The 72089-nt window shown below is 38.4% G+C and overlaps 1 protein-coding gene across 1 annotated transcript; it reads left to right on the top strand.

The window, feature by feature from the left end:
* The first annotated feature begins 17429 nt into the window (after positions 1–17429).
* On the top strand, positions 17430–69980 carry PIG-U (phosphatidylinositol glycan anchor biosynthesis class U). Its single transcript, XM_067146305.2, has 7 exons — positions 17430–17770; positions 17878–18077; positions 34233–34437; positions 47156–47408; positions 47975–48246; positions 53099–53241; positions 69608–69980. The coding sequence occupies exons 1-7, from the start codon at positions 17641–17643 to the stop codon at positions 69716–69718; spliced, it is 1314 nt and encodes a 437-aa protein (XP_067002406.2). The 5' UTR covers positions 17430–17640; the 3' UTR covers positions 69719–69980.
* The last annotated feature ends 2109 nt before the right edge of the window (positions 69981–72089 follow it).

The raw sequence follows: 72089 nt of genomic DNA, 5'->3' as shown, positions 1-72089 counted from the left end.
CTAACTTAAGGCCACGGCCGCTTCCTTCTCCCCCCCCACAAGGCCCCTGTTCAGCATAGCAGGTGCAGCCCTCCCTCACAGTTTGAATCCCCCGACCCAATGTCTCACGCTCCAGAACACTGTCCTTGAGGTGGTAGAGGTAGGATCCGTCACTGAGTCCGTGGTAAAAACCAACCCGGGAGGGTAAACAGAGTAAGAAAGGAACACAGTACTCATGAGGAAGCAATAATTTTAAAAATATGAACAGAATGAGATTGTAACCTATTGTAGGTCCCTATGATTTTAAGGTTTCCTGTCATAAATATTTATGTCCATCGTTTTTATTCTAATTTACGCTTAATCACAACAGCCAAGCAGGGTAACGCTCTTGTTCCGATTTCGAGGCCTATTCGTATGTCACTGTGCGATGATTTCGAACTACCCTACAATCAACTGGTCGTGATGTTGGCCTCGTGCCGCAATATGATGAAGTGGCGGTATTCGCTTTCATGCTTCAAGCTTTCGGCAACGGTCTTTAATTCTCCCCCAGCGATTCTAAAATGCGCATTTTCTACACTTTTCGTCATTTAAAGGCCATGCCCCCTTGCTTGTGTGACAACAGGAAACATGGCGGACGTTCGTTCTATTAGGTTCACCCAGGCAGCGCTTCCGCCTCTCTATGTTATTCTAGCTCGTTGGTCAGCTGGCATCCGCCATCTTTAATCAACAGAACACCGTGCTGCCCTCTTTACGGCTACTACCTTAAGCACGTAGTAGCGGGCAATTTGAAAAGTTCCGTTAGCTGTCATCCACCATCTTTAATCAAGAGAGCACAGTGCTGCACTCTTTAGCTACTTACCTTTGAGGCGGGCAATTTGAAAAATTCCACGTGCTCTTGTTTGGAAACAAACCCACGTGCTTTTTTTTACAGCTGCCATCCGCCATCTTTAATCAACTTAGCACCGTGCTGCACTCTTTAGCTACTTACCTTTGAAATGTGGTGGCGGCAATTTGAAAAAATTCACGTGCTCTTGTTTGGAAACAAACCCATGTGCTTTTTTGAGAGCTGTCATCCGCCATCTTTAATCAACTGCCATCTTTAATCAAGAGCGCACCGTGCTGCCCTCTTTAGCTACATACCTTTAACATGTGGTGGCGGACAATTTGACAAGCTGCCATCTTTAACCTACAGAGCACCGTGCTGCTATACCTTTGAAATGTGGTGGCGGATAATTTGAAACATTCTATTTGACAAGCTGCCATCTTTAAACAAGAGAGCACCGTGTTGCTATCTTGCGAGCAATTTCGTCAGCTGTCATCCGCCATCTTTAATCAACAGAGCATCGTGATGCCATCTTTATAACACTAAACTTTATTCTTTGACATGTGGTGGTAGGTAATGTGCTTATCAGCCATCTTTAATCAAGGGAGCACCGTGCTGCTAAGTTTATCGTAGTAGCAGACAATTTAAAAGAACATGTCAAGGAATACCTTTGTTCTAAGAAGATCATATTACAAAAGAAGTGATTAAGAATATAATCGAACACTGTACTCGATACAACATATGATCAGAACATCGGTTGATGTGGTTACAGCATATCTGGGGTATACCTTTGTTCTAAGAGAAAAAAATATGACTAGAATTCTGAACAGCTTGCGCAAGATAGCAACTCTTATAACTTCCTTTACCTTTACTTACTCTTCCAAGGCATAGCTTTATCGAACATACAACCCGATTTTATGCATAAGGCAATGCACATATCGCGTACCTGCAGCGATGCATGTTTAGTCTTGAACACACACTGCTGTTAAAACATATTACAACTAGAATCGCATACTATAGTTCGATGGTGTAGAACACTGCATTGCAAGACTAGAATCAAACATTGTTTAGAAAAAAAAGTCTTCTCAACATACTTACTAAGCTGCTCTTTCTTTTTAGTCAAGGTACATCTCTATCGAACATGCACTGTAAAAGCAAGAGTGTGCAAGTTTAGACTTGAACACATACTACCATTCAAAAACATATATACATGCTATAGTTCGATCCTAACTTGCCCTGCCAAATCCTCATTATTTAAATGGTACAGAGCCTGCAGATGGTACGGCTTTTTCTTCAGCGTGTAACGCAAAGCCTTATGCACAGTCGAGCGTGAAATGTTCAGTTCTTATGACCAACGCCGCGTCGATTTTGGACTGCGTGTGATGGTTGTCCCAACGACTCCACTTTTGTTATCAGATGTTAATGGAGGTCTTGCCCTGGCTCGTTCTTAACGGTCCCAGTGAGCTTGAACCTGTTCACCATCAGTTCATTTTGTCTGTAGGTGCAGATTTATGGAATTGGCGATCAAATTTCGTCCGAATCTCACCGTAAGAATACTCTTGCAATCTCCACATCACAATGGCTATCCTCTCTGGCGTACGGTACTTAACATCATGCGTGCTCACATATCTGCAACAGCAGAACACATGTTGAGTTGTAGTCATGAATCCAATGCCCCGATTCTATACGAAGCAGCAACTACAAAGCTTACATCTACAATACAGTTACAATGCAATGGCCTAAAAATATTACCCACCACCCCGTTTCTAAACACCGATACTTAATTTCAAGACACCCTGTACTGATCATAAGAAAACACGAAGATCCAATAATTCCACCTTGCGGGCCACATCCGTTAATCATTACCGGATTGTATAATACTTCACCTACTCTCATTATCTGAATTCATTTTGTAAAAATTTAGGCAATCCATCCAGTCACTCTTTTGTCTAGTCCAATAATCCTCAGTTTCGTCAACAATGCTCCATGATCTACCCTGTCAAACACTTCGGTAATGTTAATAGCTAGCTGATTTGACTTCCTGGATCTAAAATATCTTCTATATCTTGCTGGAATACAACAAGTTCAGCCTCACCTGGAGTAATCTTTTGTAAACCCAACATTAATTTATCCAATTAAGACAATTGCACTGAGGAGTATCCCAGTGAAATATTCCGAAAACAGCGACGAAGTGATAAAATGACCGCTGAAAAAATACTTGAACATCCTGCCGATACACCTGATGGTATGATATACATCCACCGGAAGTTCAAAGTCTACAACTTTCCCGATGGCAGTGGGAAGCTGTCCTGTAGCGCCCCTACACATAAGTAGAAACCCTTACATTTTGGTAAGTAGACACCTTCTGAGATTAGTAACAACTACCTACAAAAACTGCACATTTCACTTTGTAACAGCTTATTAAATTCCAAGAATAATTTTTTAGATTCTAGGAAAATAAGAATAGTACTAATAGGTCAGGAATTCCAAAATTGTGCCAGATTCCTCGAAAGGAAAAGGTGACATCTTACAGTGACTGGCGCGATGTTCTAAAGAAGGCCACCAATGTCGAGCCGTTCGAGCCCTGCCAGGCAGGTCCCAGAGCAATAACCTATTCTCATGTCCAGGGATACCGGTACTATCCCTACTGTGAAATCCTGCGACTAATAATAATAATAATAATAATCGTATGGCCTCAGCTACCGTGTGCAGACATTTAAATTTGACGCCATCTGGCTGTCTGCTCGTCAATTTCGACGTTCCGTTTTACTCTAGGCCCCCACTAGATTGCGGACCGAGTAAACCGAAACTCTCTTGGGCGTCTATGGCTGAGATTTTAATGAATTTTGTCGGGTAAACACCAAATGTGTCACCAGAGATCTTTTACATGCCGACATCATACGACATGGAGTGTCGAATGGACTTTTTTCCGCCCTTCAAAAATCCGACTACCTCTGCCGGGTTTGAACCCGCTATCTTGGGATCCGCAGGCCGACACTCTACCGCTGATCCACAGAGGCAGTTTTTGTAGGTAGTTGTTACTAATCTCAGAAGGTGTCTACTTACCAAAATGTAAGGGTTTCTTCATCACATGTTGCGAAAACCACAGGTTACTGGAGTGTACATATACAGCTAAATAGCACATGACTTCCAGCATATTAAAACAAACACCTAGGAATCCTGCGACTTATTAGACATGACTCGATGCGAAGCTCATCGCTTAGTCATTAAGAGACGCTGGTTATGCAGTGCATGAATGCGGTCCATAGGTTGTCGGAGAACGGCAGTACCCGTAGGATTGAAATGATTGACTTAAAAAACACTTTACCGGCCTTCTCGAAAACGAGTGAACCACTTATACACATACTTCAAGGAGTGTGATTGATCTTCATAAACACGTACCAACATCGCATGTGTTTCTTTCGGTGCCTTGCCAAGTTTAAAACAAAACTGTACATTGATCTTTTGGTCGTTCATGTTCCTGTTCGCAGTTCAGAACCAACGCACTAAACACACACTGTGCCAAGCAGGTCTTACACGGCACACACACAATGCTCAACTGAACAACGTTGGGAACAAATGGTCAAAACCTGTTGCTACGCAGGTGCAGCGTGTGCGTGTCGCCAGTGTTGTCGGATCGACCGTACTGACTTCATTCTACGAACTTTATTGTCACAGGTTGTATCATAACGAATATAAGAACAAGTGTGAGGAATCCTCGAGTTCAACGCGCCCCGCTAGGCAGCGCTAGAGTGGGCAAGCTCCACAGTACCGATCAGCTGGTCTTAGGAATGATGCCAGAGGAAACGTATTACTCCGTAACTGATAAGTGTATACACTATCTTAAAAAAACAATGAGAGGTTACAATTAAAATACCAAAGCAGGGTACAATGGAAAAATCATGAATGGAAATAAGAGTACGGCCTTCATCACATGTTGCGGAAACCACAGGTTACTGGAGTGTACATATACAGCTAAATAGCACATGACTTCCAGCATATTAAAACAAACACCTATGAACTATGTATACTCTATTCACCAACTCAATTTGCCGGTTACTGGACTTTCGAAAGCTTGCTGAAGATTTGGCGGATGTTCGAGATTGTAAATCTCCCCGAATTTCCATCGTTCTGAAGAAAAATTGGCACTTCAGATAATGATTAAAAATCTAGGGAATATATCAATAACATGTTGAAGGATCAACTGAATTTGTTTCTATGGAATCGATACAATAAAAAAAATTGCCCCACATCGATTTTGAGTTCAGTTTTCCATTACTTACTTTCTCGGCCTGGAAAGGAATGTCACATGCCCTTTTCGAAAGACATGTTGAAAACACTTCATTGTTGCTTGAACCATAGTCATTTATTTCGGTGAAACTGAAAATTTACTTTGATTATTCTCAAATGTTCACTCTTGTCTTCAATTTCTTTCTTCTTTTCCTGATGGTTTCTACGTTATTTTTCCTGTTGGGAGATTGACGGGACTTAAGGCCGGTCTTCACTGATAAACATTTAACACCAACATGTTTAATTTAACATGTTACAATTGGCATGTATATTGTGATTGTGTGTTCCAATTGGCTTTGCGTGTTAACTCAGAATGTTGAGGTTAACACTTTAACATGTTGGCGTGTTGTCAAGTCAATTCGTTGTTTGGAGATATCGGCACAGCTTCGACAACTTCCGTGCTGTTTCCATGCCAATAGATAACCTAAACGACGCAAACGACGAGCTTCTCGTGAAGTAGGATTATAGTTACAACACTCCGCAATACTCAGCCTCTTTGTTATCAGCTACAAATACAGTTCGGGCATTCACGCGCACGTGTGTCGTTCTCTCTGCAGTCTGTAGAGAAGATATTTTGCCCCTACTTGCACCATATGTGAGGAACATGCGTGTATTTTGTAAATGGCGGAAGTGCAAAGTGTTGAATGTGAGGAAAGGAACGTTAAGAACGACACAAACACCCAGTTCCCAGGCCAGGGATATTAATCACTTACAATTAAAAACACCTGATCATGCCGGGACTCGAACCTGGGGCCGTCGGGTGACAGGCGGACGCGTTTCTGCCTAGACCGCGGGGCCGGACTAGAAGCAAGGAGATTACTCTAGATTTAGCTGCCTCTGTGGAGCCGTGGTAGAGTGTCGGCCTCCGAATCCCAAGATAGCGGGTTCAAACCCGGCAGAGGTGGTCGGATTTTTGAAGGGCGGAAAAAAGTCCATTCGACACACCATGTCGTACGATGTCGGCATGTAAAAGACCTCTGGTGATACATTTGATATTTACCCGACAAAATTAATTAAATCTCAGCCATAGACACCCAAGAGAGATCCGGTTTACTCTGTCTGCCATCTAGCGGACCTAGAGTAAAACGGAACGTCGAAATTGACGAGCAGACAGCCAGATGGCGTCAAATCGAAATGTCTGCACACGGTAGCTGAGGCCATACGATTATTATTATTATTATTATTATTATTATTATTATTATTATTATTATTATTATTATTATTATTATTATTATTATTCTAGACGTAATTAATTATATCGTTGAAATGCATTTTGTGGGATATCTCATCGAACGAATACAGAGATAAAGCGAAGAAAGCCGAGTAAGCAGGAACTCGAAATTATCTATAATTATTCCCGCGAGTGCATCGGGAAAAAAACTAGCGTCCCTCCGCTCCCAGTACAGTCGAGTATTGCAAAAAAAATCAGAAAATTCGGAAGTCATGGGGCAGGAGCGGACGAAGTTTAAACTTCAAAGAGGTTTGCTTTTGAAGCAATGAGCAGGATGAGGGGCGGGGCAAATGTGTATAATAAAACTGCATTTCTAAATCATAACAAGAAGCAACAGTGGTAATAAGAAAGGCCAAATCCTCTTCATCTGAGTCCATTGTCCTTGTTTGAAAATACTAGACACCGCCTAAATGTATTACCGCAAATTGATATGATGAACTACCTATATATAAACAAAGAAAGTCAAGTTTAACATGTTTAGTAAGTGTGGACACAATGTTAAATGAAACAGTATTCAACATTTAACATGTTGATGGTGTCACCAGTTAACATTTAACACTTTTAACCTTTAACATGTTGTTGTTAAATGTTAATCAGTGGAGACCGGTCTTTAATCTCACTTAAAAGGTATTTCGGCAAATTAGGGAAAATGTGAGGCACTGCTCCCGGACGTAATTTTCATCTCACACGAGAGATATCCACTTTTTCACCATTCACTATAAAATTATCTGACTTTACTATCAAATCCTCAGAAAATTGAGCATAACAAATTCTGCAATTACGCGTTAACTCAGTATCCTTCCGTAGAATATCTCTGACCTACATTAAAATTGTTTTCTATCCTTCGGTGATGAAAAGAATCACATATTTTCAACTACTCTACCATAGGCTGACTTAAAGGCACACTTTGCCGTAAACAACTTATTCCCGTCAAGACCCGTCAGCCGCCCAACAAAACTTATTAATTATAAAACCCTTGTTAAACCAGTCCTCGCTTACGCGTCAGAAATATGGCCCCTGACGGAAACGGATGCAAGGCTGCTTGATTGATTTGAGAGGAGAGGAGGATGATTGATCCCGTGTATGATAAAGAACGATGGAAAACAAGGGAAAATGGATAATTGTACACTATATACACCGATGCTCCAGTAACAAACATCATACGATCAGGAAGGATACGATGGTCATATCATGTGGAAGGAATGGAGAAGTCTGAGGTGAGAAGGAAGATTCTCTTTGGAAACCCAGGAGGTTGACCTCGAACAAGATGGTTGGACGGAGTGGAAGATGATCTACGGGAGCTGGGATGCAGAAATTGGAGGAGGGCAGCATGTGACCCTGATGGATGGAAGAAGATCGTTGGAAAGGCCAAGATTTCTCCTTGGACTGTTGCGCCGGATATAAAAAATGAATTGGCAAGATTTTTCCGCGGGTAAGAATAGATTCTTGTAAAATACACTTGCATCTAAATCACTCGCCACTTTGAAGCATTGACGGAACATCACCATATCCATTATCACCTCTCTAAATTAATATTATTTTTCGAGGGATCCAAAAAGGTTCATCATTTAGAATTAGGAAAAAGTCATCCTTAATATCAGATTTATTGTCCAAATTATATACCGTCTCGCACACTACTGTTTTGTCATCGACTTCAAAATAGTCACGATGTATATTCCTAATCCACGTTTCTCTTAATGTTTTATTCATTAGAAGACTTAGGATTAGTTGTGTCATAGCATTGCGAACAGAAATTTCCATCCGCTGTGGTTGTATGAGATGCATTACCGTAATTTGACTTAAACCAGGTTCGGAACACGATCGAAAATATTCTCACATTACTGCATACAATTGTAGATCTTAAATGTCCGCCGACTCATATAAATGCACTCGCACACTTATAGTCTACAAATAAATTAATATTTATCGTCAACTTTCATGAAATTACACGGATTGCATACGAAAACGGCGATTCCACATTTCCAACATGCCCGGCTACTCGATTCGCCATCGTTGTGTACATTCATCTGAGTGACGTCTGAGGATTGGAGCTGATTGGAGTCGATCTTAATACACGTACTTGGAGTGTATTGTTTATTTATGAATCATTTCGTTCTATCCTGTTATTTATTCTGATTTTTATTTGATAATAGAAGTTCATTGAGGTGGCTCAGTACGGCTTCTTATTATTTATTAAGTGTTTTATTAGTATGTTGAGCTGAGGATCGCCGCCTGGTTGGGGTAGAATTATTTTCAGCGTTTTTGAGAAAAGGCACACTTTTAGCGCTAGTGTCAAAGTTTAGTTTAATTGCAGTTTTAAGTTGTTTGCTTGGTCGTACATACGGTATTAAAATAAGTCTACTCTTCAGTCATACCAAATACAATAGAGACAATACGCGACACTCAGCGAGATATCGAGGGACAGCCATTAGATCTCTCTCTAGCGTATAGACCTGAGAACTACTGATTCTGTCATAAGAGCACGTGTATTTGTGTGTGAAGTTTTTGATGTTATTTATGCGTTTTCAGTGAGTTGACATATTTAAATAGTAGCGTGTGTCATTCCTTGATATCTCCTCTCAACATGAGGGGAAAGGTATGTGCTGTTTGGCTGCAGTAACTATGAAGTAGAGAAGAATGCGCGGTCTTTCTTCCGTTTTCCTCGTGAGAAGAAATTGTAAGTAATATTGTGTTTGAATATATATTATTCCAGTGACAAAGAGATTTATATAGTACTTCATAATCTTCTGACCTGCTAGACCAACACCTCCTAGATAATAAGGCCTCACAACAGCGCTGTGACGTCACGCTACGGAGGCGATCGCAATCCAAAGAAACGCAAACACTGATCTCTATACATTGATGGCTAGTAGCTTGGATAGCAGTAAGCCGAATAGAAGATTACTAGTGTAGTAAGATGGCAGCGAGCGCACGTTGCAGTAGACCACGAGGAGCGCGCTTGCTTTGTTTATGTTTAGTTCCTTCGAGCATACAGACAGAGTGGTCGCTCCCTATGTTTCTACCGGCCAAAAGTGGCACCAACATCAAGCTCTGAGCGATCAGCTAATGTAGGGCAAAACAAGGCGGTCTCCCATAAGAAGAGCATTACGGAGTGTTTTTAAATCCCGATTTAGCGTGCTCCTAATGATTAACTGATTTAAACTATTCAAGATGGTGACAAATGCTATCCCCTTGGAGTATTTCCTTTCCTTTTTGTATGAAAAGTTTTAAGTGTCACTATATATGTGTAATATTTGGATGTGTTTATATATCAGTTAAGCTTTACGGTGGCGTGATTAGGCCTTACGTGGTTAACACTATAATTACCACTTGTCTATACACTAAAACGACGCACTATGAACTCTACGCTATAAATCGCACATTTACAAAGGAATTAAGATGAAACACATCAATGAAAAATCACTAGTTTAGATATTTCACTCGCTGAATTGAAACCACAAGTTTACTTCTGCATGTTAGTAAAATATAAACAAACAAGGGAGGCATGCTTGCACTACTACGATTAACACAAATACGAATTCCTAAATGTAAATAATACAAATGCGGTACATAATATATTTAAACTATCAAAGTATACATGTGTGGCAGATATAAATTGAGTACTATTTGGAAGAGGTACAACGTTCCCTCCGTCAGTTCAAATTAAAATATTTCCTAACTTAACGTAATTGTATTGATTACGTAGTAAACAAGTGACTGTCAGAATGCCCAGGTGTACTTCTACGGCAAATACGCCGCGAAATACTTAAATATCCAGCGAAAAACACACAGTAAACTATCATTACGCAATTACAGGAGAAGTGGGTGTGGTTCTGAACTTTTAAATGTCCTACGGGCTCATATTAAATGGCTTCTACAAGCTTTATACAAGCCGGAATGGCTAAAATAAAAACATTTTCTGAAAGAGAAAGAACTGGGCTATTTCTGTAAGAATAAAAAGAAAAACCGAGTTTTGGTTTCAAAATACGAAAAATTCAGTCATACCTCCCCTTCAGAATGCATAATTTCGTGGCATACATGTATACAATTTGCAGCAATGTTTCCAGAAACAGTTTTTCACTCGCATTGTGTTACCGATCGCTAATTGCATGTATTCAGTACCTAAGTTAATATTTGTCGGCCGTTATTATACACTCATTTTTATTGCTATCCCGGAGATTTACTGACCTCGGAATGACGTGTCAGTGTTCCCAATGTCCGTATGCTTTGAGTGAACATGTCCCTATATTTTTAATTATTCCAATGTGCCATTAATAGGGATTTATAAATGATTATATTATCATTGCTTCCCCATAAGGAGAGCTCTAGGATGGGTACACCAACATGGCGGACCGCGCGCTCAACTTGGCGTACTTTCTCCTAGATGGGAGAGCTGCCATCAGCGATCCATGTATAGAGATCAGTGAACGCAAAGCATCATCACACACAAACATGATTTTAATACTTTTAGCTTGTGGAATAACTTATTTACCAACAAATAAAGTTTAAATTTTAAAGGACATTGAATTATATTGCCGTCATTAGCGTATCTTAGAGACTCTGTTATTAAAGATAAACAACACACTGTTTCAAATCACGGCAGCATTTACAATGTTAACTTACTCCAGGCTGACTTGCTAACACACAGAACTGAAATTCACAAACATATTTCAATTGAAATAGGCACTGAATAGACATGATTTTAAATTTAAAAGAGAACGCATAAAATTAGTTTAGGCCTAACATGTAGATTGTACTACAAAAATATGATACACTAACTTAACATTTATTTACAAACTTCCATTTTGCGAAAATAACAAATTTTCTTAACTTGTATCGTCTTTTGTGTATGCAATGACTATTTTTATTTTGAATTAAAGTATGTTTATAATAGTAGGCTGGTAAATTTAGAAAGACACTGAGTTAATAATATTAAGGAAGAGGAGCATAACATTCACCTGGTCTGTAGGTAGGCCTAGGTCCAAATTATAACACAATGGCATTGAAGTTAATAAGATATACATCATCATATATCAAGCATGCTAGTAATGCAAAAAGACTTCGATACTTTTGCCTATTACATGAGTACTGTACATACCTATTTTGAGAAAATTACGGACTTTCTTGAATTTGTACAATGCTTTATGGATTCATTAGTTTTGTTCCTGCAGTAGTTATTTATTAGAATAGTTGTACACTTCCAAATAAAGTTGTAATACAAATATTCTGAAGTGTGCTCCCTACATTCATTCCTGTCGTCTATACATTCATCAGCTGAGAGAACAATTTGCAGGGTCACATCACTTACATACTTCTTATGGTTATTTAAGCTAAGAAATTTTCTCTCACTTTCTGGCCTCAACATCTTTTTTTATGATGACATATGTGTATGTAACTCAGTGTACAGCTGTTTCTGCAGGATATTTGAAATTGCCCCTATTAAGGCTGTCAATAACATTATGATGACTATTTCTAACAGTAACATCTTTCAAAACTAAGAAATCTGCACAGTAATTACAATTTAATTTTTTGAGAAGAGAATGACAACAATAACCTGCTATGTATGTTAAAACACTTGCAACACCAGATGTGCTGTCAAGATCTGAGTCTGTTACATTGAGCTCACCTGTAAATGTTTGAAATGAGGAAACTGCACAATAATCATGATCTAACAGTATATCTTCGTCAACGATATCATTTACAACAATTTTCCTACTATTAGAAATGGGCAGTTCAGTTGAATTCAAGATTCTTATTTTTTCTCAAATTCAAACATCTGTCTAACAGAAACATGGTATTGACCACCTGCAAGTTGCCTGTATTCACCAAATCGTGCCTCCAATGCATCTGTCTGAAACTTTCCAGGAAGAAAATATGACCATTTCAGTACTTCAGAATAAAACTCTGTTAGCTGTATAAGGCAGCGAGTTGTTTGAGTAAGAGCCCTATGCGTTTGACTAGACAATTTGCCACATTTCATACCTAGATTATCCCAGTGATCTAACCACTGAACAAACTTCATTAAAAAACCCTTCCGTTCATCACCAGGTTTGTTGGTGAGAGGCTGTTGAAATTTATCATTAAGTCTTACACCTTTGAAAGGGGTCTTTACATTAACACTATGCTGCCAGGTAGTGATTATTTTTACAAATTCAGCTGTGCCCTCATATGATGTTAAATCGTGCTTTTCTCCTACAACTAGTAAAGCATTTACTATATTGTCATTAAACAACTGACACACATATTTCACATTTTGTCTTTCAAACTTGAAGGCCATAGAGCTTTGACAGTCAAACCATACCCATACTTTACAGCCTCAAACAAGTCTCTTATAGCTTTGAAAGATGCAACTTTAACTTTAGAAAAATCATCAAAGTCAGGATACACAAATTCCAAACCATTAGTTTTCTGGTTGAGCCAAGTATTTCTGATGCATTTAAATAAATGCACAGTGTCAATGAGATAAAAAAGAGACTTTTAGGATTTCCAGGATTACAATACTCAGTTTTAAGAGGTGGATTTGAAAATTTTGACATTGCTTTGGTGTTGAGAGCATTATTATCAGTCACAACAGCCAGAACATTAAATCCCATAGATTCCAAACCAACATGATACTGTGTAAATCATCACCTGTTAACTTTGACACAGGGAGAATATGAACTACTTCCTTCTTTGATGATAAAATGCTCTGGATCATAAATACATGTGCTGATGTAGCAACATTGGTAGTGTTGGCACATGAGCCTACAATGTTCCCATCCTTGAAGTCCATGTATGGTTTAATGTGAATTTCATCTACCATCAATGTTACATATTTGTCATTCTGTTGAAAATCTTTAACTTTCTGTTTTATATATTCCAGAAAATATGTAGGGTTCTGTTCTAATATTGGGCTACCATTCAGACTGGAACATACACTTTTTTTAAGTATTAACATGTGGCAAAATTAAATTACTTCTATGTGTCATAAATTTTTAAGCATGAGGAGAAATCAGTTGGAAGATTGAACAAATAACAAAAAAATCATTATCATACTCCCTTTTGTGTTTGGGAACTAAGGAAAGTTTTAACTGTGATTTTATTAAATTAAACATGGGCTCATTTTCCTCAGTTATCAATTCACCCACTAGGCCTAGAATTAACTTATTTGTTGTATCTTTCTGCACATTCCCTGTAATGTAGCTAAGGAATTTTGTAACTAAAGAATGTACTTCATTTGTGTTGGTAATTTTGTCTACATTAGATAATTTACACTGCAATAAAACTCCTTTAGAATACACTTTTGAGGTCATGTCCTCTTCAATTATTATATATGCTATGCAATGTGGTTGCTTTAATGTATCCATGTACAGAAAAATTACTTGCATTTCCTTCACAACAGTACACCAACCATAAGGTAACATCAACATGTTTATTTTACTTTTCAGTTGTGTTAGATTGTGGACTGAAATTCTGTCTGTGTATGAGGCATGACTGTTGATACTATCTTCAATTGCTCTGTTTATTGATTCCCTCTCTATTCTACTTCTCTTTTTGTCCGGTTCTTCTCTTGAACTGGCAGAATGTGAAGATAAATATGATGGACAGTTGGAAAGATACAGGGGACTGCATTCTCTGCCAGTCGTGGACTTGGAACAGGAGCAGTTAAAGTTTTTCCTGTCTTTGAATCAGTAGCAGTTACTTCCCACAAAACATCACTGGCTTTGAAATGTCTGTGGCATACCTATAAAATAAGATACCACTGTGAGCCATCTTCATGCATTTACAGAGTGAATAGGCCTACATATGTAGGCATGTAGTTTAATGTGTATAATAAATCTAATTCGGGTAATAATAATAATGTGTCCCTTGATTGTAAGCTAACATAACCTCATATCTTACGAGAGTAAACATACCTACATATCACTAGTTGCTGCGTGTAGTTTAATACCTAATAGGCCTATGTAGTATGACTATGTGAGAATGTAAAAGTAACTGTTACTCACCACCGAATAATTAGTAACTCTGTAATCTTGCCTTGGAATTGCACGTAACCAACTCTGCTGCATAACCTCATCTTTCGGGAACTTAAACACATGGACTTTGTTATCATTATTGTAATTTCCCTTGCAGTTGGGCACACAACACCATTGTACACAACGATTCGCAACTGGTACAATTAAAATAATTATAACACTTCTACATAATTGCACCGACACATGGCCACACTCATTGCTTTCTTAATACTGAGAAGGTTCGAGCTTGCCTCCCGATAGTGACGTCACGGTAGACATGCGGAACAGTTGTGAGGCCTTATTATCTAGGATGTGTTGGCTAGACTCATATTTTAGCTGGCTTAAGATATAATACGCATATTTTATTGTATAGTGCAGCAGTTAACCTTCAATACCCATGTGTTGTTGTAGGTGTGATCTGTGGGTTTGATTTAATTCAGGAAAATACATATGAATATGAGTGTGGCTGGTTGTGTTCCAAGTTACTCCATTTTGAATGCCGTAATGCGTTGTCAAGCACTGAAGAAAATATGGGTGATTTAAGAAATGTACATATTTTGTTGAAACAATATGATGCAAATTTGCTTTACCCTAATGTAATGGCATTATGGCAAATATTGCTTATAGGGAAAGTTTGAATGTTTTTGAGGCTAAATTTGTAGATTTTCTTTGTGTTAGTAGGCTTCAAGTTAAAAGGAAAATTGTCCAGCTCTTAAATGTAAATTCATTGAATCATGTGTATAAGGAATGTGCCGATATTTTTGTTGACAAGTGTTTTAACATGATGATACAATGCTTTTAAATGAGAAAAAGGAACAATCTAGCCATGAACGTTCAGGCAGGAATTCTATAGCTAAAAATGTAACGCCTAAATGAAAGATCAAGCCCTTTCAGTGCAGTCCATTTCACATCTTGATTATTAGTCTAATTTCAGTCTTTAAATAATAACCTGTTAAGTAATTCTACATTCGTTTATCCAGAATTGCTTTAGCAACTTTGAAGTTAATATCTTAAGGACGGTCTCCACTGATTAACATTTAACAACAACATGTTAAATGTTAAAAGTGTTAAATGTTAACTGGTGACACCATTAGCATGTTAAATGTTAAATGTCAAAAACTGTTTCATTTAACATTGTGTCCACACTTAATAAACATGTTAAACTTGACATCCTTTGTTTATATACAGGTAGTTCATCATATCAGTTTATGGTAATACATTTATGGTGTCTAGTATTTTTAAATAAGGACAATGGACTCAGATGAAGAGGAATTGGCCTTTGTTATTGCCACTGTTGCTTCTTGTTATGATTTAGAAATGCAGTTTCATTAGGCACTTTTTCTCCCCTCACTCTGCTCATTGCTTCAAAAGCAAACCACTTTGAAGTATAAACTTCGTCCACTCCCGACTGCCGAATTTTCTGAACTTTCTGCAATTCTCGACTGTACTGGGAGCGGAAGGACGCTAGTTTTTTTTTTTTTCGATTTACTCGCGGGAACAATTATAGATATTTTCGAGTTCCAGGAAACTGTCGGCTTTCTTCGCTTTATATCTGTATTCCTCTGATGAGACATCCCACAAATAAGACCTTTCTATTATATCATTAATTAAGTCCAGAGTAATCTCCTTGCTCTACTCCATTTCTGACTATACATTTTAGTATAGTGCAGAAAGAACGACACACGTGCGTGTACTGTATTTGTAGCTTATAACAAAGAGAAGAAGTGTTGCGGAGTGTTGTAATTATAATCCTACTATATGAGGAGCACGTCGTTTGCGTCGTTTAGGTTGTGTTGGCATGGAAACATCATGGAAGTTGCCGAAGCTGTGCCGACATCGCACGAACAACGAATTGACTTGACATGTTTTCCACTTGGAGCGGAAAACACGCCAACATGTTAAAAGTGTTAACTCAACATTCTGAGTTAACATGCAAAGTCAATTGGAAGACACAATCACAATATACATGTCAACTGTAACATGTTAAATTTAACATGTTGGTGTTAAATGTTAAACAGTGGAGACCGGCCTTTAGTAACACTTTCTTTCTAGACGTAATTTATTTATACATTTCCGAATATACATTTCCATTGTACTCATGCTGTACTCCAGCTGTACTCATGTATAAAATAAAACATAAATTTACACAACACAACACTACATATACTCTGAATTCTGACAACCATCCATATAGTACTAGGCATGCAAATGACTTTGCCTTATACAATGTTTGCTCTTATAAATATGGTATAAACAGCTTGAAGTTCTCTGCGATCCAGTTATTTAATAACATCCCTGTGGAGATAAAAACAACACCAACTTTGGCAAAATTCAAACAAAGAGTCAAGCATTATTTTTGGGAAAGGTACAGTGCTGTTTAAATCAAAATATCAGATGTCATTTAAGGCATTCTCCCAAACAATCTTGCAAACTGTCCGGAACTATTCTTGTACCTCTACAACTTTTATGTTATGTAAATGTAAATACTCTGTAATCTGTTCTTGTACCTCTGCAACTCTGTGTTATGTATATATACTATAAATACTCTGTAATCAATTCCTGTACGTCTGCAACTTTTGTGTTATGTAATTGTAAATAATCTGAAATCTATTCTTGTACTTCAGCAACTCTTATGTAAATGAAAATATTCCATAATCCATTCTTGTACTTTTGCAACTTTCATGTTACGTAAATGTAAATACAGTCAGAAATAATTCTCTGTAATCCTCATATTGATGATGTACATATTTTATATATTGTATGTGTTTATATGTTCAACCATTTACTAATTATCTTATATACACAAACTATATTTTGATGTGTAAGTGCCCGCCAGTATGTAATGTCCTGTACAATTCCTATGTATGAGCCTGCAGGCTCGTTGGAATTAATTGAAATAAATGAATGAATGAATGAATTGATATTTGAATTTAGCGTGAATTTTCAGGTCAAGCCACTAGGAGCGTCACTTGCGACTTGTCTCCCATTTTAACAAGGCTAAATCCGGAAGTGTCGCGTTTTTTGTCTACTGTACTTGGTCAAACGAATGGTCTTGGAGGTAAATTTAAGTTCAAGATTTGTCATCCATGCAGTTGACGTTGCATGTGCGCATTGACGGAAATATGTTGGTGTTTTGTTTGTAAATAATGTTTCCCATTTGGTGGGCGTGTGTATCTTTTAAAACGCGATCAAATATTAAATTAGTGTCGTGTATAACATGAATTGTCCGCGTAGTTAAGAATTAGTTGTGTCTATCTAATGTGTTTACTATTTCTTTGAAGGCTTTTCGTCATATTTTGGCGTATACTTAACCTCATTTTCTTATGGAAAGTTTAGTGTATATGGAGTATGCCGTCGCCGGCATTATCAGGTATTGGTTAATGAATTCAGACTATAAGCAACTTATTGCGGATCGGGTTGAAGTTTCCACCCCTTTAAACTCATGGAAGAAAGGTGTGTATATACAGCCGACAAAGAATTCATGGTATCTGTAAGTTTTGTGTGTACTATTTGCAGTAAATGTCATGTGTGTTCTGAAAGATTTTGTTATTTAATTCCAGTTACCGAAGGTGCTTTCCTGTATAATAAAGGCATCGATCCATATTGTGGTGATATGTTTCATGAAACTCCCATCGGACTATTTATATTTAACTTTATGCTCAGTAATTGTTCTCAGTGGCTTGGAATAATATTCATTTTATGTGATTTACTGACAGCACACTTGTTGTATAGAACAGCGTGTAATTTTATGAGAGAATTGGTAAGTAACACCTCTTTTCTTAGCACAATCCAGATCCGTCTATGTTAGTTTTTACAGTTCACTTTTGTTTTCTGGGGTATTAGTTCAGCCCGTGAGCCAACATATTTCTAATGTTACAAGTAAGTGGAAATTACTGCAATCTTACTTGGAGAGCATCTCAGAGAAGAGATGTGTTCATTGTGATGTCCAGGAACCCACCATCCCGCCCCAAGAAGTATATTTACTTTAATAACTTAATTAAGATTATTACACGCCATTTTCATTTCTGAAGTAGCTACTTGTATTCCTATTGGCCATTGTAAAGTGACACGTGATCTCCTTCCCGTGAAGAAAGATAATCATAATCCATTACCAACCGAAGCGCAAGTAAATGTAACTTGCCTAACCATCCAGACCAACGGTCTTGTCCAGATCCTATCCTAACCGTCTGCACGGCAAGAATTTTGTCCAGATCCGATCCTAACCGTCCGCACGGCAAGAATCTTGCCCAGATCCTATCCTAACCGTTCAGACCAATCGTGGTTCCTAACGAAACTAGAGGCCTAGGGCCGTTTCACAGCTTCTAACCGTACTGACCAATGGTCTTGTCAAGATCCGATCCTAACCATCCGCACAGCAAGAATCTTGTCGAGATCCTATCCTAACCGTCTGCACAGCAAGAATCTGGACTGTGTAACAATGGTGTAATTTATCAGCACCACCAGCTATCGAAGCATAGTTTTTAAGTACAGAGGTTGGCAGCACTGAGCACTGCTGGAAAACATCCTTTCCAAGAAGGCCGCGAGCGAGGAAACAAATGGCAGTCGTTAAGCGTCTGTGTAAATGTTATTTCACGGGCTGAACTAATAATATTTTCTGGTATATGCTATAGTTAGTTTGTTATTTTCATCCACTTAACTTAAATTTTTTCTGTGGTGTTTGCATTTATGAATGTGACAGAAGTATGAGTGAGGTTAGTAATATAATTCTATATGCAGCTAGCAGGCCTACTTGTGAAGAATGGTGAGGTGCCACTTGTAGGGCTGGTGGATACGGTGAGCTGGGGTGACTTGTGTATTAAAAAACACAGCATTTTTAAAGTTTAAGAGATCCACAGTTTGTTAACATAATAATATTTTCCAGTCATGTTTTTATGTTAGCACTGTGACCTAGAATTAGTGTATTCTATTTCATTTTCAAATATGCTAAACATTTATTCCACAGATGGGGTTATTTAGATATAATGTGCATAATTGAAGTAAAACATGTTAAGTCCTTGTGTACTAAAATTATCTGAACCATAGGCAAGCGTATATATCGTGGGACTTAATGTGCTGATTAGATAGATACTGGTACTTAATACATTCAGTACCGTAGACAAGTTAAGGCGTTTAGCGAGACCTTCATAGGTGTGGCTGTCGGTCAGTTAAGGCGTTTAAGTGTGGGCAAGAATGAAATGCATTTATATTTGATCCGTACATTTCGTACAGCCCTTGCAAGATTAGGGAACTGAAGACACATGATAAAGGAGCATTTTTTTCTTCCTGTTAGTCATATGCAGCATGCATGTAATATTGAAGGACTCCATTTATTTTTGGAACCAAGAACTCTGAGAGGCAATATTCTGGCACCTCGATTTGTTTAGGCAATCTTCTCCAGTATCAATAAGAACCTGAAACGTTTTCTTCTTTCTCACAGAAGATAGGTCATCTGATTTACTAGCAATTATTATTATTTATTTAATATATTTATTTCCTAAAATCGTGGTACAATTTAAAGTTTGAAGATATTAGATATCATACCGTCATAGTGTACTAGGATGCTTTCTTTAGGTATGTACAACATTTTAAGTTTCTAGAACTACTGGTTCAGTTTTCTTCCGTGCTGTGTGAGGGCTACAGGAGCATAGCATTTAATTAAATTACACGCTGGGTGGCTTCTACTGAATGTGTTAAAGTTTAGTTGAGAAAAATCCAAATCAAAAATACATTAAGTTACATACCTAATAAAATGTCAGTTGGCCAGTACTTACTGCAAGTTCTTTGCTGATATAATCATTGTCCATTCACATTAGATGGCCAAACCACCTTACTCTTTCATCCTGAATCTTTGCCTCAGTGTTGATAGTTTTCAAAGTGCTCTGTACGAGGTCATTGCGGAGGTGTTCCTTTCTGGTGACACCGCTTATCCATCAAACCATCCTCATCTCTGCTGTCTCTAACCTCCTGATATTGATCTTCCTTAGAAGCACCGTTTCAGTGGCGTAGAGCATAGCTGATCTTACAATTGTCCTGTAAATGTTTCCTTTGTTTTATCGGCACCTTCCTATCACAGAGTACTCCTGACATCTCTCTCCAGTTTCTCCATCCTGCTTGGACTCCAGTGGACACTTACGTTGCAACATCTCCATCCTGTTGCATAATTAATCCCAAGTAACAAAACTCGGTATCTGACTTGATGGCACCACCTTGCAGTTCCAGAACTTGCACTTTTCGTTCGTGTGCTCTACAGCATAGGTACTCGGTTTTGCATTGGCTCAATTTCATGCCTCCTTCCAGAACCCTTCTCCACCATTCGAGCTTGTTTGCAGCCTCTTCTCTTGATTTAGCATACAGCACGATATCATCCATGTGTAACATGGTCCTGGGTGCTTCCTCTCTCACCTCTTTTGTCAGCACCTCCATAAGGACCTTAAACAGGAAGGGACTTAGGGCTGATCCTTGATGCAGCCCAACCTTTACCTCAAGGCTGTCTGACTCCCAGACAGCTCCTGACTCTGGTTTTAACATTTCTATATATATTTCTTAAGTCAATCGGATATACTTTTCTGGCACCATGTTTTTCTTCAGACACCTCCAAACTTCTTGTCTTCTCTAAGTCCGTGAATATCAGACATAACTTCTTTTGTTTCTCTCAGAACTTTTCCATAAGTTGTCTCATCACAAAGATAGCATCTATTGTTGACCAACCAGACATAAAACCGAACTGCTCCTTTGCGATACAGACCTCTTTTCACAGTTGGCCATTGATAATACTGCTTTGAATGTGATGTGTATGCTAATAAAAAAAACCACAAAATTCCTTTGTAAAGTACAAACACAAAATATTTTTTCCCCACAGAGTACAGTATCGGTGCGACCAGCAGAGATTTTTTTGACACTACAGTATAGGCACCTGTGAACTTGACGATGCATATTAAACTGACCTGTGCGTGAAAATTAAGTTAAATTTTATTCAATAAATTGTAACTTTAACCCAAACTGTTTGTTAATAATTTTATTAATTATTAATTTTTATTAATAATTTTAAGTGGGCTTGTCAGATGTAGACATTTGAGGTAAAAGACAAGAAGTTTATTCAGAAGAAAGAACACAAACTTGAAAATAATTTGTTTCAGAAATAACAGTCTATGTACAGACAAATAACTTCTATGTCATTTTTTTCTTCTTTCCTGGTCTTTTTCCCCATTTGGATTTAGCTTGTTTTTATGGCTGGATGCCATTCCTGACACCAACCATATGTGGAGCGATGTGACTTATTCACTGTCGCATGCTTCTGTGTTGGTTAGTAGTATGAAGTGTTGTGTGTAAATGAAGATGTGTATTTAAGACTAATACAAACACCCAGCCTCTGAGCTAGAGGAATTAATCAAACGTGGTTGAAATTCCCAGTCCAGCCAAGAGTCAAACCCATGGCTCTTTCAACTGATGGCTACTACACTGACCATTCAATCAAGGAGACAGACCTATAACTTCCTGTACATGTCATTTAAAAACTAAAATGTAGTGAATGTCCCAGATGGTACTGTGGAAAATCAACTAAAATTTCAAAACAGGCAGAACACAATATAATTTCCTACCTCTGACTAAACACAGGACACAATATAACCATAGCCCCCTTCCCCTCTAAAAAAAAAAAAAGGACATACCAAGTGAGTGGATGCGTGGTTTGGGTCACAGTTGCCAGCTCGCATTTGGAAGATAGTGGGTTTGAACCCCACTGTTGGCAGCCCTGAAGATGGTTTTCCATGGTTTCCCATTTTTTCACACTAAACAAATGCTGGAGCTGTATTATCCGCACACTTTATCTTGGTGCATTTACACCCTAGTGCTGAATCGGTCGACTTCGGCGATCTTCGAGATTCGTACTGGCAACCTTTGAAACACAAACTATGAATCGCTTAAGCATCGTTGTGCGACATCTGGCATACACTTTACGTACTAGTACTGTTGTTGTTTACACAACAAAGCCAAAGTATAGAATTCATGCTAGGAGCAAGATTCTCATCGAGAAATGTTTTATAATGTTATTAATGTGATGTGACATAGTTGTTGGCTTAAGATGATAACGGTTTAGAAATTTCATATCGATCGATCATATTCTCGATACAATTCAGATTTCATTTTCATTCAGTTGGCAGCACCAGGCAGCACTATCGATACCGGGACAGCTCCCTCCTTACTCCTCACCCCCGTACACAAATGCACCAAGATAAAGTGTGCGAATAATACCTTAATAAAGGCCACAGTCACTTCCTTCCCCCTGCTAGCCCTTTCCTATCCCATCATCACCGTAAGATCTGTCTGTGTTGGTGCAACTTAAAGCAAATTGTAAAAAAGAAAATATATATATACTTTCTGCACTCCAGAACAATTCTTGGTGAACAACCACGAATCATATCTTATGCACTAACTTAAATGATCACATCTTACGTTATATGCCATTGAAAATAGACTCAAGTCATCAATTATTTTTGAACTGGTAGTCAGTTGCTAAGGTAGAGTGTGCTCTAATAAGATTGTTTGAGGCTATTAATTCCAAAATGAACATTCTCCAGCTTTGGTTGAAAATGAGGTGTATATGCATTGTGCATCCGTTTGCTACTCATCTTTCTGGATCTGAATGTGTTTGGGGGCCAAGAGAGACAGAATCACATCAGAAATGGCGTTTGAGAAACACACTTGGAATTAAACAGGACAATCTTCAATCTCAGATGTAGACAAATGAGGATCAAACTGGAGCATTCTCCAAAACAGCCAATGAGATTCAGGATAGTGAAATCATATGACTATGTGTTTACTATAAAGTCTTGGGTCATGTTTGGCGGAGTCTGATGTACTGCTACAATTATCTTAAAATTTTATTATGAAACGTTTCTCCTTTTTGCTCATACTTTATTACTGAATGTTGCCTAAGCAGTTCGTAGTTTCATTGTACTGTGCATATCAGAGTTATTATGTTGCAAGAAGTTTCACCATTATCTCCATCTAAAGCTAGGAAACAGCCTAGGCAACTTCGTAGATGGAAGAAAAACATTACCTAAAAGCTGAGGTAAGAATATTTCATTGTTTAGACCATAGATGGGTAATGAGAGAGTCCCACTCCTTGAACTAACGGCATGAGCACGGGAAGAGCTAAGAGCAGCTGACTACTTATAGTTTATGCTGTAAAGACTAGATGATATGCAGTGTCAAGGGGCAAGCAAAGCTACACCAATATACCTGGCTGAGTATATTATGTTTACACAATACAGTCATATATTTTGTTTGTGTTGTATCCCTAAACATGCTTTTATGTTGACCTGCAGTATTTCTATGAGTACAGGTTGTAGTCAAAAGAATATTTTACCGAGCTCGATAGCTGCAGTCGCTTAAGTGCGGCCAGTATCCAGTAATCGGGAGATAGTGGGTTTGAGTCCCACTGTCGGCATCCCTGAAGATGGTTTTTCCGTGGTTTCCCATTTTCACACCAGGCAAATGCTGGGGCTGTACCTTAATTAAGGCCACGGCCACTTCCTTCCAATTCCTAGGCCTTTCCTATCCCATTGTCGCCATAAGACATATCTGTGTCGGTGCGACGTAAAGCAAATAGCAAAAAAAAACAAAAAGTATTTAGTTATCATATGTCAAAATAATTAATTTTGTTTCCTATGCATAACCTACTATGGTCATCTGACGAGAAGTCGTTTGTATGCGGGGTAAGGGGTGCGGAGGGTAAACATGGCAGCTGTGCATGCGCCAATCTTAAGTTTCAAGGCCTGATAAGAAACATTGGTTTCATCTGCGGTGATTCTTGTGAATTAAGGTGCTGTTGTGAAGTATCATATTGGTAGTGCAATTGCGCTTTAGTTATACATTCACTGTACGTACTGCATAATGAAAAGTTTAAGAATGAACACGCATCTCTTTCAGATAGCTCACACTGTTTACCACGACTAATATTTGTAGCTTAGTTTAGTATACTTGTGCCGTACCTACAAGCTGCTGCGACTTCTCATGAGACGCAATTAGTAATGAAATGAATATAATTAAATATATTTACTTAGTAGGACCCTCCGTGGCTCAGGCGGCAGTGCGTCAGCCTGTCACCGCTGGGTTCCATGGTTCATATCCCAGTCACTCCATGTGAGATTTGTGGTGGACAAAGGGGTGGTGGAACAGGTTTTTCTCTGGGTACTCCGGTTTTCCCTGTCATCTTTCATTCCAGCAACACTCTCCAGTATCATTTCATTTGATCTGTCAGTCATTAATCATCGCCCCAGAGGAGTGCGACAGGCCTCGGCAGCCGGCACAATTCCTAACCTCGCTGCAAGATGGTGGCTTCATTCATTCCATCCCTGACCCGGTCAAATGACTGGAAAACAGGCTGTATATTTTCATTTTTATATTTACTTAGTACAATTTTTTTTTGTAGAAAGTAACTTATTTTTTTGTATTCTCACCATAATGTAAAGCACTGAATAGAATTATACATTAGGCACAATAAAACTGTTAAAAGTTTAAATCTGTTTAGATACATGCCCCTTCACTTGTAACTGAGGGCTGTGCAAATAGCTACTAGGCTGTACCTTCCATCAGAGCGCATACTCTGCTCCTTTACCTGCCTGAGCTGGAGTGCTGTTCATTGAGCCAAACTGTGCCCGCTTTCGGTTTAGACATACTGAAATTAAAATCAGGATTGTTACAATAAAACCTCTTATGTATTCATTGTATTCTTTCATAGATAAGCCGTCCGACTCGTTGGCCGAAAGGTCAGCGTACTGGCCTTCGGTTCAGAGGGTCCCGGGTTCGATTCCCGGCCGGGTCGAGGATTTTAACCTTAATTGGTTAATTCCTACGGCACGAGGGCTGGGTGTATGTGTTGTCTTCATCATCATTTCATCCTCATCATGACGCGCAGGTCGCCTACGGGAGTCAAATAGAAAGACCTGCACTTGGCGAGCCGAACCCATCCTGGGATATCCCGGCACTAAAAGCCATACGACATTATAGATAAGCCAAGCAGGAAATGATTGTTACATTCGACAATAACACAGTCTTAACTTATCCAACTAAATATCAGAGCAGTTTAATTGCTTGTTCATTGCACTACTTTTTTATGTTTGTCCTATTTCCACTTTCATTCAGGTATATTCCAAAGAAACTGCCCACTGTGGCAATATGCAGAGAGACGCATTTCATTCTTTCAGATTTGGTACCCTCTCCATCATTGAACTTAATGCATTCTACTCTAACAAGGATTATACTTCACGGAATACATTCCTCTTCTAATATATATGGAACAATACCAATGAAGTGTCGAGGACTAAGAAATGAAAGACTAAGTTTTAACATAGACTTACGTTCCTCCATAACGGGTACATGGAGAGAAAAATTTTAAGACACTTAGTGTTTGGGTAGAATGCATATATCGCCAAGAGTATTTAATGTATGATTATGTTTAATGTCTCAATTGACAGATAAGAGAGGAGGCTACCTGTTTCAGAAAAAAAAAAAAAAAAAATTGAAAATCTAAAATGTAGTTTTCATGAAATAGTGCTTCAAAGTAAGGCAAAATGTGTGCTGAATATGTGATGTCACACTCTACTCTGTTATAAGATGGTGCTGTGTTGACTCATGCACTCACTTGGAGGTTAGCTGTCATTGTGAATATATCCTGGACAGTTGTATTGAATAACAAATTTAATTAGTACGTCTACGAAACTCACAAAACCCTGCAGCCGATAAAATAGTGACAGCCTACCACCAACTTTGTTTTTTTCAGAATGCCTAAGTTCTCTGTAGTCAGCAACAGTGGTCACAATGTCCCTATGTCAGAAAGCCTTCACTCAGATTCTCAGCATTTCTCGGTAAAGGGTAAACTCCATAGCTAAAATTTCTGCAAAAACTGGAAATTCTGCCCCAGAAGGTTGCGGTGAGGAGAGGAAAACACCGGTATACGTGGAGAAGCAATGGAGTGTTATATACTCTGTATGTTCTCTAAAATGTGTGGAATCACACTTGGAGGAACAGAATGTACTGACTTTCAAGCACAAGCTTAAATAAGCTGTACGCTATCTACGACAAGACAGTTGGCCAGGAAAATAATCTCAAGGTAACTCCACCTATTTGTGTCATATCTTTGTAACATGCTTCAATCTTGGCATTAAAACTCCCAGCAAGGATACTTGCTCATTGTGTTCTGATCTCAAAGTGTGTACGACTATAGAAAGAGATTCGGAGAAAATGAAAGATGTACTTGTACAGAAATGAGTTCACATGTTGAGACCTAAAGGCTTCTACAGTCTTCTGTGAGAATCAGACAGTGAAATGTTGATTTCATTATTTTTAAATTATTTTATTATAAATAAAATCACACATACATATACCATCAGCCTAGTCAATACTTAAAATTATATGTTAAATTTTTATTACCACATTACATCCCGTACATGTTTTGAGAGCATCAATTCTCTCTTCTTCAGCAGTTATACAAATTGCCCAAAAATCTTAGACTTTTATCTATAACATTATAATATAGAGCTCCAAGGAATCACAAATGTTTGCTTTTGTTCTGCTACTAATGTTCTCATAAAGTGTCCGTATCTAGCCAGTGAACAATTGTAGCATGCTATGGTCTTGTATTGCATTTGATATTAGCTGATGTGAAGCACAATAATAATAAAGGCATGTTCATCACTAAAAGTAAGTCCTCCTTCTCAGTCATCAATCCAGCTCCTGTTGCACCGGACGACATCAAGAAGCTGTCTCAAGCAAAAGTGAAAGATGGTGAAAAGCTGTTAACTTCACATTTTGGATGTGAATGGAGAAACCTACAAGGCCTTGTACTCCAGACAGCTGAAGGAGCAGAGGACCTGCTATCTGAAGGAGGCATGAAGCCTGTCGACCCTTTTTGTGAGGATACGAACAATGAAAACAGTGCATTATTGAGTGTGAACTACATTGTTGTTGCAGTGTTTCTGTTTCTGTAATGGCATGGATGAATAAAGTGGTATGCATGTATTATTAAGTAATCCAAATTTGAATAAACATACAAATCTGTACATACAACATTATGGCTTCTTCTTTATTAAATATGCAAGTCTGCACTGATAGAGCAATGCCACTTATTTTGGTAATTAATCAGTCATTGCTCATTTTTTATTATTTTGATCATTCTGCAACACAAATAGCAGTGTCCATTAGTGCTGGATTCAGATAGGGCAATATCCACCATCGGAAAATATTTGGCACCGAAGAAAGCAATCTCCAACTTTAATATACAAATATCTGGAAAACTAGTGAGTTATAAATACATGTTGCTTTGATGCCATAATTACATCACCTAGCTTTATTTTTAACAGCAAGAAGTATTTATATATCTACATCAGAGGTACCTGAAACAGAAAATCATCCCTCCTGAAAATTTCTCAAATGTGGAGATTGCTCCTTTTGGAACTGGTAGTGTCATTCACTGTTGACAGATGTGTACTGAAGTCAGTGTAAACTTCATACCGGGTGGCTCAGATGGTAGAAAAACTGGCCTTTTGAGCCTAAGTTGGCAGACTGACTCACTTGTGCTCAAATACACCAGCCTTGTTTTGGTAGATTTTTCGACATAAAAGAACTCATGCAAGACAAAATTTTGGTACCTCAGCATCTCCAAAACCCTTTAAAAGTAGTGGTAATTTGAATAATTTTCTCTTGTGTCATGCAGGTGTGTGTAAATAAATAAAATAAGAAACCACCTTCTGTATTCATGTGAAAAGTATTCTAAATCAGCGTAATTTAACGTTGAGCACAAGAGCGGTCTGTCTGGACTCCTGGTCGAATTTCCTGTCAGGTTACAGGGTCCACTAGTAAACACTGAACTTATAGCTGTTAGCTTGCATTCAGGAAATAGTGGATTTAAACCCCATTATCGGCAGCCCTGAAAATGGTTTTCCGTGGTTTCCCGTTTTCACACCAAGGTAATGGGGTGGGGCTGTACCTTAATTAAGGCCATAGTTGCTTCCTTCCCACTCCTTGCCCTTTCGTATCCCATCGTCACCATAAGACCTATCTGTATCCTTGCAACGTACAGCCAATTGTAAAAAATAAAACAAAAAACACTGAACTTATTCCTGGAGACCAGAGGACTGCTGCTAAATGGAAATGACTTAAGCTGTGAACTGGTGTGGTCCCTTCAGAATGTTTGGTTTGTCTCAGATTGGAATAAGAATATTCATTGTTTTACACCATCACCATAATCGTCAACATTTTATTTAATTTTTTTATTAGTCAACTGTACATGACACAAAACAAGAAAGTACAGTTAAATAGTATGAGACAAGAATGAGAGAAAAAAACTTTACAGTTATGATAATTTTTCAGTATTTACAAGCCGAATTATGTGAAGGAAACATAAAAAATTTAATTTTATGGAATTTTGGTTTGGAGGAGGAACAATAAATTCAGTACACTATAGTATTTATTGAAAAGAAAATCTAAATTGTACATATCATACTATAATTACAATCATTGGCAAATTAGAGCAAGTTCTAATTCCTAAAATACTCTGTATAGGTCAGTGAAAACATAAATTAGTAGTTAAGTGGCATAAAGTCTGCATTTTTTTAAATTGACAACATATGTTCTTGGGAAATGGAAGTTTTCTATTTCGTAACAATAATAAAGAAAATGAGGGATGAATCAAATCTTAAGGTGCCTGTGCAAATTCTTCATGTGTTATGTCTACCGGTATATTGGCCAAAACTAAATCTCATGTTCTAGAGCTGAAATTGAGAATGTTATATGATCAGCATTATGCATTCCCTTGTTCAGCTTCTGCCAGGTTGGAATATTTTTAGTACCTTACCATCTTCCTGTACCCAACCACCGTTGTTCCTCTTTAACTTGTTCCAATCCAGGTTTCTTCTGATTATATTATTTTTGATCATTTTTTTACTACCTTAGTCTATATGTCACTCTTGCCATCCCTCATTCTATCAAAGACTCTTCTTTGGCATTCTTTCCTCTTCCATCCTTTTAACATGTCCATACCATTTAACCCTGGCAGTAACTCGTCTATAAATATCGCTTTAGTTACACCACACGTTTCGAAGACGTGTCACTCAAAGCCTATTATTTAAAGTTACATTAAAGTTACCAAATGGAATGAACAAGGAATAGAGGTGGTGGAGAGGATAACTCTCCCCTCCTTAAGAGGAATAGATGGCATTCATTCGCACAACACGTCAGAAAAACTTATGGTGTTACTGTCAGGGTTAAGTTTATCCCTTTCCATTCTGTCGTGAAGCTTTTCCACTCCGATTTCCTTCCTGATATCCTCATTTAATCTGTCCTTTCTTGTTTTTCGAAGTGTTGGTCCCCTTCCATTTTTCCCTCTTTGATTAGTGTTAATAGAGGATGGTTGCCCAGTTGCTCCTCTTAAAACCACCACTGCCATTTGCTGGTAAAGCTGAGCTTGCTGGGTTATTTACTTCATCTTCTGCTGCGTTCTTCCGTTCCATTTTCTAACGTGATTGTTCATGCTGTTTGAGACTAAGTTATCAAAGCTCATCGAAGATATCAGTGTTAAGATGTCAGATACATTGTATTGTATGTACTGTTAGAAGGGTGGAAGTTAGTTTCTTTTAAAACTTTCAATAATTATCTTATTCTTTTAATGCAACTAATTTTAATCTAACTGAAATTGGTACCTAACGTTTTATTTTCTAGTATTTATGCACTGTCCCTAATTTTTTGTGAAAAACCTGTATTTTTAGGTAAATGTCCCTTATTTCTTATATCAAAAAGTGGCAACCCTGTGCTACCCACTCGCTTAGCTTGTATATATGAGCTCTGGTATTAGAGTGGTTTGTGAGCTGAACTTTTTTTTTGCACAGACTTGACAAGAAATTACTTTACCATCTGTAATGAAATCTGCATCACCTTCAGTTTAGCATTTTATAAGATAACTTCTGCTGCTCTTTTCTTTTGGGATTGTCTCTGCTCAAAAATCAACATGAAAACACTAAGCTGCTACGTCATCTAACAATCCTACGGATAACAACACCATCTAACAATCCTACGGATATCAACACCTTAAATATAAAAACTGTTTACATTGACTTGTGAGACACATAACCACCTGTTTTGTTTGAAGGCACTGGTTACTGGATGAAAAGCAACTGAATACTACAGTGGAAGGTGTTTGCTGAGTAGAAAACCAATAGCTCATTTAAAGCCTCTTCCTATTGCGCATTGGGCCTTACCATGGCCCATTTAGGTCCTCTACCTCAACGAGACAATAAATATCTCCCTCTCAGGTATCAGTATGGAAACTTCAAAACTATTACCGTAGCATTACTCTGCGCCGGGCTGAGTGGCTCAGACGCAATCGTCTGCCCAACTTGGCAGGTTTGATCCTGGCTCAGTCCGGTGGTATTTGAAGGTGCTCAAATATGTCAGCCTCGTGTCGGTGGATTTACTGCCACATAAAAGAACTCCTGTGGGTCAAAATTCTGGCACCTTGGCGTCTTTGAAAATCATTGGAAATATGGTAAGAACGCATTAAAATCAGTGAATAAAAAGTCTGTGAATCTTCTGAAGCCGTGTATTAGCGTCCTGTCAATCTTGAATCTTGAAATAGCACACCATGAACATGATGTGAAGTATGAAGTCCAGTTATTGCACGGGTTAAAATGTCCTTATATGCATGGAATTGCACAAATATAAAACAACATGAGTGGCTATGCGAATTAAATATAAAATTATCCTGACATTGTGAACATAAAGTGCATGTTCTTGAACGTGTACATAAAATAGTATAATATTGATGCCACGTTAAAATAGCTTCTTGTCGCATAGCCACTCATGTTGTTTTATTTTTGTGTAATCCCATGCATGTAAGGACATTTTAACCCATGCAATAACTGGATTTCATAGTTCAAATCATGTTCATGGTGTGCTATTTCAAGATTCAAGATTGACAAGATGCTAATACTCCGCTTCCAAGATTCACAGACTTTTTATTCACTAATTTTAATTTGTCCTTACCATATTTCAAATGATTTTATGCGTAACTGAAGATGTTCCATCAGAGGACGAAACATGTATCACCAATATAGTTTAATGTAGTCTTGCTATTAAAGACAATTACAGTATTGTAAAGGTGGAATTATAAATTTAAATTTTCACAAGTTGATACTTTTTGACAATACAGGCTCAAATATGAAATTTATCACGTGCAATTATTATCATTACTGTGCAGCAAGTTATTGTATACATTGCCATTCTTTTAAGAAAGATTCAGTCACCAATCAGTGAAATCTTAGAAGTGTAGATAAAAAGTGACACCTGCTGCATTTTCTTGTGAACAACAACATGATTACGGTACTTGTTCCATTCAAGAAATTTTTGTCTCCAGTAATATTCACGTTGGCAAGGATATGGTCATTTTGGGATGAATGTATACAAATATCGGTTAAAATATGTTGCAATAATTGTGAAAGTCTAGAATTATGCATCGTAAATCCTGAAGTCGGGATATGTGTATTAAACTCCACTATAAAATCTCACAATTCGATTAGTTACATCATAAAATGGGCTTCCTGACCATTTTCAAAGGGAGAACACAATATCTATATATATAAAATAAGAGTTTTGTCTGTACATTGCTCAAAATTTGAAAAGAATGGTATTTCTGTATCGATCATGTCCACAGTAACAAGAAAATGCAGTTTTTACTTTTCCGTAATTTCGGTCTCTGTCTATATGTATGTATGTACACGCATCATGAGAAAACGGCTGAAGAGAATTTATTAAAAATCGGTATGTAGAGTCGGGGGGGTGAGCCTCTACAATCTAGGCTATAAATTATTTTATTCATGCTGAGCAAAATGGTAGTTTAGGGGAAGGCCTAAAATTCAATTCTCAAATATTTATATTATTAGTGGTCATATCGATAAATACTACATAACTAAAGTTATATAGAATTAAATTTCTGATCATTTACGTCTTATGCATTTTTACCGTACCGGCTATGATAACACAGATATTCATGAATTTGGATTTTTGTTACTAAGTCCATATCAACGCCAAGCCCCGACAAAATGGGTAAACAGAATTTAATGAAAATCGGTATGGAGTCGGGGAATAAGAAACTATAGTTTAAGCTATAAACAATGTTATTCACCCTGGGTGAAATGGTAGTTTAGGGGAAGGCACCTAAAATTTAATTTTTAAATACCTATGTTCTTGGTCCTGTGGAAAAGTACTACATAATAAAAGTTGCAGTGAATATAATTTCCGATCATTTATGTTTTATTCAGTTTTACCGTATCGACTATGATAAGAGTGGTATTTCAGAACCGGAAGACAATTAATAATGTGAAGGCCTACAATATCGAAAGCGTGTAACATAGATCAACACTGACCGTTGTTTGTTGTAATGTTCTTTGTCTCCTATGCTGACATTCAACTCCGATAGATGGGATTACTGCTGCGTACCGAGTATAACAGCCTAACTGAATATTGACAGGAAATAGCTGAGGAGCGAGTTAGATAACTTTATTCTTTGGCATGCCAATCCTCTGGTTCATACATTTTCTGATACTGCTGGTACGTAACACACTGGTTCATCGTAGTATGTCAGCTATTCGATACCTACTCTGACACGCTGTTTTGAATGAGTAGTGTGCGCACTTAAGTCAGAGGCTCAGTTAGTAGTAGGAGTAGTAGTATGAACTGGTTTGGAATTACAATTTAGCCTTATTCCAAATTATAGTACCACAATTCACTAAATAACTCAAAATTCAACCCTGAAAAGAGCTGTTTCTTAGGAAAAGCTTCTTCCTCTTCAGTTTCATTAAATCTACATTAATTTTTTTCCAAATTAGCAGCGAAGATGTGGTTTCTTCTCTGGCTTGGAGGAAAAATTGCCTCCATGTCAGACAGTTCTTTCCCCCGCCAGTGTAGTGAATTGAGATTTTCTGACTCATCGGGTACTCCCAGGAAACAGATAAGTAAACGGGCATATTTTTGCCCTGTGACTATCCACTATTTGAAACGCCCTTCCCCCTGCCGAAAAAAGGACGAAGATTGTTCACGGATCACGGATGTCTGCGTCTTGGTCATTCCAGCTATGTAGCTTTGGACTGTTAGTTCGGCAGCATAGTACTGTTTGTTAAAAGTGAGAAAATGTGTGGTTTTTCATTTGATTGAGTATTTCATATGAAGGCATTGCTTTTAATCGCGCCATTCCTACTGACGTCATTGTAATGACCCATGTTCATTTCAGTTGGGAAAATCACTAAGAGAGTCTTTCTGAGAATCTATAAAGGCAGGCAGAGAGTGAGTATCTGCCATTATAATGAAAACTCCCCAAACTGATTGTGACTGACGGTAGGCAAGCTGGACTACCATTACAATGAAAATTCCCTAACCCAATCTTCATATGAGAAAAGACGTTGGTGACTTGCCCATCGTGCTTCTAGGGCAACTTTAAGAGCTGTGCAACTTAATACAATCTTGCTCACAACGTGTACACTACCTAACCTAGAATTCTGTATAAAATTTAGAATTCCGTAGCGAAGCACGGGTACATCAGCTAGTCCATTTATATATTGTATCTGATGTCTAACCATTACATACATGTCAGACAGAGGATATAATGACAGTGACATATGAAGCCCATGTTTGGTCACAGTGTTTGTAATCTATGTAAGTTTTGTATATTTTCAGTTTATAAATATGTTTTCTTTATAACTGTAGATTTCCTGTGACCTATGACATGATCAAATACCCTAAATGATGTTTTTATATGGTAATATTTCTCTCGTAATGCTATTTTCTGATAGTCTGTCTGAAGCAACAAATTAACTCTGTACCGTAGGTTATATAATATGAGAAAAATGTTAATGATTTTTTCTATCAGTTTCAGAGACAATCTATAGAAAAAGTAAATTATGCAAAAGACTCTGCTGCTCTTATCTTGAAGGATGCAGATCTCAAGCTCTCTCCAGTATATGTGGCATCTGCATATCTTTTCAATCCATATGTGATATTTAATTGTGTGGGGCAGACTACAACAGTGTTTACAAACCTTTGCCTGGCAGCTGCATTTCTGTCAATGATTACAGGTAAATTTCTCTTTTAATTTGTCTGGTCATCATAGCAAATGTTTACTTAATCATATTTTCTGAACATTGTTGGAATAATATATATAGAATCTTTCTTTTCTCCTGTTCAGTTATTTAGTGGTTTGGGTCACATCGTTTTCAGCTTGCATTTGAGAGATAGTGGGTCTGAACCCCACTGTCAGCAGCCCTGAATATAGTTTTCCGTGGTTTCCCATTTTCACACGAGCAAATCCTGGGGCTACGGTCGCTTCCTTCCCACTCCTAGCTCTTTCTTATGTTGTTGCCATAAGACCTATGTGTCAGTACGACATAAAGCAGATTGTTAAAAAAAAAAAAAGCAGTATTGCTTTTAGGAAAGTTGCTGTCTCAGTGGATCAGTGGTAGTGTGTTTGACTCATGATCCCAAGTGTATGGGCTCATTCCTGGCTGAGGTAGTCCATTTTTGAAATCTGGTCAGAAATCTTGGCACTCCATGTCTTTCTTGCCATGTTAAAGATCTTTGGTAGTCCACTCAGTGTCACCCGATAAAATAAAATAAATTAAGCCTTGGTATTTGTCCAATAAAATTCTGAACAGGCTGAGTGGCTCAGACGGTTGAGGCGCTGGCCTTCTGACTCCAACTTGGCAGGTTCAATCCTGCTCAGTCCGGTGGTATTTGAAGATGCTCATATACGTCAGCCTCATGTCTGTAGATTTATTGTAATGTAAAAGAACTTCTGCGGGACAAAATTGTGGCACCTCAGTGTTTCAGAAAACTGAAAGTGTAGTTAGGCCTAGTGCGACATAAAGCAAATATTATTATTATTATTATTATTATTATTATTATTGTACCGGGCGGTACACCTCCACTCCGCTAATTTAAAATGTGCGCCTGTTGAAACTCCTCTGCTGGAGGAAGTCTGAACTTTATCTACGCTATTAATTCTCTACTTTCTCAGAAGATGTCACCACGTGGAAAATTTTGAGTTTTTGAACTGTGTCATTTTTGATGTGGTTTTGTTTCGCTTGAAGTAAGAAGTGTGAACTTTCTCTTCTAGAGGACACTACTGAAGATCAACAATAGTGCAACCTAGTGCGGAGTCAAAGAACTATTTTGTTGGAGAAATTTTTATTTCAAATGTTTGTTCCTTGCTAAATTTCTTTCAGTCTTTGGTTAAGTTGGCAATATTTACCCCTTCTTTCCCCTTGTTTTAAATCTAGCCTATCCCGAATTTCTTGAATTAATTTTCCACCAATTATGTGTTTCTTCTTAGTATTGTGTAGGGGGTTTATTGATCTACCAATAAAATCCTCATGGGAGGGTGTTTTCATTCCCCTAACGCCTAGAACCTTCTGCGAGAGTATTTAAACTGCTGATTTTAGGGTCTCCGAGCCACTTCTGTTCCATCTTTCAGTGTATAAAGTACATAGCAGGAGGCGGGAAGCGCCTCTTTCTTCGGCAGCGGTCAACAATAAGGTAATGGCCGATTAATTAATTCTTTCTTTGCTAGCTCAGCAGTTTAACTCTCGGGGCGGGTGCGAAGCGTTCCACCATGTAACCTTTTCCTAAAATGTAACGATCTTTTCTTCTATTCTCTTTTAAGCTGCATATTGGGATAGAGAGTGCTAACCCTCTCGAGCTCCCACTCACATTGTCTTGAGGTGAACTTATTTTCTCAACCTATTCTTCGTTAACGTAAAACAAATTGTTTCTTTCTAAAGTCACCTCTGTAGTATGGGATTAGCCCTGGCATTAGTGGCCTAGAGCCAGATTAGGTTTTAAAAACAAGTGTATTAGGAGTGCAAGTTCGCCTCCTCTCAAATTGTTATTTTAGAGGTCATGTAATTGCCCCTTTTCATTTAATAGACCTCAGTAGGTTGGGTATTTTACCCCTGTGTCTATGTCCAGTGAGGACAACGTGAAGGTGGAGTTTGGTGTGGCCTGGGAGAGGCTTAAATTTTGAGAGCGAGTGGCTCTTTTTGAAAATTGAGTGTTGTATGCCTCGTGGAGGCTTTTCAGTGTAATTTGGAGCAAGTGCTCCTAGGTATGAATGGGGTTTTCTGCCCCTCTGTTTAAACTCGTGTTTGGGGTAAAACTGAGCTTATTGCCCAAGCAGTGTAAAATCAGGGCGCGAAGCCCAATTCCTGTAAATATTGTAACTACCCTTTTTGATTTGCTACTTTGTACCTGCCATGCTTGTTATTTCTTTGTTTTTGAAAAGAAAATATAACCTTGTTAAATTTTAAATTAATTTTGCTTTCGTAGCTGGAGACCTATTCACACCCGCACCTTCTTTCACCTCTACCTACCACGGAAAACTCCGTAACAAGTGGTAGCAGAGCGTGGTTGAATGGGTCTCATTTTAGCCCCTTTTGACGGCTAAACATTGTTTTGTTCCGAACTCTAAAAATTTTCTCAGTTGCTGGAATTTTTTTTTTTTGATTTTTAAAATTGTTCTGTCACCATGCCTGGCCCTCGCGATGTTCTCCATCTTAACTATTTGCGCAAAGAGGAGTTAATCTATGAATTAACTATTAGAAATGTGCAATCTGGAGGCACGGTTGCAGTAGACACAAATAAGCTTAGAGAATCCCTAGATTTGCCCATTTCCATCCCCAATTTGGGAGAGAAAGAAATTGACGACTCTCTTTCCACGATCGTCGAGAATATTACTGGGCTAGCTTCGGTAGTTAGTTTTTTTGATGAAAATGATCCTTCTCCGAATCAAATTAAGCGTGTGCAAGCTAGGCTGTTTCATTTTTCAAATAGAGTTAACGATCTGTTGTCTCTAAAGTTGAATGACGTTCAGAAGAAGGAAGCTAGTACGCTCCTGGAAAATATGTCTGAATTATCTAGCAAGGTCACTCAATTGTTAACTGGGGAAGTTTCTCCCAAAACTGATCAACCCGCCACGGTGAATGCAGGTAGTGAGGAAGCGCCTTCCAAGGGAGAAGTTAATAGGATAACCGTTGCTGCTCAAACTATCCCTGCCCCATTGGACAACGAGTCTGAACGCCGTGCATCATTGAGTAACATCCGTTCTGAATTAACTTCCTTGCCATTGAAACCTTTACCTACTATGTCACCTGGGTTTAGCAGCTTGCCTCATCCATTGGCAATGTTGCTCAGAGGTATCTCTAAGTTTTCCGTTAATACCACCAGTGACGTAATTTCATTTTTAAGATTTCTAGTTGAATTTCAGGATCATGCCCTTGTGTTTTCTCTTTCTCCATGTCAAATTTTGCAAATTATCTATCCTTATGCAATTGGTATTCTCTCTGACAAAATAGTAAGAGCCATAGCCGAACAGTCATCTATTGAAGATTTTCATGCACACCTGCTTGCAAATTTTATTCCCGCCCGCGCGAGGTCATCTCTGATTCAGAAGTACTATTATCGTGTACAGCGCTTGGATGAAAACTTGGCTGATTTCATACAGGACATTAAGTTTTATACTAGGGTATTTGCCCTCCATTTTCCTGAAGATCAGATTGTACAGGCTATTGTAGAGGGAATTTCACCTCCCTATAGGTCATATTTGTGTTTCGCGGCGTGCCCGCAAACTTTCTCTGAACTTGAAGCATTGGCCGTCTCAGCGGAAGGAGTTAGATACGCCGATTCTTTGCGTGTCGCGGAAGAACCCCCGCCTTCCTTTCGTAATACTCGGCCTCCACCTCGCCGACCAGTCAATCCCCGTAAATGTTATCCTTGCGGGTCGCCTGACCATCTGCGCAACAAGTGTCCACTGATCAAGTCAAGTGGGACAAGGAATGGAGCCGGGTCATCACAAGGCTGTTTTAAGTGTGGGGCCTTCTCACATATTGCCAAGAATTGTCCCAATTCGAATAGCACCCCCTCCTGCTCAACTTCTGGTGCAAATTCCACCTATGCCAATAATAAAAAGTGACTAGTGGCTTCGGCTGAGTCGACTAATCCATCTTCCAGAGACTCAGCCCCTGGTAAACAGGTTGTAAATTCAGGGAACGAGCAATTTTCAAATTCATCTTTTGAAGGTCCCAAAGAGTGTCTTAGGATTGCGGCGGATTCCCCCGCACCGGTCCCCTTTCTCAAAATTGAGTTAAATAACGAGCCTATAACAGCTCTCTTAGATTCAGGTAGTGTTTGTTCTATTATTTCGGCTGATTGGTATTCAAAATTGAAATCTGTTTGTAAGCTTCCTAACTATTGTTTGTCGGCGATCCAATATGTTTCGGCTAATTCCTCTCCATTAGAAATTCTCGGTTCCTTATATGTCAAAATTCGTATTTTTCAATTCACATGGAAAGTTAAAGTGTTTGTGGCCAAGCACTTGTCTTGCCCCATTATATTGGGAGCGGACTTTATTTCTCACACTGGTCTTGTGCTCGATCTTCAGAGTAGGTCTTGCACTTTCAAATTTGCCTCTAATTGTAATATCCCTCTATTAAAGTGTAATTCTGCATCATGTTCTTCTATTTCGCCTACCCAGGATGAGATGTTGTTTGACCTTAGACATCTACCTGAGGAGCAGGCTGATAGTATTCGCAAATTGTGTCAGTCGTTTCCCGAGGTGTTCTCTGATACTCTTGGTGTTACTGACCTTATTGAATACAAAATTGAGGTCACGGATTCGATTCCTGTCCGTTTTCCACCTTATAGGCTATCTCCACCTAAAATGAAGGCTCTAAAAGAAATCATCGATCAGATGTTGAAGGACGGTATTATTAGGCCCTCTAAGTCGGCGTATTCGTCACCTATTTTTTTAGTCCCGAAACCCCAAGGAGGCTTCAGGCCTGTCATTGATTATAGGGCTCTCAATCGGAAGGTGGTGTTACAATCTGTGCCCCTTCCTGACCTTCATTCTTGTTTTTCATGGTTTCGAAAGGCCAAGTTCTTTACTATCTTGGACTTGAATCAGGCCTATAATCAAATTCCCCTTGCCGAAGAGTCTAAACATCTTACAGCGTTTGCCACGGACTGGAATTTATACGAATACAACCGCGTGCCTTTCGGGCTCCCCACGGGAGCAGCTGTACTCACTAGGCTACTAGATAGGGTCTTCTCCGACATCAAATTTGAGTACTTATATCACTACTTGGATGATGTATCGTATTTTCAGAGACTTTTGAAGAACATCTAGATCATCTGCGAGAGGTTCTCGATCGCCTTCGTAAGGCTGGGTTAACTGTTAAGTTGTCCAAGGTTGCCTTTGCTAAGCCCTCTATGTCTTTCCTAGGGCATATTGTGTCACCTGATGGTGTAGCAGTCGATCATTCTAGAACACAGGCCATCCGTGATTTTAAACCTCCCAAGGACATTAAAGGTATCGCCAGGTTCATTGGTATGGTGAATTTCTTCAGGAAGTTTATTCCTAACTTCGCTAATAGAGCGGCGCCCTTAAACCTTCTTCGTAGGAAAGGCGTCAAATTCGAGTGGGGACCTTCTCAACAAGCCGCTTTTGAAGACCTTAAATTAGCTCTCTGTAATGCCCCTGTACTTGCTATGCCTGATTTCTCGAAGAAATTCATTGTCCAAACCGACGCATCGTCGTCGGCGGTAGCTGCAGTCCTTCTTCAAGAGACTGAACTAGGGAGGCGACCCATCGCCTATGCATCTAGGACCTTGTCGGCTCAAGAAGCCAAGTACTCCATATATGAGCTCGAAGGTTTGGCAGTCTTATTCGCCTTAGAGAAGTTCCGTCTCTATCTGGAACATGTCAAATTCGACCTGGAGACAGATAATCAAGCCTTAAGCTGGGTCTTAGGTAGGCCGCGTCGTACTGGTCGTATAGCCCGCTGGGCCATCCGTATTTCCGCCTTCCAGTTTGATGTTAGACATATCAGAGGTACCGAAAATGTTGTTGCTGATGGACTCAGCCGTATGTTTTCTAACGACGTCGAGACCCACGAACCGGTCGACAGTTCATCACCTTCCGAGTCCATACTATCTGAGGTTAATGCCATCCTAACTGATGCTCCCATGCTCTTTAGGGATATCGAGAAATACCAACGTGAAGATCCGACGCTGGCTCCGATAATGGAAACCCTTTCTTCTGGGGAACATGTTGTCCCTTATGTTCTGAGGAATGGTGTTCTATGTTGCCCTTCGAGGCATGATAAGATGATGAAAGATGTTGTTCCAGCGGTTCTTGTACCTATGATCTTTAAGTATTATCATGAGACCCCATTAGGAGGGCATCTTGGTATCTTTAAAACTCGTGAAAAGATTCGTGAAATGTTCATCTGGAAAGGTATGGACGGTGAAATCCGTGAACTAGTAAAGGCTTGTAAATCCTGTTTGCTTAGTAAACCGACCATGTCCACCAAGGTAGGCCTCTTGTCTTCTCAGCAAGCGTCGCGCCCCATGGAACGCCTGTATATTGATTATGTAGGACCATTCCCCCAGTCAAAGGGTAATGCAAACAAGTTCATTCTTGTGTGTGTAGATGGTTTTACCAGATTTTCTTGGTTATTTCCGACTAAGCTGGCTACCGCTCAGTCTACCATTACTTGCTTAAATTCTATTTTTGCTTCTTTTGGTCCGTGCCAATATATTGTATCTGATAATGCTAAGGCTTTTACATCTAATTTATTTCGTAAATTCTGTTTTGACTTATCCATCTCTCATGTAACTACTTCTGCTTATTACCCTCAACCATCTCTGGCTGAACGGGTTAATCGTAATCTCAGGTCCGCACTTATTGCCTATCATCATGAAGATCATTCCAGGTGGGACACGTCCCTGCATTGGTTAGCTTTTGCTTTGAATTCGGCGGTTCATGAATCTCATAAGTTCACTCCAGCTTCCTTGATGTTCAAGTTTGTTCCCAACACGCCGCTCTCTAACCTCTGGTCTCTGAGTGACATTCTACCCGAGACAATCGATCCGGATAATATTAAAGATCTTTGGAAGAAGGCTAAAGCCAATCTTATGGTATCTCATGAAAAGGTTAGGGAAAGGTATGATCGTGGACGGAGACCCACCCCTTTGAAGGTAGGTGACCAAGTTATGGTCAAGAATTTTGTTCCCGCGGGCAAGCTTGCCCCCAGATTTCATGGGCCATGCATCATTCTCGATTTTCTTACGCCGGTTACATTGTTAGTAAGCAATCCAGCCACCGAGAGGATATTTAGGGTTCACCTGTCCCAGGTGAAACCGGTGTAAATTTTGTTTCAACTTGCTTCATATAATTTGATAGGAATATGAAGGTTATATTTTTTTTGAGTTCCACTCTTAAGGCATTCTGCTCCTTCTATTTTATTTTATATGTAAGCATTTCTGTGAAACCTCCCCCGATTTGTTAAACTGCCATCCTGTCCTTGCCACGGCCATTACCACGCTCCCGTCTCCTGCTCCACTACACACAGTGGCTGGCTTAGATGAAATGCCATGGATATCTGCACGCCGCTGGCCCCTCAATCTCTCTACATGCCTGTGCCCTCAAAAGAAACATGATGGTCCAACACAATTCTGCCGCCTAGCTTTAATGTTTCAGTGCCCCCGCAGCCGCACGGCGCCGTGCCGCAACTGGGTTTGAGGAAGGGCCCCCTCGGCCCCAGCGAGGACGACATGTGCACGGCGAGCCGGAGCTCTCCTCCCGGCCAAGGCTGATGTGCGGCGCACGACCTGCTACTTGCCCGGAGCCTGTATATGTTCACCGCGGGCGCGGCGTGTTTCAACACCTCTGCTCCCCTCATAGTGCGGGCGAGCGGTATCTCAGGGTACTTGAGGGGTCCGAGCGGCCTCCTTTGGACGCAAGCTGCAACGGCCGGTCTGGCCATCCAACTTCATTAACATCAACTACATGAACAGTTACTATAAGCAATGACTACACTTGGGAATTCAACAGCAATATTTGGTGGACATTGCAAAATTTTTCATCACCTTTAAGTATTAAAAGTTTATCTTCAGAATTCAACTTCTACAAATATAAAGACTTTACTTCACCTGCAACAACAAAATTTTGAAACTGAATCAAACCAAATTAAGAAATCTTATAAATTTTTTTGGCAATTAATCTCCATATCTACATCAAAACTTGGACCTTGTTTTCAAACAATTTCATGTGTCACCCCGGGAGGAACTTTTGGGGGGGGAGGTCTGTACCGGGCGGTACACCTCCACTCCGCTAATTTAAAATGTGCGCCTGTTGAAACTCCTCTGCTGGAGGAAGTCTGAACTTTATCTACGCTATTAATTCTCTACTTTCTCAGAAGATGTCACCACGTGGAAAATTTTGAGTTTTTGAACTGTCATTTTTGATGTGGTTTTGTTTCGCTTGAAGTAAGAAGTGTGAACTTTCTCTTCTAAAGGACACTACTGAAGATCAACAATAGTGCAACCTAGTGCGGAGTCAAAGAACTATTTTGTTGGAGAAATTTTTATTTCAAATGTTTGTTCCTTGCTAAATTTCTTTCAGTCTTTGGTTAAGTTGGCAATATTTACCCCTTCTTCCCCCTTGTTTTAAATCTAGCCTATCCCGAATTTCTTGAATTAATTTTCCACCAATTATGTGTTTCTTCTTAGTATTGTGTAGGGGGTTTATTGATCTACCAATAAAATCCTCGTGGGAGGGTGTTTTCATTCCCCTAACGCCTAGAACCTTCTGCGAGAGTATTTAAACTGCTGATTTTAGGGTCTCCGAGCCACTTCTGTTCCATCTTTCAGTGTATAAAGTACATAGCAGGAGGCGGGAAGCGCCTCTTTCTTCGGCAGCGGTCAACAATAAGGTAATGGCCGATTAATTAATTCTTTCTTTGCTAGCTCAGCAGTTTAACTCTCGGGGCGGGTGCGAAGCGTTCCACCATGTAACCTTTTCCTAAAATGTAACGATCTTTTCTTCTATTCTCTTTTAAGCTGCATATTGGGATAGAGAGTGCTAACCCTCTCGAGCTCCCACTCACATTGTCTTGAGGTGAACTTATTTTCTCAACCTATTCTTCGTTAACGTAAAACAAATTGTTTCTTTCTAAAGTCACCTCTGTAGTATGGGATTAGCCCTGGCATTAGTGGCCTAGAGCCAGATTAGGTTTTAAAAACAAGTGTATTAGGAGTGCAAGTTCGCCTCCTCTCAAATTGTTATTTTAGAGGTCATGTAATTGCCCCTTTTCATTTAATAGACCTCAGTAGGTTGGGTATTTTACCCCTGTGTCTATGTCCAGTGAGGACAACGTGAAGGTGGAGTTTGGTGTGGCCTGGGAGAGGCTTAAATTTTGAGAGCGAGTGGCTCTTTTTGAAAATTGAGTGTTGTATGCCTCGTGGAGGCTTTTCAGTGTAATTTGGAGCAAGTGCTCCTAGGTATGAATGGGGTTTTCTGCCCCTCTGTTTAAACTCGTGTTTGGGGTAAAACTGAGCTTATTGCCCAAGCAGTGTAAAATCAGGGCGCGAAGCCCAATTCCTGTAAATATTGTAACTACCCTTTTTGATTTGCTACTTTGTACCTGCCATGCTTGTTATTTCTTTGTTTTTGAAAAGAAAATATAACCTTGTTAAATTTTAAATTAATTTTGCTTTCGTAGCTGGAGACCTATTCACACCCGCACCTTCTTTCACCTCTACCTACCACGGAAAACTCCGTAACAATTATTATTATTAGTAACATTCTGCTTCCATTGCTAGATAGAAATAATACTACAGATACTTAAACAAAAAAGGGAATCTTTTGCCTTATTTCCCCGAATCCAAAATCGAAACAAAGTAAACCTAATCTAAATAACCAAGGGTGCTTAAACTACCAAACACAAATGGAAATACCTATTCAATGTAAAATTTAAATAAATATCACTAATCTTGATTCAGATTAGTGATATTAATTATTCTCTGATAAGTCATGGAAGTCACTGTATCTTAAGCTCCTCATATCTTTCTATTTTCACATAATGTTATTGACTTGATTTCCTTCTATAGCCTACAGTTTGTGTTATATGTTTAGGTCTGTATGTTTGATAGCTTATGTCTTTTTAATGTGCTAGTGAATTTTTTTGGGACATTAACCATAAAATTATACATGTAAATATTTGTTGACATGGTTGCTATGTTATTAGTTAACTTTGCATAGAAAATAAGAATATACATTGACTGCTGTGAATTATTTTCAGTGTTATTTTACTGAGTCAGAATTCTTAGCAGAAGACATTATGATACATTATTGTACATACCAGTGACAGGGTTGGTAGTAGTGGTTATTGCTCAGATGTTATTAATGCTTGTGATACTGCTAAATACAGGCTGAGTTAGAAATACAACTATATGTTTATTTGATTGCTTATGTTTAATTATAACTCTTACAGATAACTCTGTTAGAAAGTAAAGGACTAACACTATCAATACACAACATTGCAAAAAAACATCAACAATACCGAGTCACATAATTTCTTCAAACTGTTTGCCGTACATCACATCATAGTTGACAGTCCTTTGGAAAATCACTCACTGCTTTCTGATACACATGACCAACAGTATAGCATGAATTTCTTCCTCAGTTACTGTTTTCAGCATGTCAATGTCTCATGGTTTTCGAGCGCAAACTTTCTCCTTCAATGCTCCCACAGCCAATAATCACAGGCTGTAAGATTGGGAGAGCGAGCTGGCCGTTCTGTCGGCCCTCTCCTTCCCACCCACCTGTTTGGTAATTCGTGATTCAAAATTTCCCTCACTGCAGTAGCATAGTGAGGAGGTGCACCATGCTGCTGGAATACACAGTGTTGGTGCTGAACACTTTGCATCACTGGCACCACAACTTCACTGTTAACCAAAAATTTGCATGCCTAGTAATCCTTCCCACACAATCATTGCCAAAACTGTCACTGATCCACATTTCATACGTTTCTCTTCGATAATTTTAGGATTTCCTCTGGTATAATAACAACAGTTGTGTCGATTAACGTTCCCATTAATCTGGAATACAGCTTCGTCTGGAAAATGTGATATTTTGTACCATGATTCATCAATTTCACATTGCCTTAACACAAATTCACACAGTTGCAACCGCATGTCAGAGTCACCTTCAATCAGTTCATGAGAACGAATCGGCTTAAAAGTTCTGTACTTCTCACATCTCAAAACACGAGACGCACTGGACTGACTGATGTCAAGTTCACGTGCACCTTGGCGTGTTGATTTCCAGGGGCTGTTCCCGAATGCTTCCACGATACTTTCTGTTGTTGCTGCATCAGTGCTGCTGCAAGATCTTCCAGGAGGTTTTCCCTTCTGAATGTTTCCCAGCAGTCATTGTCTCCACTTTCTCCCAGTCGACGGTAGCAATGTTATGTTAAAATCATGTTTCGCGCATCTCACGATCATTCTGAAAAGCAATCGCCCATGCAGCTACGGTAACTGTGGGCTAATAACTTGTGCTCCTTAAATGACTCTTATTAAAGAAACTGAAAGGAAAGAATGCCAGATGGATACACGATTTTTAGCACAAAACGGAAAACTAGAATTGGATTCTGGAATGTCAGAATTATGAGGGAGAGCAGTAGATTGAGACAGGTTGCAAGAGAAATGACTCTCTATAGATTAGGCACCCTTGGATCAAGTGAGGTTAGACGGTCTGACTTTGGTGAAGTACAAACATCCAAAGCTTCACATTGCTTTATTCTGGAAGAACAGGAAGATTGTGCTGAACGCAGAGATAGTATAGGACTAATACTAAGCAAGCAAGCAAAAAGGAGCATGATCAGTTTGCAAACAGTATCTGAAACGCTCATGACAGCCTGCTTCCAAAGTAATATTTGCAATTTAACCATTATACAGTGCTATGCGCCTACAGAGGTATCTGATCCCGGACTAAAAGAGGAGTTCTAACATTTACTCAACGAAATGATTAAGGGAACAAGTAAGAAGGACATTATTATAGTTGTGGGTGATCTAAGACACTGAAGTTGGAATGAGTTATGAAGGATTGGAGCAAGTGTATGGGTGTTCATGGACTTGGGGAAAGGAATGAAAACTGAGAAGTGTTCACCAACTTATGTTCAAATTATGACTTGTTTATAGGAGGCACTATATTTCTTGCTTCTTGTTATAATTTAGAAATGCAGTTTTATGCAGCATATTTCCTCTCCTCATCCTGCTCATTGCTTCAAAAGCAAACCACTTTGAAGTATAAACTTCGTCCGCTCCCGCCCCTGACTTCCGACTTTTTGGAACTTTTTGCAATTCTCAACTGTACTGGGAGCAGATAGACGCTAGGTTTTCCTCCCGGGAACAATTATAGATAATTTTGAGTTCCTGGAAACTATAATACCAATATAAATTGGTCTGTTATTGGACATTATAAATTTTCCAGCTAACTCATTCCTGGTTGCCAGTGTTTCGCCCCTGTGTGCTAAGCTGGGCTCATCAGTTGGTACTTAGCACACTCACCAAGATGCTTGGCTAATGCATACCATGGAGGCCACTGCGTAGGCTACTTGGAACCACCGGCAGTGCCAATGCACTATGAGAGGCTTTGTCTCATTACCAAAAATTGATGCCTGCTTGGCCATTAGATGATATAGATGTTGATTCACATAGGGAACCTTTGTCCCGAATGAGTTAGCTGGAAAATTTATAATGTCCAATAACGGACCATTTATATTGGTATTATAAATTTACTAATTCGGAACAAATATTTTAGGTTTCAAGTTAACTAAATTAAAATATATTTTCTAAGAATTGTGTTAAATTGTGTAAAATTAATTATTTTATTTATATGTCTATACTGTTAGAGACTTGCAGATAGATTATTTATAATTATGGTTCTCTGTTTTATTACAGGTAGACGGTTGCCATGCTGTCTCTCTCTGGCTTTAGCAACTCTTCAGTCTCTGTACCCAGTAGTGCTCATTGTGCCGGCAGCAATATATATTGCTCGCAGGAAAACTGATGTCTTGTTGGGACAGAAATCTTCTCAGAGGTGGTCCGTACTTCTGACTGTGGTCACTTTTCTTGCAGCATTAGGATTTCTTCTCTGCATATCTGCACAATTGGCAGGAAACTGGGCATTCCTGCACTCTACATATGGATTCATGTAGGTTGAACAATTTTAGAATTACTGTAAATATTTTATACATATGAGCAAGGGAATTGTGAGAAGTAAATAACATACTAGTTTTCTGTAGAGTATTTATCCCTAGTACTTGAAACATTTGAATGGAAAAAGTAGTAAATACAGGTTGTTTTTAAATATGCCTACCATATGTGTTATTCTTGGTTCTAGCTTTTAATAAATGTTATTGGTTTTATGTACATCTGACTACTTTTATGATTTTTGGAGATGCTGAGGTGCCAGAATTTTGTCCCATGGGAGTTCTTTCACGTACTAGTAAATCTGTATATAAAATGTATGGAAGGAGATGGCAATTGCTTAACTCGTTAATTTCATAGTGTGGTCTTGATTTATTTTTAAAACACTTTTCTTAGGCAATTTTTCCATCCGTAAAGCTCTAAACTTGTATCTTGTGTCACTCATGAAGGCATATGAATTTATTCTTTTGTGACATATTGCCATTTATTTTTAATGTTTTTGTAAACTTGAGTATTTTGTGATTGCACTGCTTGGAAAGTCTGAAATTCTAAATGTGTTATTTATTTCAGTTTGAACGTTCCTGACCTCCGGCCTAACATTGGTCTCTTCTGGTATTTCTTCACGGAGATGTTTGAACATTTTCGTTTATTGTTTATATGTGCATTTCAAATTAATGCAACGCTGTTGTACCTCGTCCCACTTACGTTACGTCTGCATACGGAGCCAATGCTACTAGCTGCTAGTCTTACTGCCCTGATGGCCATTTTTAAGTCATATCCTTGTCTTGGAGATGTGGGCTTCTACCTTGCACTTCTTCCAATGTGGAAGCATTTATTCAATTGTAAGTATGCGTATAGCTTTTAATACTTTCATATTGGGCCTTAGTTATTTATTGAGATTTTTCTAGAAGGATAAATAGGTATTTGGCCCCTTGTTCATAGAAACACTTTTAACTTGGATAATGTTTTACGTTGTAGTGAAACTTTGTTTTTATTATGTAACCTGAGCACTGAGCATATGCTTCATGGAATGATGTTTGAGTTGTCTTTTCTGCCGAATATTTTTAGTTAAAGGTGTGTGCATTGCATGAAAATTTATTCGGGAGGTTATATTTGTAAATGAAAAGACCCTGTACCATTTCTTTTTCTTCTTCTTCTTTTTTTTTCATTATTGCTGATCTCAATTTTATCTCTTCCTTCTGGTATAAATAGATAAATGTCAAAAAAAGTTTAAACTATTTAGTCATAGTTTCTTCATGTTATTTTTGTTCCTCCTGCCTATATCTGTTTTTTTTCCTTTCACCATTTTGTCACTGGCTATGGTTTTTTTTAATATGTCACCATAGCTATGTAATATGCATTTTAAATTATTTCTTTAGCCTGTATTGATATGATATAATAATAGACTAGTTGACAGGACAATCACGTAGCATGTGTATGATGACATTTTTGTCCACCCCTCACATCGTTTCCCAGGTTCTGAAACACAGAAGTGGGCATACCTCCCCTGTCAATGACTTGTCAGGTCATATTTACTTCCTTGCTATCTGTGGCCCTGTACCTTTTTTTTTTTTTTTCATTTTCATTATTGCTGATCTCAATTTTCTCTCTTCCTTCTGGTATAAAAGGAAACCAAGTACTGTATCAGTTAATATTCAAAAAATACTGACAGATGTTCAAAACCTTTAAAATGTTGCTGGAATGATCTCTATAGCAACTCTCTTTAGTCTATAGTCTATAGAGCTAGTTACTGGCTCTTGGACTGAAAACCTTCACGTGACTGCCGTTGATATTTCCCTTATTTTTCATTTTATCAGGAAAAGGTATATAACAAATCACCGTGAGCTATTTTCATGTAAAATCAACCATAAGAGAGATCATCATCATCATCATCATCATCATCATCCTAAACTATCTCCAGTTTCCCGGGTGTGGTATATGAGCCTCCTCCATCTCATCCTGTCCTTGTACCATTCCTCCTCCACCAACTTGTCCCAGTCATGACCTCTCAGCAGTACATCATTCTTAACTAAATCTATCCTTCGTGGCCTTCCCACGGGTCGTCTTCCTTCTACTCTTCTGTCAAATTCTTTCCTGGTAGATCTGTTAACTGGCATCCTCTTCATGTGACCAAACCACTTCAATCTTGATGTTTGAATCTTATTGAGGAGAGAATCATCTTTTCCTTCTCCTTCTCTAATTTTCTCATTCCTAATCTTGTCTTTCCTGGTTTTCTGGATCATAGTGCATAGGAATTTCATTTCAGCTGCCTGGAGTTTGGAATTATTTCTATTGGTCATTGTTGTGGTTTCGAGACTGTATGTAAGAATTGGTGTATAATAGGACTTGTACAATGTCATTTTTGTTTTCCACGATCCTACTACGCTGGCGTAGCAGGAGGAGAGGTGATACTCCCACGTGGCACGTCCCAGGTGGCGGATAGGGGGGTCCTAACCGGCTTGCCGGTGGACTTGAGGGAAATAAAATACCTCTTGCGGACCAAACACATAATCCCCTGTGGGTGGGGGACGCAGACGAAGAATACACCCACAGTATCCCCTACCTGTTGTAAGAGGTGACTAAAAGGGGCAACTAAGGGATGATTATATTAGAATCATAAAACTCCTTGTGATTAGTACCACCACGTGAGGAACACCATGGGTCGCTTTACCTTGCGCGTAGTACCACTATGTTAGGTACCAAATAGGTTTGTGATTAGTAGCAAACGAGAGCGCGACGGCTTTTACAGTACCTGTGATTAGTAGCACTATATGAGCGACACCATGGCATGGCGGAACCCAATGGTTCTGGCTTGCCTATGGTTAGTATCCAGTATATGAGGAACACCACAGGATAGTACAAGTCCCTGTGGTTAGTACACTTAGGTGATGAACACCATAGGTTTGCGTTGCGTTTCAATGGTGCCCCATTGTACGAAACACAGTAGGTCTGTAATACATGTGCGAATTTCATTACCTGTGAGTAGTACCATAATGTGTGGAATACCGTGAGTCTACGCTACTCTTGATTAGTACCGCAACTTGACAAATACCATGGTTCTACTTTGCTAGCAGTAAGTTCCATTATGAGGGGCCGATGACTTGGATTTTGGCCTCCTTTCGACTACAAGCGTCATCGATTCAGTATCGTGCTATAGAAGCAGTCCCTTGGTCAGTAATACTATTGTTTTACGCCAGCTTCTGTGCACGTGAGGCACTGTGGGTCGGTTCCACTGATCGTTTTAAATTCATATCCATCCGTCCATTCACTCTTCGTCCTCACGTTTTGAATTGTGGTCAGTGGAGGATTTGGGGTTTAAATTTGTCATTTCATTTTGTACCATTAGGGGCCGATGACCTAGATGTTAGGCCCCTTTAAACAACAAGCATCAATCAATCAATAATCATTTTTGTTTTCATAAGTATTTGCTCATCCCACAGCAGGTGTCTTACCTGGTGGTAAAATTGTGTTGCCTTATTGATTCGATAGTTCACCTCATGTTTTGCTAGGTTGTCATTTGATAGAACGCTACCCAAGTATTTGAAAACTGGAATGCTGTCCAGGTGGGCTTCATTTAACATGACTATTGGTTCTGCTCCTTCCCCATACACTTTCATCACCACAGTCTTGGTCTTACTGATGTTTAAATCATATTTCTTAAACTCCTCATTCCAGCTTTGCATTCTCTCTCCCAATTCCTATTCTGAGTCACTCCAGATCGCAACATCATATGCAAATGTGAAGGCTTTGATATCTCCATGTTCTTTCCTTGTAATACATTTCATTACTACATCCATCACAATAATAAATAGAAGTGGTGACAATGAGCTGCCCTGCTGCACTCCTCTCTTTTTTCAAACCAGTCCGACAAACCACGTTCTACTTGAATACAACTTCTATTACCACTGTACAACATTTTCACTTTGTCTATGAGGCTCGCACTTGAAGTTCTTTCATGCATTGCCAAATTCTTTCCCTTGGTACACTGTCGTAGGCTTTCTCAATGTCCAAAAATATTAGAAATAAAGGCTTGTTCTTCTCCCAGTATTTTCCCATTAGCATCCTAATTGCAAAGATAAGGTCTGTAGTTGACCTTCCTGGTCTGAAACCATACTGCTCTTCTTCCAAAATTGGTTCAACAATATTTCTGATTCTAGTCAGTATTATTTTTTCCAATATTTTCAGGACATGAGACAGTAGTGTAATACCACGATAATTAGTACATTTTTGTCGGCTTCCTTTCTTGAACAGAGGTACAATGATGCCCCAGAAATAGTATTTTCCTCCCATATCTTGTTGAGCAGCCTGTAGAGCCTTTGGATTCCTGGAATTCTTGCCGCTTTCAGCATATCTGTACTTAGTTCATCTTTGCCCGCTGCCTTTCCTTTCTTCATGCTCTTGAGCGCATTTTCAACGTCAAGTCATGTAATTGGTGGTTCTGTTGTGGTTCCTCGACTTGGCTCTCCTCTATCCATTGTTATGTTTTCTGTATCTCCATTCAGCAACTTTTTGAAATAGATCTTGAGTTCCTGTTAATTTCTCCCTCTTCTTGTGCCAGAGTTTCATCATCACATTCTATTGCTTTTATGGTCTCTTGATTCCTTTGCTTGTTTTTCACTACTCTGTATAGCAATTTCATATTTCCTCTACTCTCCTCTTCCAGTTTGTCTGCAAACTCATTCTATTTCTTCTTTTTTTCTTCCCTTACAATGTTTTTTACAACAAGTTTCTTGTTCCTGTATACTCCTTGGAGTCCTTGTATTTCTTGTTCATTGCGTTCTTGTCCCTTTTTTGTTTTTCCTTGTCCAGTGCCTTCTTTATTTGGTTTCTTTCTTTCACCACTGTTTTCACTCTCCACCATGGTGTCTCCTTTTCCTTTTGATGGAACTTGTAACTCCACCAAGGTTTTTGGCTTCTCCCACAAAGGTGTCTATTAAAAGCTTTCCACTCTTCATTAACGTTGGTTACTTCACCCTTCGACAGACTCTGTTGAATCCTTAGTTTGTATTCTTCCTTTATTTGGACTCCTTGCAACTTCCAAGTTTTAACCCTTGGTTTTTTAATAATAATTTTCTGCGTTTCATTAGTCTTATGTTTGAAGCAATCTGTGGTCACTGTCCATGCTTTCATTAGGGATGACCTTTACATCTGTGATGTACCTGCCACCATCTTTATTCGTGATTACATAGTCAATCAGTGTTCTATACTGGCCATCCCAACTGTACCTTGTTACTCTGTGACTGTCTTTTTTTTTGAAGAATGTATTTTTGAATATAAGATCATTTCTTCTGCACAGATCAATAGTTGTTCTCCTTCTGGGTTCCTTTGTCCAAATCCATGTGGACCAATGATGTTCTCGTATCCAAGTCTGTCTACCCCAACTTGCGCATTTAGATCTCCAATGATAATAACGTTTTCCTCATTAACTGAATCTTCCAGGTCTTGCTGAAATTTCTCTTTGTCTTCCTCACTGCAGCCTGTTTGTGGGGCATACACTTGTATGACGGTGTACTTAGTGTTTTCCAGTTTCATGAACATTTTAATGATTTTATCACTTTTTTGGATAACTTCAGCTGTAAGAGAGATACATCGAGTTTTATGCTTTAGCCCCCTTCTGAAGTACCCCCATTCTAATTTTTTTTAAATTGTAATAAAGTGCTCAAAATTACAAGTGATTTTTTTTATCTTCTCTAGATATGCAACAAGGCTTTATTGTTGGTTGCTTCTTCCTTATCACATCGGTTCTGGGGCCTATTGTGTGGCATTTGTGGATATACTCCCGGTCAGCTAATGCTAACTTTTATTTTGGTGTAACCCTGGCCTTTGCAACTGCTCAGGTGAGTATCTTTTGATGTTGGATGCAGAGCTAGATATAGTGCTGTTTAAAATGGCTGTATGGTGTAAACTTCATTCAACATTTGGTACGAAACCTGTTTAAAGTTCATTTAAAACAGATTATATGAATACTGTAAAATATAGAATTTTTTTGTGAGAAGCAAAATTTGTTCATGCAATTGTATATTGTATACTTTGCCATTAACCCTTTAACTGCCAACGCCAACTGGCCGAGGGGGAAAGAAAAAACAAGAACGCAACTGTTCTGTATGCAGAAAGATTAGTACTAGTCAAGGTGGTAAATGGAAAAAGACCAGATATATGTATTTGTAAACAGTATAAGAAGGGTGTACACCCTTTGTTTCTCCCTGAGCACATTTGCTAGAACACGTCATAAACATGTATAAATATTAGTAAATCGTTTCTTCTATCATATTTTTAAAGCAAAAAGTGAATTTTTGAGTGTTAAGGTTTTGTGAAATAGACATAAGTAATCGTTTTGTACTTAAAACGAACCAGGTTCTGCAGCATTTGTATTACATTTCGTGTTAATGTAATAATAATAATAATAATAATAATAATAATAATAATAATCATAAAAATATTGTAACTGTAATATTGTACATAAATCTCTATTTTTATATATGACATAGGAAACATCAACTCTCTAAAATAATGCAGCTTTTGATACTAAAAATATTTTTTCTTAATGTTTTTGATCATGAAATACTTTTTTTTTTTTTCAAAGAAAGAAAATATTTATTTGAATTATCACTTCATAAAATAAACATTTTAAAAAATAAAGGTGCATTAATTTACATCAATAAAATTCCTGAGGTATATCTTCAAAACGAAAAAATGCCCATCCAATTTACATGAATTGAACAGAAGTTATTACGAATAATTTACTGCAAGCTAAAAAGCGTTCATTAGGCCTTGGCAGTATAGGACATGAGGCTGGCGGTCAAAAGGTTAATACAAATCCTAATTTCTAATTCCTAATAATGTGATTTTGGAACTTGAAGCATAGTGAAGCAAGATACTATTATCATCAATAAATAAATTGTCTTGTAATGAGTTGCAGTTCTTCTATTACTTAAAAAGAAAGGGGAGCAAAAAATAATGGCATATGGCCTCTGAGAGGTCTGGTATAGGTCTTTTTCTAGTAGATGGTCTGTAGTTGACCTGCTTGTCTTATGACGGCGATGGGATAGGAAAGGGCTAGGAGTGGGAAGGAAGCTACCATGGCCTTAAGGTAGAGCCCCAGCATTTACCTCGTGTGAAAATGGGAAATACCGAGCGAGTTGGCCATGTGATTAGATTCGTGTAGCTGTGAGATTGCATTCAGGAGATAATGGGTTCAAACCCCACTGTCAGCAACCCAAATTGTGGAATACATAACTGAATGAACAAATGTCTATTCTCTTCAATGCTGGCTCATTAAATCTGTAAATTTTTCAGAAAGAAAAGTCATGCAGTAAGGGTTTAAAATGAATAAAATTTACTAGTTTTCATGCCTTTAAAGTTAACGGTAGTGACACAACATTGCTTCTGTGGATTCTTTACATGATTGAAAGCTGAAACACCCCTCAAGTTTTTTTCCATTTATATAAATAAGGCATGTATCAGGAAGTGCAGTTGAAACATACAGTGTGGTATCTTCTGCATGTTCCAGCATAGTCATCACCACCATCATTTTCCGTCTCCCAGCTGCAGCCAATCTATCCTACCACAACTGTTGCTCCTTAACTGTGTTCCAATCAAAGTGCCTTCTGTTCTTAGTCCGGGTATACCTCTTGTTGTTCTTTCAATTTTAGCCTCATCATCCGCTCTTTCATCCTCTTAACATGTCAAAATCATCACAGTTCTTTCTCTCCATTCTGTAGGAAAGCTTTTTCACTCTGATATATTAATTTCTTACTCTGCCCATCCTTGTCTTTTCTGTCATACTTAAAAATTTAATTTCAGTTGCCTAGATTTTACTCTCCTGTCTTTTCATCAGTATCCAGGTCTCCGCCATATATGTCAGTATGGGACAGTAATAAGTTGTATACATTATCTGTTTACATGTCCTTCTTCTAGATCAAGTTCTTCACACTCCGATTGTATGCTTTTATTGATCTCTTTGTCCAACCCAGTATCCTGCATCATAGTAATTTAATATTCATGAGAAATATAAATTACACAAAAGGAAGTTTCTGACAGAAATGGAAACTATGCAAAAGAAAAATATAGACAGTGATGATAAAAACAATACAGTAGAAGTCCACTATAGTGAGTACGGCATGTAACGAGAACCCCGTTATAACGATAACTTTTGTCCGTCCCTTCGAAATTCCTACGTTAAACTGTGTATTATCCTTCGGTTACAGCGAGAAGCCTATCACTGACGCATCCGTTATTACGAGCGATTATGCACGCTCGATTTTTTCCGTTGCCGATATTTATGCACCCAGTCATTATACTGCATGCGATCCATCATCTTCGGTACCGTATCGTTTTCTCGTTATGCCCACCAGCGAGCTCTCTCATCGACGTTAGAAGGCAATGTCGGAATCGATTAGTAATACCCGTCGACTGCTCTTCCGCGAGGAAAATGAAAGAGGAGAACATGTTTTCGTAATAAATGTGTAAATAACGTGTTCGATAACCGTTGTTAATTACATGTAACTAATCTCATTATTAGACCTGTATTGAACTATGCTATGATATACTAACAATTTGTTGGTTATTTTGATCCACCTTTTCAATACAAATTATTTTTTACATGTTTCGCTTTTATTCACAAGCATCATCAGCCTATACAGCCTATAATTTGTATTGAAAAGGTGGATCAAAATAACCAACAAATTGTTAGTATATCAAGCGTTGTTAACTCGTTAAAGATAAACGCTGAATAAACGATCGCTTACTTTTAATGCTAAATACCTCAATTAAGTAAGTATGAGATAGGCCTACACCTCAAGATATGGCAGAGTACATCATTGATTACGAGGTTAGTTCATATATTATCGCGTCCGTTAAATTACGGAAAGGCTATTTCATGTAAATTTATAGCGAGAAGGTTATAATTTCTCTACTTCCGCTTGAAGTATGTTTTCATCATACATATAGTACAGATAAGTTAGGATATGTGACGCTATTTGAATAATAAAACTGAAACGTTTGCCACAAAATGCTATCGATCATCTTCAGTACGGTATAGTTTTCGTGCTGTGTGCATTTGTGAGGCCTCTCGTCAACATTCAAAGGCGATATTGGAGTCTATTAGTAATACTCAAGGTAATACCCGTCGACTGCTATTCTCAAAAGAAAATTCGAAATGAAAGAGGATAACACATTTTTGTAATAAATGAGTAAATAACGTGGCCGATAGCAGTACTTAACTCGTTAAAAATAAAGGCTGAAGTAAATGATCTCTTAATTTTAATGGTATACCGTATGCTGAAATTAAGATATGGCAGGGAACATCACTGATTTTAGAGGATAGTTTATATTTTCTCGCGTCTAGTTAAATTTCGAAAAGCTATTCCCATGTCAAATTTTAGCAAGGAGGTTATCATTTCTGTACATGCGTTTCAAATAGGTTTTCATGATGCATATACAGTTAGGTTAGGTGATGCCGTTTGAAAAAGAAAACTGAAATGTTTGCCACAGGAGCATCTGGAGTGATACCGTATTTCTCCGAATCCAAGACGATGTTTTTTTTTTTTTCTCTCAGAATCTCATGTGAAAAATCAAGGGTCGTTTTTTATTCGCGGCCTGATAGTAATGAACACCACTGGCAACCACCGCAGAAACCCCGCTGTTTCTTTTCACTTCTCACCTTAGTTTTGCCTCTCAAGCTTCAGAGGACTACAACGTGCCCTTTACGGAGTGGGAACTCCGCAGCGCCCTAGCGCTTTGCAAGGACACATCTCCTGGACCGGACAACATCCATAACCAGATGTTGCAACACCTTAGTGATGATAGTTTATTATATCTCCTTCGTGTGTTCAACCGAATCTGGATGGAGGGTGATTTTCCGTCTCAGTGGCGAGAGGGCATAGTCATTCCTGTCCTCAAGCCTGACAAAGATCCTAAGTATGCAGGAAGTTACAGACCGATTTGCCTTACAAACTGCCTGTGTAAGCTGTTTGAGAGGATGGTTAATCGGCGACTCGTGTGGTGTCTGGAGAAACAAGGACTCTTGTCCGAGTACCAATGTGGATTTAGAGCCGCTCGATCCACCACTGACCACTTGGTACACCTGGAGAGCTCTATCCAGGATGCCTTTCTCCGCAAACAGCACTTGGTAGCTGTTTTCTTTGACTTAGAGAAGGCTTATGACACCACATGGCGATATGGTATTCTTTCAGCCCTGCATCAATGGAGATTCTGAGGTAACTTGCCGGCGTTTATTGCGAATTTCTTGTCCCTCCGTCTATTCCGTGTCCGAGTAGGGAGGACATATTCGCAATACCACGTACAAGAAAATGGAGTCCCACAGGGATCGGTCCTTAGTGTCACTCTGTTCGCGATTGCCATCAACGGCATTGTTGCTGCTGCTGGTCCAGCAGTTATACCGTCGCTATATGTGGACGATTTTGCTCTGCACTATACCTCGCGTAATATGGCAGTCGCAGAGCGGCAATTACAACACGCTATTAGGAGGGTGGAGCAGTGGACCTTAGAACATGGCTTTCGGTTTTCTGCCGCAAAGACCTCTGTTGTCCACTTTTGTCGTCAACGTACTCTTCACCCCCATCCTGAGCTTTATTTAGAAAACGTCGTTCTTCCAGTTGTTGACACTTACCGATTTCTTGGGCTCCTTTTTGACAGTAAATTATCGTGGGAGCCACACGTGCGGCAGTTAAAAGTGCAATGCACTAGGAGGCTTAATATCCTTAAGTTTCTTAGCAGCACTTCTTGGGGGGCTGACCGCACGGTGCTCCTGCGATTCTATCGGGCACTGCACATCCTTACGGAGTGTATGGACCTGGTCGATCTGCGCCGTAGTCTTAACCTTCCGAGTACTATCTCCCTTATCTTGCGTGATGACGACCAGTCAGCAGACCTCGTCGTCCGCTTTATGAGGGATAGTGGACTGTTTTATCTTGTGTGATGCTGTCCTTTGTCCTAGTGTTTTTTGTGTCACTTTCGCTTTTATCCCATGGACTTCATTTTAGTTTGTGTTGCGTATTTTAATGTGTTATTTTAACGTCTCCCCTAAATTATGTACTACCAGGCAATGCCTTATTCTTTTGTTTTCCTGTATATTCTCTTATTTTATTAGAAAATTAGGCATTGCGTATTAGATCCACTGATTGTTTTAATCTCACCCTCATTTTTCTCCATCATCATTTTTTTAAACTTTAGTCAGTAGATATGTTTTAAAATTTTAACATCATCTCTCATGTCGTTTATCTCGTTCCATTAGGGCCGATGACCTTCGATGTTAGGCCCCTTTAAACAACAAGCATCATCATCATCATCGTTTCTTTTCACACACACCCCCCCTCCTGCACGCGCGCACACACAAAACTCGTTGACAATAAACGACCACCTCTTTATCATAGGCCTACATCGCTAGCCGCGGCGACCGGTCGTACAGTGCCTATGTGTAACATCACTGGATATCGGGAAATAGTGAAGAGAGAATGACATTCTATTATCCTCTACAAAAACGTTTCTCAAATCTGCAGAATGGCATCAAAACATGCTAGCCTTCGAATTCTTAGAAAGGCCACGGCTACTCAGTGGCAGAGTTATAACACGTCTGCTGTACCTGACTTGTAGTAAAATTAAGTTTTATAGACAGCAGGAATATTTTTGTGATGGATCGTCGTATTGTAAAGATACATGGAACAGGTATTGCCGGGAAATTTTCAACGGATTCTCGTCGATGTTATGATGTCAATTTTAAATTAATGTCTATTAAACACTTGGAAATGTATAACAATTGTGCAGCTGCAAGAAAATACGGCATAGGCCTAACTAAAGCCAATATTAGGCGTTACTGTGAAGACAAAGATAGCTTAAAAATGCTTACTGCACAAAAAAATGCATTCAGTGGCCCGCAACAAGGACACTAAATAAGTCGGAGATGAAATTGTGAGGTATGTGCAAAAAAATGCATAGGTGGAATTGTCATACCGCAGCACAATAAACTCGTTCGTTGACTTTCAAAGTCCGCGATCAAGACCTATACATCGCTAGCCGCTGAACTTGGCCGAATCTGACAAGCAAGACGTGCGTGTAGCGGCAGCCAGTTATATCTGATGCTGAGTGAAAGTAACAGTTTTATAGAAAGCAAGAATATTTTCCTGATGGTTTGTCATATTGTAGAGACGCATGGAATGTGAATTGCCGGCAAATTTTCAACGAGTTCCCTTCGATATTATGATGCCAATTTTAAGTTAATGGTTATTAAACCTGCTGAAATAAAGCATAATTGTACAGCCGCAAAAAATCACTGCATAACTAAAGCCAAGTTCGGCGTCTACAGTCTAAAAATGCGTACTGTATAAGAAAGACATTCATATGATTTTACAAAGCACTTTTTAAGCCTGATAATTTTTTGAAGGGAAAAGTGGGGGTCGTCTTGGATTTGGAGAAATGCGGTAATATATATTTTTTCAGAATGAAATTAGACACAAACTTTCATGTAGTATTGGATTTCGAAAAACAACAAACAAGTAAGCCGCAGTGTGGATATTATCCGCGAAAACTCAAATTTTGAAGAAAACTGATTCCCATTTCATAGTGAATTTAATGTGTATGGGGGTTTTCCCGACTTTTGCAAAAAATCCGATATAACGACAATCCGCTATAGCAAGTAAATTTTTTGCCGTTATGAATTCTCGCTATAACGGACTTCTACTGTAGGTACATGTAAGTACAGTACTTACCTCTTGTTAATCATGTTCAACACATACATATCTTGCATATACTGTACAGTGTCCTGTGTCCTGCAAACACACTGATTTCTTATATTTGTTTCACAGGTAACAGTAATATTTTGTTATACTGTTCACAGCCAGTGTCAACTGACAAACTTTGATCTTCTTTCAGGATATTAGGTCAGGGGTGCAAATAAGCTACACCCACATGCCCTGCGCATCAAAATTATTTCATGTATATGATCTTCATTTTGGTCCATATTGATACAATTACAATATAATAAGAGAAAGGATCCACCTAATCAATGCATAATTGATTCTGTGATTAATTATACTTCACAGTGTGGTGTGGGACTAGTTTTGACCAAGTACCATCTGCAGCCACTCATGTAAAAAATTGACAAAGTGTTGAGTGGGTATGTGGGAAGCGGGGAGTGAGATTTCTAGATCATAATGGGCGGGTAGGAGATAAGGATCTGCGCTCAGATGGCCTTCACTTAAACTGCAGTAGGAAATTTGTTTAGAAGGGTTGTAGGGAGGTAAATTCAGGGAAACTGCGTGGTCTAGGGAGCGTTGATAAGGGTACAGGGATCTGGAATTCAAGTAGGGATGACATAAAAATGTTAGTGTTGAACTGTGGAAGTATTGTAAAGAAATGGATAGAGTTCAGTAACTTACCAGATATGGTAATAGAAGTTGAATCATGGCTGAGAAATGATATAATGGACGCAGAAATTTTTTCACGGAACTGAAGTTTGTATCGTAGAGATAGGATAGGAATGGTAGGAGGGGGAGTAATCATTCTGGTGAAAGAAGAATTTCTAAGCTACGAAAAAGTTAAAGGTAACAAACATGAAATTCTAGGTGTACGGCTCGTTTCTAAAGATAATAGGCAACTTGATGTTTTTGGAGTGTACAGACTGGGAAAGGGTAGTACTGAAACACCATAGGTCTGCGTTACCTGTGTGACGTTCAATACTTGTGAGTAGTACCATAATATGTGGATTTTGGACCCCTTTAGACAACAAATATTACCAATTCAGGATTGTGCTTTGGAAGCAGCCCTTTGTTTTAAGATAGTCAGCATGTAAAGATTGTTGGTTGAAAGAATAATGTCCAGATAGGTGATTAATACTAAAGAAGTATTAACATTTACCTATGATAACGAACTTTACAATAAGATGAAAAACCTACCTACAACCTGTTTTCCAGTCATTGACCGGGTCAGGAATGTAATGAATGAAACATATATAGGCTGTTATTGTAACCTTGGGAGTGGCGACCCCATTGTAATAAGATACAAAAGTTAAAAACTAGAAAAGCAGCTGGAATTGATAAGATTTTGGAGGATATACTAAAGACAATGAGTTGGGATATAGTACCATATCTGAAGTACTTATTTGATTGATTGCCTGAAGACCGAGCTCGATAGCTGCAGTTGCTTAAGTGCGGCCAGTATCCAGTATTCGGGAGATAGCAGGTTCGAACCCCACTGTTGACAGCCCTGAAAATGGTTTTCCGTGGTTTCCCATTCCCGTCCCATCGTTCAGAAGACCTATCTGTGTCGGTGCGACGTAAAGCAACTAGCAAAAAAAATATTTAAAAAAAATAAAATAAAAAAATTGCCTCAAGGAGCTATACCAGATGTATGGAGATTTGCTATAGTAGCCCCTGTGTATAAAGGAAAAGGTGATAGACATAAAGCTGAAAATTACAGGCCAGTCAGTTTGACATGCATTGCATGTAAGCTTTGGGAAATCATTCTTTCTGATTATATTAGACATGTTTACAAAATTAGTAACTGGTTCAATAGAAGGCAGTTCGGGTTTAGGAAAGGTTATTCCACTGAAGCTCAACTTGTAGGATTCCATCAAGATATAGCAGACATCTTGGATTCAGGAAGTCAAATGGATTGTATCGCGATTGACCTATCTACGGCATTTGATAGGGTAGATCATGGGAGACTGCTGGCAAAAATAAGTGCAATTGGACTAGACAAAAGAATGACTGAATCGGTGACTATATTCCTAGAAAATAGATCTCAGAGAATTAGAGTAGGTGAAGCTTTATTTGACCCTGTAATAATAAAGAGGAGAATCCGTCAAGGCAGTATTATTGGACCTGTATGTTTTCCTACGTATGAGTAAAGAAGTAAAATCAGAGATAAAGCTTTTTGTGGATGATGTTATTTCTGAATAGAGTAGTGAAAAAGTTACAAGATTGTGAGCAACTGCAAAATTACTTCAATAATGTTGTGAGATGGACAGTAGACAATGGTATGATGATTAATGGGGTTAAAAGTAGGGTTGTAAGTTTCACAAATAGGAAAAGGCCTCTCAGTTTTAATTACTACATTGATGGGGTGAAAGTTCCTTTTGGGTGTTAATATAAGGAAAGATCTTCATTGGGATAATCACACAAATGGGATTGTAAATAAAGGGTACAGATCTTTGCACATGGTTATTGAGGCTATTTAGGGGTTGTAGTAAGGATGTAAAGGAGAGGACATATAAGTCTCTGGTAAGACCCCAACTAGAGTATGGTTCCAGTGTATGCGACCCTTCCCAAGATTACTTGATTCAAGAACTGGAAAAATGCAATGAAATGCAGCTCAGTTTGTTCTGCATGATTTCCGGCAAAAGAGCAGCGTTAAAAAAATGTTGCAACGTTTGGGCTGGGAAGACTTGGGAGAAAGGAGACAAGCTGGACTCTCAAAAAACCATTATTTTAGAAAAGGTATATGTTGCCCAGTACGGACTCAATGAAGCAAATGCTTGTCTCAAACAAATTGGAAACTATTCTAAGCAACAAACAAAACACTCTAAATAGCAAACTCACTCACCTAAAGGCTCAAACCCAAAAGACAAAGACCAAACTGCAGAAATCAAAAACATTAACCCACCAATAAACAACACTCATCTTACCGTAAACCTGTCCAACGTGCATTTTTCAGAAGATGAATTAAACTTACTTAACAAAGGCCTTAAATTCAAGGCCCAATGCCCACAAAGAAAAAGACGTAACAAGAATCGCTGAAGTTGAGTCTAATATTGCCAAACTTCCCATTGAACAACAAAATGACACGAGATACAAAACCAAGTTTGGCGAATGAAATAAACATAAATTCAACACACATCAATGACAAACAAAATAGTTACAAAATAAATAAAACAGAATGATGTAATTGTCACAAAGGCCAATAAAGCCTGCACCACAGTAATAATGAACAAGAATGACTACATTAATAAGACTGAAGCCTTTTTCACATATAAACAAGGATCCCACAGCCCGAATCCAACGCAATCTTAAGACTCTGCTCAAAAATTCATCGTTTTTACTAAATGAACGGGAAACACAAAAATTAATAAACATGAACCCCAATATACCAACAGCCAGAGCACTACCAAAAAATACACAAAACAGAAATTCCCATCAGACCAATCATCAGCAGTAAAAATAGTCCACAGTTCATACACAGTTTTCTTAGAAAACATTATAGATTCCATAATAATTCTTTACTAAAAAATTCAACTAATTTTTGTGAGAAGTTACAAAAATTTAAAGTACAATCAAATCGCATCTTGTGCTCCTTTGACGTTTGCAATATTTACTCGAAAATTCCAAGAAGAGAAACAGTTAACATCATTAAAGAAAATTTAACTAAACACGGCCATCTCTGCGTAATGGGAATCGATGATTTTATCAACATCTTAAATTTCGTCCTCGACAACAATTTTTTCACCTTCAATAAGAAAATATATCGTCAGAAAGGTTTATCAATGGGAGATCCTGCGTCTGGCATCTTAGCAGACATCTATCTTGACCACTTAGAACACACAAAAATCAAAACAGAAATACAAAGTTTAAGTCTATGGATGCGCTATGTCGACGACACGTTTAGCATCATAGACCAAAGTTTCAACAAGAGTAAAAATATTTGTGTAATATCTCAACTCATTAGATCAAAAGATAAAATTCACAGTAGAAGATGAAATAAATAGGTCCATAATTTTTTAGACATTACCATCACATGAAAAGATAACAGCTTTGAATACTGCACTTATAGGAAAACAACTTTTTCACCAAACACAATAAAAAACAATTCATTACATCCCAACACTCAAAAACAGGCAGCCTACTATAGCTTAATACATCAAGCGTTTAAAATACCCCTCACATCTAAACACCTCAACAAAGAATTACTGTACAATATATAAGGAACATAGCCAAGTTCAAGGAGTTTAACATAGAAATGATCAATGAAATAATAAGAAAAATTAGGAATAAACAAATTTCAAAATTAATTCCAGAGAAACAAAAAGTCTAAATTTGCCACATTTACTAACGGTAATCCTAGCATATATCAAATTTCTAACACATTCAAGAAACATGACTTCAAAATTTCATTCAAAACACAGAACACCAACCAAAGCATGTTCCTAAATCACAATAGCGTCAACTCCAACAGAGACCAGTACTCAGGATCCGGGATTTACAAACTCACCTGTCCGCAATGTTTCGTCTCATACAGAACGAAGTTTCTCAATGAGATACTTAGAACACTATAATGCAAACAAACATCATAAATTCTCGGCAATGAGCGCACATATGAAAGAACTGGATTTGCCTACACAACCATAGAACAAGATTTAACTATACTAAAGAGAATTAAAAAGAAAAAAAGCAAATTGATGAACGAATACGAAAACATCTACATTTTCATAGACCAGTTTTTCAATAGAACCCACAATTTAAATGACATTGAGACTAAAAATCCTCTATAGATCAAATCCCACAATATTAAAAATATTAAAAATAAAAGAAAACATGTCCCAAAATGTTACGGGGTTACCTGTGGAGCAGAAAGAGGTGAAAGAAGGTGCGGGCTTGAATGGGTCTATCTACAATATCAAAATTAATTTTAAAACTTAAACTGAAAGTTGTATTTTTAGAACTTCAAACTTAACAATTTTTCATAACAATGAAACATTAGGTACAATGACAATCTTGAACCAAGTCTAGGAAAATACAAGATTAGTGAACTTTACAGATGCTGGGCTTCACGCCCCTCGCGTTACACTTCCTGAGCTCCTAGCTCAAATTTACAAAAGAGCACTAATTTATTCACGGGCAGAAATCCCCTAATTCAAAGAGCACTTGCTCTCAAAATTACAACGTCTAGCCTTCAAGAGGCATTCGTTACTCTTACAACATTTTGGAAAAGAGCTAACAGGCTTTCAGTTTCTCAAGCCTACTCAAGGCAACATCAACTTACAATCTCTGGCCTTTCAAGGCATCACTTACAAATTGAAAATAATTGATACAGGGGTATTTAATACCCAACTTATGGGGCGTTCATTGAAAAGGAACAGGCTAATTACTGGCCCAAACACAACAGGAATGGAGGCGTACACTGCGCTCCAAGATAGTGAAAACTTAAAAACCTAAAGGGTTCTAGGCCGATGAAACAGAGGCTATTCCCAAACTACTGAGGTGACTCGTATAGAAATTACTTTAACACATTACAGGAGGAAAAACGGTTACAAAACGCAGTCACCTCAATCCAAGATGAAGGGGAGCTCGAGAGGGTAATTCACTCTCTATCCCTGATTTAGAATTAAAGGGTTTACGAAGTTTTTACATTAACTGAAAGAAGATTTACATTTTAGAAAAGTTTGTTACATAACTAGAGAGTCGGACCTTTCCCTCGGATTAAACTGCGGAGTTAGCAAGAAAGAATGATTTTATGTGGTCATTACCTTATAGATGTTTTCGCTGCCGACGAAACAGGCCACCTGCTTAATTACACACACTCAGTAAGATGATGATCAGTTGGCCAAAAAACGTGAAAAGCCGCAGTTTATAAACCATCAGGGAAGGTTCAAGATTAAGATTAATCAGGACACATCCCCTGAAATTTTATTGGCAGATACAAAGTGAATAAGAAATACGGGATTGGTTGAAAATTAATTACCAAAATTTATGATTGGTCCGATTCAAAACTGGCAGAAAGAAAAGGAAGTATTGCCAACCCAAAAATAAATGAACATGGATCACTTGTGGTCAACCTAGAAATGCAAAACTTCTTTAAATTATAAGTTCTTTCACTTTGCACCAAAGTGCATGATCATAATTTTTAGTAGTGTCATCTGTAGAAAAATGTTCAAACTTCTTGATGAATGGCAAACAAAACAAGGAGAAATTCAGTCAGTTTAGGAAACTTCACAACAAAACAATTACTTGATTCTTCAGTGGTGATATCTTCTGATTAAAGTTCTAAGTTCCTGTTGTAGTAGTTTCCACTTTAGTTCAATAGAGGAGTTCAGTTAGGCGCTAATTTTGAATGCGCGGCATTGAAGTGTACCTCCCGGTACACAAAATATCAATAAATTTCCAGACGTAAAAGCTCCGCCCACAATAAGCCTCCCCCTCCTTCAAGAACAGCCAATACCTCATCCGCCCTCCCCTCCCCAATCCATACCCCTCTGCACAACACACATAGATACAACACGAGGTGCGCGGAATTAGCCGTCACCAATCGGACAACAGGTGTCACAAAAGCAAGCCAGTCACAAGAGAGGCAAGGGGGTGAGTGATAGCCTGCTTAACATCCCCATTTTATACTGCAGTTCACACAAACTTCATGACTAAAACACATTTTTTTCTTTAGTCTCTCAAGCCACCAACATAAACCCTTAAAACAGACGTTATAAGACCACAACATATGTTACTACGACTTTGAGAAGTCCCCTCTTCAAACTCGCACAGCTACAGGGAGCAAGTTTTTACATAATTTTTATCACCATAAAGCAATATTCAGACTACAGATCATGCTATATCTTATGGAAACGCTACCATATTTTATTCCCAAAGTGACACCCAGGTCCATGAAGATTCCAGTGAGAGCACGCACATTGGATATCACAGGCTAAATAACCTAAACCAACCAATGTCATTGCAAGTTTTTTAAAGTACAGTATACCATTTATGTTTTTATCGAATGTACAATAATTGTAAACTCATCCTTTTTTTAGAGAGAGCAATTGTATGCAAGCTAAATGTTTTATAGGTGGTACATTTTGACACAAGTTACTAGTCATAACAATTCACATCAGCCAGATGTTTCTACAGAATATATAATACACACAAAAATATTTGTAGTCAAAACAATTAATGTCAGCTAAACCATTTTAAGTATTTTATTATTAAGCAAAACCCAGGATGCCTAAAAAATAGCTGAAACATGTCCCACTTAAGACATAACAATAATGTAAAAATATTTATGTAAATCAATAAAAAACACTTTATTGAAAAGGTGGACTCTCAAAAAAACATTCTTTTAAAAGTGGTATGTTCCAAGCTCTCAGTGGAGAGTTGGTGTGGAATGACATTAGTAGACGAATAAATTTAAGTGGTGTCTTTAAAAGTAGGAAAGAGCACAAAATGAAGATAAAGTTGGAATTCAAGAGGACAAATTGTGGCAAATATTCATTTATAGGAAGGGGAGTTAGGGATTGGAATAACTTACCAAGGGAGATGTTCAACAAATTTCCTGTTTCTTTGCAATCATTTAAGCAAAGACTAGGAAAACAACAGATAGGGGATCTGCCACCTGGGCGACTGCCCTAAATGCAGATCAGTAGTGATGGATTGAATGGCATTTAAAATTTATAAGATCAAAACTTGTCAGTATTTTTGTTGTTTTATTTTACTTTAACTTGCTTGTGCAGATGTGATAGATAGTTTCCTCTTACCAGTCAAATGTTTCTTCAGCTTCCTGTGCTTTTTGCTTGACATCACTTTGATGTTCCTTTAGAACAGGTTCCGTAAATTTGAATGGAAGACTATTCTTGAATTCTAGTCTTTAAACAAGAATATTGTTCTTGGAGAGTTCAGGAACGACATTGGCTGCTAAGTATTAATATAAAGGAAAAAGGTAGTTTGGATAGTGAACATACCTCTAATCAATACTGTCTACACTGCCCTTGCTATAGTTGTAGTACAGTATATTATCACTAATTATTTTCCTATTTTATCAAATTGTGCCTCATGGTAAAGCAAGTGCTCATTGGAGAATTACTGAGTTTCCTTTTTTTTTTAAAGAACACCCTTATAATAGGAAATCTGCAGAAACTTTATAAGATCTCATGAAGGATACAACTATCACCTCGTTTTTTCTTATAAATAAAACATCCCAATGATTAATGTAATCAATACACTTTTTATATTTTTTTACTCTTTTGTATAACCTATCCTCACCTCACTCTCTTCAACAATTGTTTTATTTTACTTATTAATGGTTATTATTATTATTACTTATATATTATTTTACTTGTCATAATGAAGCAGTGTGATGTACCCAGAGCAAAGCTCTGATCAAGAGAATGAGATCTCTTGTGCTTGTGGGACTCACTACTTGTCCTTGGCTGCCCTCAACACTGGTCCGATTTCTATAGGGGATTGAAAACTAGGAACTGAGGCTGCACAATGATAGGAAAGATTAAATATTTTAATTACAAAAATAATCTAAACATCTTCCTTTTTATCAATTCAACATTCTGGTTTTATAACAGATAGTATTTTTTTTAACAAGAAGTACCGGGCGAGCTGGCCGTGCGGTTATGAGGGCGCGGCTCTGAGCTTGCATCTAGGAGATAGTGGGTTCGAATCCCACTGTCGGCAGCCCTGAAGATGGTTTTCCGCGGTTTCCCATTTTCACACCACGCAAATGCGGGGCTGTATCTTAATTAAGGCCAAAGCCGCTTCCTTCCAACTCCTAGGCCTTTCCTATCCCATCATCACCATAAGACCTATCTGTGTCGGTGCGACGTAAAGCAACTAGCAAAAAAAAAAATTTTTTAACAAGAAGTGATCAGCTGAAAATTTCATAGTACCCCGATTACAGACATGACTGAGAAAGGAACATGTTATTTTGGCTTTTTCTTGGTTAGTTAATGCATGGGTGTTTATCTACACTGTACCACTAAAATGGAGCTGTTATATACTTTTATAGCAAGTTTAAATCATAACATCACTGCAAGAATTTGTACATTTGGCTTTACATTGCACAGACACAGATAGATCTTATGGCGATGATGGGATAGGAAAGGGCTAGGAGTTGGAAGGAAGCGGCCATGGCCTTAATTAAGGTACAGCCTCAGCATTTGCCTGGTGTGAAAATGGGAAGCCACGGAAAACCATATTCAGGGCTGCCGACAGTGGGGTTCGAACCCACTATCTCCTGCAAAATTGCCCTGAATGGGGCTTGTCACTTTTGGTAAACTATGTATTGGACAAATGTATTAAGGAGTAAGACAAGAAATATTTTATTATGATAGACCATAACATGAAACGAGGTATACAAAGTTTGAGGTTGATTCTGTCTTACCAAAGTTTTTGTGACTGAAAGTGTATCACCACCATTGATAATGTAATGTAGATAAATACAATGCTCAGTTTGTATAATTCTTGGTTTCACTCTTTGCAGATTTTCCTTGTGACGGACATCCTGTTTGCTTATATCAAGAGGGAATTTTCCTTATACAATGGACTAAGAAGAGAAATAAATGGAAAACCAGCCAAACTTGTTTTAGAGTGAAATTGTTAGCAATGAAATGGTGATAGGCAGAACAAGATATGTATACATATTAGTGACAGGACTTGTTCTTGCTGTTATTGTAAGAGAATGAATGATTACTGTTGAAAGTGATTTGTTTTAAGTATGTATATTAATAAACCATTCCAGCATTTCTATACAAAAAGAAAAGGCTCACATTTTATTCAGGCTTATCACAGTCAAGAAGGACTTGAGAACAAAACCAAGTACAGGATCTATAATGCCATGCCATATTAAAAGCAGTATCCAAAGATGAAGTGTATTTATTCCCTGCCTCAACTACCTTAAAATACTATTCTTTATTTTTTTAAATTATTTACATATTATATGCCCACATTAGAGTACTTAATGAAGCCTCCGTGGTTCAGGCGGCAGCGCGCTGGCCTCTCACCGCTGGATTCTGTGGTTCAAAACCTGGTCACTGCATGCGAGATTTGTGCTTGACAAAGTGGAGGTGGGACAGGTTTTTCTCTGGGTACTCCAGTTTTCCCTGTCATCATTCATTCCAGCAACTCTTTCCAATATCATTTCATATGTCAGTCATTAATCATTGCACCAGAGGAGTGTGACAGGCTTTGGCAGCTGGCACAATTCCTATCCTCGTCGCTAGATGAGGGCTTCATTCATTCCATCCCTGACCCAGTCGAATGACTGGAAACAGGCTGTAGATTTTCATTTTCATGCTTAAATCAAACCATATACATCTAAGTCTTCAAAGAAATAACTGGGAATTTAGCTATCATCATTTTTCTCCTCTCCCAAAACCTCTTCATTCTTTCCAACCTGGCAGCCCTTAGTTAGTTAATAGAAGTATACTTATAAACCTATATTTCTGCATTCTCTTCTTGAATATGGTCTTTTATTGAAAAGGCACTGCATTTCTCAAATGCTAATACTATATATAATTTTAGTACAATGTAGTATTAACTAAACCAAGCGAGTTGGTCGTGCAGTTAGGGCCATGTAGCTGTGACATTGTATTCAGGAGATAGTGGGTTTGAACCCCGCTGTCAGCAGCCCTGAAGACTCCTTTCAGTGGTTTCCCATTTTTACACCAGGCAAATGATGGGGTTGTACCTTAATTAAGGACACAGCCATTCCCTTCTCATTCTTAGCCATTTCCTGTCCCATCACCGCGATAAGACCCATCTGTGTCGATGCAACGTAAAGCAAATTGGAAAAAGAAAGTATTAACTAAATAGTGTAATATTGGTAGTCAACTCTAACCCATTTACTAGGAAATTCACAGATACATTGATATCATGTTGCAAAGGTTTATCATAAACAGCAGTTTAAACTGATGTGGGGAAAATGGATGTTTCTTATTTTCTCCTAGTGGCCTTACGTCACACCGACACAGATAGGTCGTATGGCGACGATAAATTGGATGTTAGTTTATACTCAGACTTAAACTTGTTTAAAATAAACCTAGTTTAAACTCATTTGGAGAAAATGGCCCTAAAAGTGTAAAGGTGGGCGCATCTTCAACTCGAGTTGATCCAGGTATTGCCTACGTGTTGTCGCATTCATGATGTTGGCCAGAATTAATTTTCTCACACATGGGCAAATGTAATTTATGAATAAATCATGGTCGAAGAGTGTACCTAGAAAAAATATTTAATGATCCACTAGTTCAAAATATAAGGCTTCAATTTCAACATTACATTTACTGTAGAAAGAGTATAACCAGCAATAATACACTGACACTTTCATGGGCCATAGTGCCATAATATTTTATTTTGTTGTATCGTGTTTTTCACACCTTTTGATATACTGTATCTGTACATACACATACATGAAATGCATACATATAAAAAAAAAAATATTAACAATTGTTACCATATCACTGTTGGATGATTTTTATTCACATATTCAATATGTTTTCTCGTTTAACATGTTCTCTTTCCTTATCTCCTCCAGAAAAGTCTTAACGAAGTTTTACTGTAATTGTAGTCAGTTAACTGTCTTAGGTTTGGTATCAGCTGCCTTCATTTTCTTGTTTATTTTACCTTTGTATGAGTCATTTCTACATTCTCATGGTAAGTTGACAAGATGTTACAACTTTCCTGTCCATTCACTAAAGGACCATCAGATTATGTGAAATTTGATGAGAGTTTCACCTTTCCTTAGTTTGCTTAAAATCATATGACATGTTTTTTCAGGCAATCCTGCCAGAACCTACAACATTCCACTTCCTTTCCTTTTCCAGTAGCCTCATAAAAAAGGTAGGTAGGTGAGGTTATGTAGAAATAGCCTACATCCCTTGTCTAGGTAAGGTTCCATGATATCCATAACCACAGCCTCACTTGTTGGTGTTCGTGCTATTGTTCATTTTGTTTTCTTTCCAGCATTA

The sequence above is a fragment of the Anabrus simplex genome, chromosome 4 (assembly GCF_040414725.1).
Source record: "Anabrus simplex isolate iqAnaSimp1 chromosome 4, ASM4041472v1, whole genome shotgun sequence".
In the NCBI taxonomy this organism is placed as follows: domain Eukaryota; kingdom Metazoa; phylum Arthropoda; class Insecta; order Orthoptera; family Tettigoniidae; genus Anabrus; species Anabrus simplex.
This window is presented reverse-complemented; position numbering and strand designations above follow the sequence as displayed.

Excerpts from the sequence above, each read along its gene's own strand:
- PIG-U (XM_067146305.2), top strand. The coding sequence starts at position 17,641 with ATGGAAAGTTTAGTGTATATGGAGTATGCCGTCGCCGGCATTATCAGG. Across the intron at positions 48,247-53,098 it reads GTGGAAGCATTTATTCAATT|ATATGCAACAAGGCTTTATT; the intron begins GTAAGTATGCGT and ends TATCTTCTCTAG. Across the intron at positions 53,242-69,607 it reads TGGCCTTTGCAACTGCTCAG|ATTTTCCTTGTGACGGACAT; the intron begins GTGAGTATCTTT and ends CACTCTTTGCAG.